The sequence below is a fragment of the Phyllopteryx taeniolatus genome, chromosome 2 (assembly GCF_024500385.1).
Source record: "Phyllopteryx taeniolatus isolate TA_2022b chromosome 2, UOR_Ptae_1.2, whole genome shotgun sequence".
NCBI classification, from domain to species: Eukaryota; Metazoa; Chordata; class Actinopteri; order Syngnathiformes; family Syngnathidae; genus Phyllopteryx; species Phyllopteryx taeniolatus.
This window is the reverse complement of record NC_084503.1, coordinates 8,550,269-8,612,152: the sequence shown is the minus strand read 5'-3', so window position 1 is coordinate 8,612,152 and position 61,884 is coordinate 8,550,269. Positions and strand designations below refer to the sequence as shown.

The 61,884-nt window shown below is 42.1% G+C and overlaps 4 protein-coding genes and 1 non-coding gene across 8 annotated transcripts; all 5 read left to right on the top strand.

Moving 5' to 3' along the window:
- The first annotated feature begins 4,770 nt into the window (after positions 1-4,770).
- On the top strand, positions 4,771-18,938 carry bdnf (brain-derived neurotrophic factor). 4 transcript variants are annotated; one of them, XM_061758752.1, is made up of 2 exons: positions 4,771-5,130; positions 17,509-18,938. In XM_061758752.1, the coding sequence occupies exons 1-2, from the start codon at positions 5,128-5,130 to the stop codon at positions 18,358-18,360; spliced, it is 855 nt and encodes a 284-aa protein (XP_061614736.1). In that variant the 5' UTR covers positions 4,771-5,127; the 3' UTR covers positions 18,361-18,938. The 4 variants fall into 4 exon arrangements, with proteins under 4 accessions (XP_061614736.1, XP_061614726.1, XP_061614750.1 ...); XM_061758742.1 differs by lacking the exon at positions 4,771-5,130 and adding an exon at positions 5,847-6,006; XM_061758766.1 differs by lacking the exon at positions 4,771-5,130 and adding an exon at positions 6,036-6,319.
- Positions 18,939-22,562: 3,624 nt separating this feature from the next.
- On the top strand, positions 22,563-43,076 carry lin7c (lin-7 homolog C (C. elegans)). Its single transcript, XM_061758778.1, has 5 exons — positions 22,563-22,770; positions 30,119-30,237; positions 30,683-30,754; positions 30,822-31,031; positions 40,604-43,076. Exons 1-5 carry the CDS (start codon positions 22,734-22,736, stop codon positions 40,769-40,771), a joined length of 606 nt encoding a protein of 201 aa, XP_061614762.1. The 5' UTR covers positions 22,563-22,733; the 3' UTR covers positions 40,772-43,076.
- A 322-nt stretch (positions 43,077-43,398) lies between these two features.
- Positions 43,399-50,850, top strand: rplp2l (ribosomal protein, large P2, like). Its single transcript, XM_061758803.1, has 5 exons — positions 43,399-43,535; positions 43,967-44,090; positions 44,175-44,223; positions 50,463-50,558; positions 50,737-50,850. The coding sequence occupies exons 2-5, from the start codon at positions 43,968-43,970 to the stop codon at positions 50,811-50,813; spliced, it is 345 nt and encodes a 114-aa protein (XP_061614787.1). The 5' UTR covers positions 43,399-43,535; position 43,967; the 3' UTR covers positions 50,814-50,850.
- Positions 50,851-52,107: 1,257 nt separating this feature from the next.
- trnaw-cca (transfer RNA tryptophan (anticodon CCA)) lies at positions 52,108-52,179 on the top strand. The gene has a single exon. It is a non-coding gene; the product is annotated as a tRNA-Trp (tRNA).
- Positions 52,180-59,030: 6,851 nt separating this feature from the next.
- Positions 59,031-61,603, top strand: fth1a (ferritin, heavy polypeptide 1a). Its single transcript, XM_061758791.1, has 5 exons — positions 59,031-59,239; positions 59,797-59,902; positions 60,422-60,568; positions 60,859-60,984; positions 61,196-61,603. The coding sequence occupies exons 2-5, from the start codon at positions 59,801-59,803 to the stop codon at positions 61,352-61,354; spliced, it is 534 nt and encodes a 177-aa protein (XP_061614775.1). The 5' UTR covers positions 59,031-59,239; positions 59,797-59,800; the 3' UTR covers positions 61,355-61,603.
- Positions 61,604-61,884: the final 281 nt, after the last annotated feature.

Below are 61,884 nucleotides of genomic sequence, written 5' to 3'. Positions count from 1 at the left end.
GATAAGACTGCAAATCCATGCAGAAACCGTCTCCTTCGGTTCTATTTCAGCCTGTGGAGCCACTGGAGCAAGCCAAACAACCATCCATCCTGACACTGTCCGTCACACTGTACTCACAACAGCCAAATTAGCACAAAGGCAGCACTTGGCACCAGTTTGAAGTATGGTGGCAGCAGGGCGATCATTTACAGGCTGCATTACTTCCATACGACCTGAGCTGTGAGTCACTGGCCAAGCCCGGTAATTAATTTCCACCCTTTTCAGGGATATTTTAGAGCAATGTGAAGCACATTGTCAACAGGTTTCCACTGTGATTTGACCCCAACTATTTTGTGTGCACGCCATTTAAAGCAATCACAACCTCGTATGTTTCATAATAGAGGCTTGAGTAGGTTAATTATCACGACATTTGTTGTGTTCTTCCTCCTCTTTGTGGGTCCCAAATGTCCTACCGCGTAGGTGTCAAACTCCAGGCCCGGGGCCCAGATCCAGCCTGCCGCATCATTCTAATTATGTCTACTGCATGTTTCTTGCTAGATTTCATTTCATTTTAGCACAAAATCTGCACAATTTTTTTTTTCACTTTTACAGGTATTACAAGCATTTTCCTTCAAAAAAAAAAAATACCTTCTTTACATTCACTGAACTACTTACTACTTACTACTTGGTTGTCACTATTTTCCATGATTTCTGATTTCAAATTCAATCTGTTGTTAAAAATGTATATTTTCATTCCATCGGGCCATAAAACGGACGAGCCCAGCCCTCACGGGCTGACAAGACAAGACAAGAAAAAAAAATATACATTTTTTCTTATGACATAGAAAACCAACTCTTCTTGAATTGATTTGGATTGTGGCATTTTGTCAGACAGGTTCTATTTCAGTGATTTCTTGATTGAACAGGTCTGGAGGTAATCGGACTTGGGTGTGGTCAGTGAAAATGAACTCAGATTTCCCAAAAATGTGATTAGCCACACTTAATTCGTGATTTAACAGGGGAGCAAAATGGATGGATGGATGGATGGATTTTACAATGCTGACACCCCTGCAAGAGAAACCATAACTACGATGTGGCCCCCAATGAAAATGACTTTGACACCCCTGTAAAGGTTGGGGGCCAGAGCTTCTGTCTATAATGGAAGACCCTTATAAGAACACATGATAAGGGGAACTTGTTATCAATATTGTAACAGTAATTATAATGCAGCCAAGACTTAATAGTTGTCATTGTGGCGAAGGATACGAAAGTGCTGATTGACCCAAGATTTTAGGCTGGCACTCAACATTTTCGTAATGATTCTGGAGACCAGACGAGGTCCAAAAGCAATTAGCAGATGTAAACACGGAGGTTTGATGACTTGCAGTGTTAATGTGGTGCTTCAACAATACCTTTCTGGCGATTAATTTCATATCATTCGCTGGAGGCGGAGCTGGGATTGCTTTTCAAGCTCATATTATTGTCGACTCCCTGCACACCTCACCAAAGATTGGATTAAATAGAATGAGATCACATCTTAAAGGAAGATTGCTGCTTTGGAAGTGGAGCAAATTCCCTAAGTAGAGGTGAAGTGTTAAAATGAGCCCGCTATTAAATAGTGATAATACTTGATCTTATGTCTTAATATCTGCACCACAATATATTTCTTTAAAGAGAGTACAAAAATGTATAATTGCACACATTAATCTCCATATCTGGCTGCCTGTTGGCTTCAAGCATAAGCAGCACATTTTATTTCACTTAGCCACTTCAAATTTGAAAGAGTGAGCATCTCGGCTGACCACAGAGCGAAAGAACACGAGCCAGGGCGTGTGAGCGTTTAATCCGTGACCTCAGGCCAAGCCATAAGATGTATGGTGGTGAAGAGCAGTGGCGAAGGCTCGGCGAGTGGGAAAAGGGACGAGCATGAGTCAGGCAGCAAGTCTGCGAGGAGCTGTGGGAGCAGAGGAAGTGTTAACAACATCACAAGTAGGAGCCATTCATGTTACCACGTCAGGAAGCAGAGAGGACTGAGTGGAGGAGGAGGAGGAGGAGGAGGAGGAGGATGGCAGTGTTGGTGGTGGGAGTGCTTGGAGTTGATGGGACACATACATCCTTATCATTAAATCATGTGCAGCCGACAAGGGTGGATTGTTCATCCGCAGCGTGCGGTCTCAGGCGAGGTGGCGTGTTTCTTCTCCCCCTCTTTACGTCACGCCCTTATTTGAATAACCCGTTGTCCGCATGTGTAGGGCCTCTACATTGAGGATGTAATAGAAAACTGTAGTAAGGAATAAGCTGTGCGTGAGCGACCTATCGGAGAGTCTGTGGTACGGCACTTGTTGCTTTTCTCACCTGCAGAACATTCAAACTTCATTAAAGCATGGCGGCCTTTCCCTACTTAGTGGCAGGAAACCAAAGTGAGCTATTACAATGTTATTTTAGTCATCATCAATTCTGTGGCTTTCTTGTTATTGTTTATTGTAATAAAGTGTCTGTAGTGTTCTTTATCATCCATTTACAGTATTCACAGTGTATGCAAATGTTAGAGTGGTATATGACCCATTTTGGTAGGTTTCTGTGGTGAAAGCATATTTCAATTGTAAATCTTGATTAAAAAAAAATATTGGGAAGACATTGGGTTACAGGCAGGTGCACAGACATATGGGGCGGGGGCTCAAGCCCCCCAAAAAACAGGCCACCCATTGCCAAAATCAGTCATAAAATGAAGGGGGGAAAAAACCTAGTACATCTTATATATTTACTTCTGTTAACAAAATCAACACAGTCAACAATTAACAAAGGAGATGAAGGGAAGCTGCAATGACTGTAACAAGTCTCAGACGGCAGGTTTTTGTGATATACAAAAATAACACTAAGATAAATATTTGAAAAATATTTTTTTTCACTACTCAATTGAAAAAAAATAGAGAGGGGAAGTCAAAATAAACAACTGTAGCGCCTCTGATTAACTCCAAATACATTAAGGTGGGAGCATATGTAAATTCCTCCCATGGACTCAAAACAAATGACCTGAAATATCAAAACACTTCAGGTGGAATTGATGTCACAAAGGGTAATCCATCCATTTTCTGAGTTGCTCATCCTCACAGGGGTCGCGGGCGCGCTGGAGCCTATCCCAGCTATCATCGGGCAGGAGGCGGGGTAGACCCTGAACTGGTTGCCAGCCAATCGCAGGGCGCATAGAAACTAACAACCATTCGCACTCACATTCGGGAAATTTAGACTCGTCAATTAACCTACCACGCATGTGTTTGGGATGTGTGGAGAAAACCCACGCAGGCACGGGGAGAACATGCGCACTCCACACAGGCGGGGCCGGGGATTGAACCCCGGACTCCAGAACTCTGAGGCAGACGCTCTAACCAGTCGTCCACCGTGCCGCCTCAAAGGGAAATTTGTATTTATTTATTATTGATGAATGAAGAAAAATGCAGCACTTTTTTGTCATCCGAGGCAAAAGAGCAGGTTCTTGAGCACCACTTGTAATCTATGTGTGCACGTGGCTGGTCACATCAATACAATGTACTATTCATTCGTTATTATTTAATGATACCTTTTTACTTATTTTCGGTGATTGGTGACACCTCCCACCATTCAAAGTACCTCTGATTAACGCCAAACATATTAAGGTTCGAGCATATGTACATTCCTCCCAAGGACTCAAATAAATGCCCCGCAAATATCGAAACACTTTGGGTGGAATGAATGTCATCGAGTGTGATTTGCAATATTTTTATTTCCTAAATATTGCCGAATGAAGAAAAAATAGGGCACTTTGTTAGGGGCAGGTGCTTGAGCACCACTGGGAGTCTATGTGTGCACATGCCCGGTCACATCAGTATAATTGACTTTTCTCTTGTTATATTTAATGATACATTTGTATGTATGTCCCCAAAGCGTACAAGTTTGCCACGATCAAGTGAGAGTTTTAATGGGCTCAGTCGTCTGTAAGTAAAATATCCTGGGCCTCATCATCATCATCATCATCATCATCATGATGACTTTAAGATGCTTTACTGGATTCGTGCGTTCGTTGGAGCTTGATTCACAGCTTTCTTGTTTGTGACACAAGTGTCCAATGAGTTGTCACATTGCTGCCATTGTCTCTTCCATACACCTACAGGTTCCAGGATAAAGCACCACCCATGCATGCAGTGTGGTTTCCTCCGACTAGGAAGGATGCCCCCCCCCACACACACACACACACACCCGGGAAAACAAACAACAACAAATAAAGTCATTTAAACCACACGAATGACATAAACACTTTTAAGAAAGTTTGGCATGCTGGCACGGACTCAGGCGAATCTCACCTATTACTCATGTTGCTCAGTACATTTGGGGCATGGCTTGCAAGCGCAGCGCCTCGTCACTGCATAACAATCAGATGGCACCGCAACTGATGGAATTTTACTCAAAAGAGATTTCGCCTTTGAACTTCCCCGTAATTGTCATCCAAAAGTAGCGTTACGGGGGTTTCAAACGCTCGGAGTAGAACTCTTCTGCAGGGGTTTTTTTTTTTTTTTTTTTTTTTTTGGGGGGGGTGGGATTTCGAGTGCATCTGTGTGAGAGGCAACGTTAAGTATGATTGAGCAACAAGTTATGCGGACAGGAATGGGCGCTATCGATTAATTGTGGAATAAAAGTTAGGTACGCCTCGACTGCGCCTGAAAAGCTGTGAGGCAGTTAAGGACCCCCCCCCCCCACACCCTCCCCCGCCCCCCCCCAACCAGTCAGGACCGAGTCCCCGTCCTAAAGTTGCCTGCTGCCCCTATAATGGCGTTGTCCGGGCGAGTGTGTGCGTGCAAGCATCTCTCTGACAAGTCGGGCTTGTTGATGATTCGTCTTTCCCGTCGAGCCACCAAGGTTTTCTTCTTCTTCATCATCATCTTCTTCTTCTTCTTCTTCTTCTTCTTTTTTGCCTAAGAGAGTTTAAGCACGGCGATATTGCGAAGGGTTATTAGATTCATAAGTCAGCGAAGTGGTGGGCGATCTACTGAGCACAGCAGAACTTCTCAGATGATGACTTCAAACAAGACACATTACCTACCAGCATCTGTTGGAGTGAGTGGATATTAAGACACTTCTATCTCCGGGACAGCGTAGGGGGGGGAGAAAAAAAAAATGGTAAGTAAGCCTCTGGAAACGCGGCGTTCTCGGCAAATAGTCGTGCTTGGCGTTTAAGCGCTGCATCGCCGGCAGGCTCGGAGGGCTTCGACTTGACAAAAGTCACTACAGTATAGCGAGACTCCGTTGTGTGTTGAAGGCTCATGTTGACCAAGCTTGTGCGGGTGGGGGGGGGGGGTCGGGGTGGTAGTGGGGGGATGTGTGTGGGGGTGGGGTGGTGGGGTGGTGTTAGGGGGGGGGTAAAGATTGTGTGGCGGTTTGGGGCTACACCGAGGCAGGTAAGGCAACCGCGGAATACATGCCAGCGGCTCTGCGCGCGCGTATGCTGAGACTTCCAGGAGGCTCGTGCACGCACACATGCATGTATGTTCTTTGAAAGCAACACGTGCCCACTTAAGTGCCACACTTGGAGCTCTGGCTCAGCGGGTATCATTTAAGGCGGATTTTAACAGGGCGACCGGAGCGGCTTTTTTTGGTTTGTTTGTGTGTTTGTGTGTTTGTTTGTTTGTTTGTTTGTTTTCATAAATAGGAGTCGTTATCTGGAAGGAAATGTCCAACCGACACGTGATCGCGTATTAACACAGTGGGTTTTGCAAGAGAGGGGAAATACACGTGACAAGAGCAGCAGCAGCAGCAGCAGTTGTTTTTTTTTTTTTTTTTTTTTTTTTTTTTTTTTTTTTTTTAAGTGGGCACTCAACAGAAGTATCCAAATATTTCCGTGGCCCCTTATACTGTAGTTCCCCAGGCTGTGTGATGCTTTCAGCACATTGGACAGAGGCACCGGAGCCGTGCATGGACCAAACGCGCACACGGTGGACGCCAACTCGCTCGCTTCCCCCCTCTTTGCCAAACCTGGGATTGTTTTTCCAACTTTTGGTAAGATTATCCTCAGGGAGCCTGTTGTCTTTTAAACGAGATTAAGAAAAGAAAAAAAAACAAAATGCGAACGAGAGAGGAGTGCAGTGGGAAGAAAAGCGCATGTGCTTTTTTTCGCTAGAGCCTTGTCAAAGTTGTAACGTTAGGGTGTCTGGTGTGTTTTTTTTCTTTTTCTTTTTTTCTTCTTTCTTTCTTTGCACCGCACATTGTCAGTACCTGTAAGCCCCCCCACACTGCGTTTAAACTTTGGGACATGCAAGCGTTGGTCGCGGAGATCTAACCACGCACGTAGTGGTTGTCAGCCCTTGTAAAGGTAAGAGCCCCATGCATTGTTTTCATCTCACTCTTTTGTTGCTGTCGTCCTTTCGGGCTTTTCTCCAACGAACTTGAGCTTTTGAAGCACGGCATGCCGCCTCGCATCCTCGCCTGCATTGTCGGCGTCGGTCACGGAAATAACCCCCGGCCGATGAAATGGCTGCTTTTTTTTTTTTTTTTTTTTTTTGTAGTAACGAACGTGAATGAATGCATGAGGCAAGAATAAAGGTTCGCACGGAAGTCTTGTCAAATGTCTCTATTGAGAATTCTAGGTTCTAATTTATTCAAACGGGCTTTTCATTTTTCTTTTCTTTGCTTTTTTTTTTTTTGTGTGTGTGTGCGTGTGTGTGTGTGTGAGACGCTTTAGAGTTTCCGGAGCTACCTTGCTGCAACAATGTGCGTAATGGTTGCGTTATGCCTAATCATGCTCCCAATATGGGAAGTAAGACGCTGCAGTGATCCTGCTCCACAACCGGAGGACTGGTCCTTGGCTGGGCGTACATCAATAATGGAGTGATAGTCGTGATAACACATGTACGGGAAAACAAAAGCTGCCATCTTCCATCCCCCCCCCCCGCCCTACGTGCATATTTATCCGTGCTTTCTTTGCTACATTCATGTTTTGTCTTGATGTCTGTGGATTCTGTTATCGGTCCAAATATAGCCCTACGCTTTACCCCCTCCTCCTCCCCTCCCCCAGCCCCCCAGCCCGCCACCCCTCCCGTCATCGCCATCAAATCACTTGTGTTTTTACTACGACCGCTCCACGGTTTCATTCATAAGGTGCTTTTCGCTTCACCTGCTCCCCTTACTATACCCCCTCGTTTTTTTTATTTTTTTTTTTGGGGGGGGGGGGGGGGCGTGCATGCCACAACCACAGGCTGCACAGGAATAACACTCTTAAAAATACATCCGTGGTAATCAGTGCGTCCTCGTGGAATTTGCCAAAAGCAAATGGTTTATTGCAAAGAATTTGTTTCGTGTGAAATTTGTATTAAAAAAAATAAGAAGAATGATAATAATAATAATAATAATAATAATAATAATAATATGGGCGTGGCCCGAGCCCGTCACCGGCAGATGTGATGAGAGACATCATGTCTTCACATGCACTTGTGCGCATCCCCCCCCCCCCCCCCCCCCCTTCAAAAATAAGGACTTCATATCAACGGGCACTCGAGGTTCCACAGATTTATACGATTGTCACTTTAAAGTGCTTCATTCTCTAACCCCCCCCCCCCAAAAAAAAAAAAAAAAATCACTCGAGAAGCTTTGGATATTGTCCATTTCCACTCCCCATCTTCCTTTCACTCCCTCTCTCCACCTTCTTGCCTTTTCTTTCCCTCCTTCTCCTCCCGTCAACGATTGAAGATGTTCTGATCCAAGACGAAGCAACTGCAAAACGAGAAGAGAAAAGCCCCAACGCCCACATTCAGTCCTGTTTTCATCTGCCACACTCATCTTCCACGCGGCATCTTTTCCAATCAACGAATTTGTCCTCACGTTTCTCGCATCGCGTTTGAATGACGGGAACGTCCTCGTACGTTTTATTCGCTGGCGAAAGTGCGCTTATCATATTCTGTTGATTACGTCCAGACAAATATTTCATTATTTATAACGTTTATAATACGTCGCTTCTAAACTACCACGTCGCAGCAGTAACATTTCGGCTTAATTTATAAGCAAACCTTTTTTTTTTGAAAGAAAACAAAAACAAGAATAATAAAAATTACACGAATCTGAAAGGTGATTTCTTTATTTTTATTTTTTTTAATTATTATTATTTAGAGTCACAAATAGTGAAATTGTAATCCGTCTTTTTGTCATTATTTGTCGTATTGTTGCATATTTTGTATCGGTCAACGATTGAATTACATTAAGAAAAAAATATCTTTCTGGACATGTTGCAATATATATATATATATATATATATATATATTTTTTTTTTTCCCCGATTGAGATGTGGGATTATAGTGTGGGCGTGGGCGTGTTGGGTGGAGGAGGAGGGATGAGCGGAGGCGGGTTAGGAGGGGTCTGTGGGGTGGCACGACACACTTTGTATGTATGAAGGTTTTTTTATAGCACTTTTTCTGCAATGTACGTCAGCGGATCAGTCCATAAATGGGGCTGCGCGCGCGTGCGCGTGTGCGGGCGTGCGTCTGCGCGCGCACTCGGACGCACGCGTTATCTTCACTGAGAATCTCTCTCTCTCTCTCTCTCTCTCTCTCTCTCTCTCTCTCTCTCTCGCTCGCTCTCTGCAGAGTTGCGGTGGGCGTCAAAATTCACGTCAAATTGTTTCGCTTGGCTTTATTCATTTCGAGAGAAAAAAAAGCCAACGTTCACGTCTCATTTTTATGATTAATAATTCCTATAGCTGACCCGCGTGTGTTTGCGTTGGCCTTTGTCTTATTTAGATCAATTCGTGCGCTTTAAACGGATTTGTTCAAATTCTTCTTCTTATTATTATTATTATTTTGTGTCTTTTAATATTTATAATGACAAAATGCCCCCCCCCCCCTCCCCCCTTCCTTTTCCGACACCACATCGAGTCCTTTCCGCTCTGTTTCTCATTCATTTATTATAACAAACTGTCGGCTCGCCAGTGTACACGATATAAATTAGAAATGGGCTATCGATTATTTGGGGGCTATAGATGGCGGAAATCTCCACACAGCAGCAGCAGCAGCAGCAGCAGGCGGACGTCATGATATATTTAGAGCAAGGAATAATCATCTTAATCATGGCAATGAAGGCTCCATCGCCCCGCCGCCACCGCTGCCGCTTTTAGTCACCACCGTCATCATCTTCATCACCATCGCCTTCATCCAATTAACAGGCTTGTTTAAACGAGTTCTGTCAGGAGGCGAGGCTTTGGATACTTTAGAACGCGGATACGGTCATTATTATTTTATTATTAAGTTCCCTCTTGAACCAATGGATCCGCATCACGCATATTTGAATGTTTTGGAGTCCATTTCAAGGCGTAATATAGGCGCTTTTCCTTCGGCAGTGAACCATGCAAAGGTTATTGATGCTGTGCTGACATCGGATTTGTATGTCGGGGAGGGGAGGGGGGGCGCTGAAGGCATATGCCAAGCAAAGAGAGACAGACACCGAGAGCCTTAATAGGTTTCAGTGTGAATTGCATTCTGTGCCATTAAAAGACACAAAGAAGTAGTTGAAATGACTGCTGCCTCTTGCTCATTATTGGAATAAAGGTATTGTCATCACAGGAAGGACTGCATTAACTCCTCATCCCAGTGTCTCGTTCGATTAAAGGACCCGAGTTTACCAATTTCAAAGGCGTCCCAAGTGCTCCGCAGCCCACCCTCGCCGTTTGACGTCATCTAACCTTATACAAAGTGTTTGCTCGAGGAGGGATGCACTCCCACTTTGATCCAAGTGCCCTCATCTACTTTCTTTATCCCCAGTGAAAATGACAATTTCGCCAAATGTCATTTCCCCCTTCCCCATGTTACGCAGTTCCTGTCTTGCACAAGCAAGCAAGCAAGCAAGCTGAATGAATGAAGCCATCAGCAGTGCAGACTGCCCGTCTCTCTCTCTCTCTCTCTCTCTCTCTCTCTCTCTCTGCATGGCAGCAGAAACCGTATAAGAAAGGTTATACACGTTTCTTCTTCAAACAGGGAAGACGTTAAGGAAGAGAGAAGTGTAAATGCAAATCACGTTTGTTACATGGCTCGATTAAAACATGAGCCATGTATACCACCCCCCGCCCCAAAGACAAAAGATGTTCATCTATACGCCTCAGACAGTTTGAAGTCATTGTTCCTGAGAAATCTTAAACCTGCAGAAATCGAACACCACGGTGCGGATGAAATAGTGGTTTAGTTTTCAGAAGGACTACAGGTTGCTTTAACACAGGCAGGCCTCACACATCCCTCCGAGCTTGGAGCACTTTGTTGCATCCATTTATCACACGTTATTTGGAATTCATTGAGAAAACTAGTCCCTAAAGCCTCTGACGCTGCACGCAAGCCAAAAGGCTCCACTTGCTACATTGGCTTCAGTTGTGCTGCATTTGCACAAATGAGCGAGCGAGACTGTGTTGTTGTTTTTGTGACTCTAATGAGATAGCAAATGATTTATTTATGAATTACTTGTTTGCAACAGACCCCTTGTGCATGTGTGCATTTTATTTTTATTTTTTTTTTGTCCTCACTGGAGTCATGTCCCTCAGTGATTGCTGGTGCAAGTCTTTGTCATCCAGAGTTTGTCCTCACCTCCTGTGGGCCTTCGGGGAGGGCTATGGCTATATCTGTCTTGGCATGTCACCGGGTGTGTTGGAGGTGGGGCTGACTCATTAGGCAGGTGTGAGCATCCACTCCGATATTGCTGCACGCCAAACGGGAGCTCCCCAGCACATAAGCCTATGCGGGGAAGAATTATGGTGGTCATAGAGCAAACAAATCACTTTTCGTCTTTGCACTGTCGTCACAAACGATGATGAGATGCTGTTTTCCAATAATATCCATCAGTTTCAAAATGTTCAACATCCACTCAAAGGCTTGAACTGCTCTTTGGGAAGGGGACATAGTCCATTGTTAATAAACATGTGCTAGCTCTGGTACTGTCATTCAAATATGTTTGTGTGCCTGAAAGCTGATTATGACTTTGCAAAATGACCGGGCACGTGCACACAGCCACTAGGTGGTGCTCAAGCACCCGCCTCCCACCCCTACTATTTTTTATTTCTTTCTTTCCCCCTCTGGATGAATAACGTACCCATTTTTTTGCAGCCCATTATTTCTTTATTCATATTTTTTTTCATTTACCCTTTCCGATCAATGTTACGCATTGATTTGAAATCTGATGGGAATTTATGAGAACTGTACATATGCTTCCACCTTGCCCCGCGCCATTTGGAATTTAAACAGGGGTGTGCTGACTTTTTATATCCACTGTAGCCTCCCTTCACCTCTTTTGTTAATAGTTGTATGATACTGCATATAGTATATCCATTTAAAGGACCCATCCATTTGCTGTAGAGATGGCTTAGATTTTTTTTATTTTCTTTTTTTAAGCAAGGCTTTTCTTTCAGTAAGTTCATCTTTTGATTAGCCCTCAGTGTCTGTTGGCATTGAACAATCATCCTATTTGGTTTCGATTCACTGTAAGATGCAGTGAGCCAAAAACATAATTTGTTTTTGGACTGCCCACGCAAATATGACTAAGGATAGTGATGCTCATGAATAAATGATTTAAATGCAGACTATAGGTTGATTCTCGTGCGTCTCCGCGTTGGGTCACGACTTGCACGCTGACGCACAACCCTCGAGAAATATGCCACCATGTTTGGTGGGCTAAACACGGAAGCAATGAGGCTTCGCGCACGCGTGTGTGAGCTCAAAATATACTATAGAAAATATATCTAGTCAGACATCATGGTGTGGGTGTGCTGTGTGAACGAAAAAAGACAAGATGCGCAGTGAGGGCGCACTAATAGTTCCGCCTCGGGGTGTTGAAACGGGAGTTGGAGGCGAGCAGTGAGCCAGCCAGCCGCTGGTCACATGTTGCAGCGTCATCGTGTAGTAAAGTTGCTCGACTTCCACGCAGGCTCCCCATTCCGAGCGCCACGGCTCTCTTGTCTTCATCCCGACACTTGCTCGCTCCTCCTCCTCCTCCTCGGCTGCCGCTGCTGCTGCAGGCGGCGACATGCGGGCGACAACTCGGCTTTCACACACCATCTCCACCGGAGCCGTCCAGCCATGGGAGTGCGTGACCTCATCCATGCAATTTCCACCATCAATAATTTAATGTATTTGCTCCAAACCTGAAGAGATATCCCGAAGCTTGTCAGGAAGAGAGGAAAAAGTCGAAATTACTCAGGGAGTTGGCCAGGACAGCCCAGATGACACTGTCCTGTTGAATGGTCTGTTTTTACGACTGGGCAGCACAAGGTATGTTTCTCTCGCAACTTCTTGTAGCTTTGTTGGATGCTGCTCTTCTAAAAAAAAAAAAAAAAAAAAAAAAAAAATTTAAATTAAAAATAAATAAATAAAAAAGTCAAATAATAATATCAAAAAAGTTGGTGGTTTGTGTGTTGGATCTAAAATAGCCTCATCATGTCTCGTTATCCTGTGGACAGACAGCAACGCGGCCCCAGAGGGGGTATGTGAAATCTTATCCTGCCGTTCATTAATTTAAAACAAAAAAAAAACAAACAACCGCTGTTATCATGTTGACTGAGTTTCCGAAGTAGAACAATAACTATACGCTATACTATACTTACAACTATATGTAATCCAACACATAAGTAGCACGCTTGTTTCACCGCTGTACAGTAAGAAGCAGTTGGGCTGGATATTATTTATCTTGAATGTCAACGGTTCAGCGTGCTTCTGTAGCAAAACAATCTCATTTGAACACCTACACTGCAACTCCAAGTTTTTAGGAGTATCAGAACCCCCCACCCCCCCTCTCTCTCACACACACTCCCCCAACAAGTCAGTCTTTATTCACCAAAGTAAAAAAAAAGACAAAAACAAACAAGTTCCGAGAAAAAAAAAAGAAAAAAAGAAACTTTGATGGACTCATCACTCATTAAGACTTTATGGGAAACCTGAGACCAAAGCTACACCGGCCACTTTGGTCCACTTCTTCGTGGTGTTGTGTTTGCATTGGCTGTCTTCAAATTACGGACTGACTGATTGACTGACCCATCTATCTTTCTATCTATCTATCTATCTTTCTATCTATCTATCTATCTATCTATCTATCTATCTATCTATCTATCTATCTATCTATCTATCTATCTATCTATCTATCTATCTATCTATCTATCTATCTATCTATCTATCTATCTATCCATCCATCCATCCATCCATCCATCCATCTATCCATCCATAAATCCATCCATCCATCCATCCATCTATCCATCCATCCATCCATCCATCTATACTTCTCTGTCTCGTCTTCTGTGGCAGACGGGAGATGAGCGTAAAACTAAAACCTGCCAATATTCCACGGTCTCTGGCGCCACCTAGTGTAGGGAAATGTAAACTGCGGCAGTGCCCTCATTTAAAAAAAAATAGTGCAGCATTCTCCAGTGATCTGGTGATTCATGGGTAAAATGAACACGTTTTAGGACATCATTTGAATAAAATCTGATATTGTTTATAAAGATGGCGGTGAATGCTCAGAATCACTACCCACTGCTGCATGCTGTGTGGGAGGGAAGCAATTCCTTTGGATCGCGCAGCTCCATGACTGCAGCTGTTTGTACGCTTGGCTTCAGTGTGCCAGGTGTAATCCCCTGGTGGTGCTCATACAGTATATTACTGAATATGCTCTCAAATTGTGTTAGATTAAAACCAGATCTCATGTCTTCCACATGTGTCAGCCATTACCATTGACAGCTTGATTTGCTTTTTTACTGCGCCGTATTATGGAACACAAGGGGTGTCCTAAATGTCCTATCATGTGCGCATGTTTATCCACTGTTATTATAGCTGAACATTTGGCATTGAGTTCTGTGCGCGTTGGACGTGACCAAACATGCTGCTTGGTGTACACTTCCACTTGGCAAGGTTGTTGAGGAATTGAACAAAGTGTGCACAAAACAAGCAAGGTGGCAGATAACAAATGTTTTCTATACAGTCCAATCCAATGTTTATCTCTCATATTGAAGTTTTCCAATGGCGGTAGATGTTGCTATAAAGTAAACTGAAGGTACATTAGTGCCTGAATAATAAAGACAAGGAATGCTAATCCTTTCATGTGTTACACAAACTTTTCATCATCCGTCATATGAGGTATTTAGTCCTGTAATCCCCACCTGGTGCAAAGAATACATGTGAGACTGAGTTCCATATGGCAGCCATATGGGCCGTGCCCTCAAAGCAGATGAACAGGTGGTCATTTGGTGTGTGTGCGGACGTCGAAGTTCTCGCATTGTTCTGTGTGCTTCATGCTTAGAGGTGTGTCACCGCGGATAAAAGCGTGTTTGAGCAGTGGTTACTGAGGCCTTTGTGTCCCTCTGCTCTCTGTCATCTGTCGAGATGGAGATGGGTGGATGGATGGATGGAAACAATGCCAGTGTTTCCCAACCTTTATTAAGCCAAGGCACATATTTTACATGAGTGAAATCTCATGGAACACAACCAAAGAAAAATGGAGGAGAAGCGGCAGTAAAACAGACCAAAATCCAAATGTCAGGGGGTGAGGCACTGCAAGAGACTATTTGCATACTAGGTGTGGTCCAAATGTGAGACTGTAGAAATGAGTCTTAAATTGAGATTGAAACTTTTACGGGAGTATTTCCACCGGTACGGCACTCCAGAGTACTAGAGCCTGAATAGAGAATGCTCTAGAAACCTGCTGCCTTTTTAAAAAAAAAATTTTTTTTAAATTTTATTTCAGCTCTCAGAGTCTTTAAAAGACCAGCAGCGTAAGGATCAGGACGTAGTGACTGGTAATTGAACAATTTCACGGGGCACACCGATGTGCACAGTAGTTGGGAATCACTGTGATGACTAAGACTTAATTATCGGACACAAATCAATACCCTTTTCATTTGAATCAAGGTACGTCAAGCAAAACGCGAAATTATGAGATACAATATCACATATGTGACCGAACAATGACTTGCGAACTCGAAGATTTGGATCCTTCCTTGCTTGTTGTGCTCCACACACAAACACATGCTTTTATTCACTGTGAAAATCCTGCAGTGCGCGTAACATCTTCCTTCGCTGCTTGTATAATTCTCAGCCAGCCCCACAGCAATTAAATGATTCATTGGCTTTATTGCATTTTAACAGGATGTTGATTGAGAACATAAGCCATATTGATCGTCCTGATGGAAACAGGAAATCACAGAGATATAAATACAATCATTTGTTGTTCCCGGTGTGAGGATACCTGGGGGAATTGCATGCAATTGCGCGCTGTTGAGTGGCATTACCCCCCAGCAACCTCCTCCTCTCCATTCTCTCCCCTGTGGAGACCTGGAAGAGACGTCATCTGTGGTTGTTATGCTGCGAAATGACGCTGCAACTCTCTCCACCCCCTGCTGCTGCAATATTACCCCTGTGGTCTGTTACGGAAGATGCAGCACTTTGTCTGCACCATTTCCAGCATGAAGTTTGACGCCTAACAGTAATCAGCCCTCTCCCGTCATTTCCTTGATGTGGAAGCGGAACCATTTGTGTGCAGTGCTGATAATAATATCAGCCTAGCCTAAATGCATCCTACACGTAAAGCTCGTGACTGGCATCCGTCCCGTAAACCAACATGATTTTCTGTGCTGGGAAGGCCCATATACATCTCCTGATTGGCATCCAAACAATAATGAGTGCTTCATCTGTGTGGGTTTGCATATAATTAATTACAATTTCATAAGTATGGATTTGCTCTTTACACTATTCTTTGTCCTCATTGTTGTTTTAATTGGCGAGAAGGAAAAATACCCCCAATCTCCTTATCTCCCTATACGTCCTCCTTCCAGCGCACACACATTGTGGAGGAGCGTGTCCCAGAGTTTGGGGGAATGAGTGGCTCATTAAGAAGAAGGATGTGATATTCTGAATAGACTGGGAGACTCCCAGCACATCTATTTTTAGAGCAGATATCTCTATGGCAGTCGCCGATGTTGCTTAATTGCAGCCCCAGACACCAATTGAGAACGAAACAAATGCTCCTTCTTTACCGTAAAGGTCCTTGTGTCCACTCTGAGAGGAGGCAGGGCTGTGTGTGTGTGTGTGTGTGTGTGTGTCTTTGTTCACTATGTTTTACTGCACTGTGCAGTCACAGCCACTGTTTTTTTTCTTCTTTTTCCCCCATATATATTTGTTTTCTAACCGACCCCAATTGAAATGCAGGTTGTCGGGTACTTCTTAAGAGTGTAAGGATTATTCTGTTCTTCGATCATTAGCGTATGCACAGTGTCGGAGTGACAGATAGCAGGGTTTAATCATCATGTCAGTGTAAAGTTTGGCACCTTCCAGGGTAGCGAAGATGACACCTTTTTTTGACTCATTCATGTCCTGCTGGGTTCAGCCTAGAGAGTTCTGGAGTCATCCACCTGCTCTTAGCAAAGTTCTCCCCACTTATGATAAGAATTTTCTTTCCAGAGCTAGTTAAATGCCACACTCCCAAGTTTTCAGGAAGTCATCCTGTGTATTGTCGCGTCATGAAACACACACAACAAACAGAACCATATTCTTACATCAACGCATGATAGCGCTATACATTATGCTAGTCCATGTCTGTCACTTTTATCCCAAATTCAACCGTCATGCGTAGGTTTCAACACCAAGCATACACTACACTTGTGTTCGTCTCGCGTAATTGTTGGCAAAAGTGGAAAAAAGCAAGTTTTGTATTTGTATTTGCCCAACCTCATTGCATGCAGTGTGTGGCAGTTTCTGCCATCAGCAGCGTGTTCCCTAACAATAACAAGGTAGTCGTAGATGTTCATAAATAGCATCTATTGTGAAGCCACACTCAAATGTCAAAAGACAGGAATTTCTAGAGCTCAGCAAGACAAATCATCTTACACAAAGGATGACATAAGATCACGGGACCATACCTTTTTTGTACCTGGTGCAGGGGGAACACTTCCAGAATGAGCCAAACAGTTTCAAGAAAGAAAAATCGTGGAGCGCCTCATTTTTGTTTGTCGGGCCCTACTTTGTGGTTCCGGAACCACATGACGAAAGACAGCTTCAGGATTTGCAACGAAATGAAGTTCTTGAGCTGCTGATGTGCCACAACTCCAAAACGTTGTGTCGTTCTTTGGTAATCCTGTTTGCAATCAAAGCAACAGGTGTTAAAAAGGATACTTTTCGCCAAAAGATACAGCAAGAACTGCTTCCGCCTGTGATTGCCTCCGAGAGTTCTCAATAGTACAGCGCAAATACGACACACGAAGAGCTTACTTGCCGTCACTCACTATCTTTGGTATAACGGCGCCCTCTGCTTTTCAGCACAGCTCTGGTGAATTGATGCCAACAAATAAGAATCAAAGACAAACCTCACCTATGAAAAGGATGATCACAGTTTACTCATGCTAAGAAAAGACTGAGAGAACACTGTTCATATCAGTTTATGTAGCTCTCTTTTGAATGTGCAAATATCACTCAATATGAGCTAACTTCATTCAAAATGCTCTCAACTAACTAGCTCCGTCTCCCCCTTTTCCCCTCTTGTCTTTCTTTGTCCCTCCAGTTCCACCAGGTTAGAAGAGTGATGACCATCCTGTTCCTTACTATGGTTATTTCATACTTCAGTTGCATGAGAGCTGCGCCCCTGAGAGACGCCCCGGGCATGCAGGGCCATCGGACGGAAGGCTACCTGGGCGCTGCCGCCGCCGCCGCCGCCGCCGCGACGGTCGCGAGAGGTCGGGGGACTCCACAGAATGGTGGCGGGCCAGGCCAGCGCGGGATGCCCTCGCTCACAGACACCTTTGAGCAGGTGATAGAGGAGCTGCTGGAGGTGGAGGGGGAGGCGGAGGCGGCACAGATGGGACAGGGGGCAGATAAGAGCCAGGGCGGTGGGGGTCTCACTTCAGTCGTCGCCACAGAAACCAAGGATGTCGACATGTACGACTCGCGGTTGATGATCAGCAACCAAGTGCCTTTGGAGCCGCCGTTGCTCTTTCTTCTGGAGGAATACAAAAACTATCTGGATGCTGCTAATATGTCCATGAGGGTGCGGCGGCACTCTGACCCCTCACGACGTGGAGAGCTCAGCGTGTGTGACAGTATTAGCCAGTGGGTGACAGCGGTGGATAAAAAGACGGCAATAGACATGTCGGGGCACACGGTTACCGTCATGGAAAAGGTTCCTGTCCCCAATGGCCAACTGAAGCAATACTTTTACGAGACCAAATGCAACCCCATGGGGTACACAAAGGACGGCTGCAGAGGAATAGACAAGCGGCATTATAATTCCCAATGCAGGACAACCCAGTCCTACGTGCGAGCTCTCACCATGGATAGCAAAAAGAAGATTGGCTGGCGGTTTATAAGGATAGACACTTCCTGTGTATGCACATTGACCATTAAAAAAGGGAGATAGTGCATAAAATGTATAGATTTTATTGAAGAGTTTAAAAAAGAGAATACAGAGAAAATATCTATTTGTATATATACATAACAGGGTAAATTATTCCGTCAAATGAAAATTTTATGGACTGCATGTAAAAAAAAGATGAAGTTTATACAGTAAAAGTGATATAAGTCTATTTATTGAACATATTCATGACCTTGTAAACGATTAAAAAAATCTGATCAGTCATTTGCTCCCACTTTAAATTACTATATCACATTCCTCAAGACATTGTGATTTGTTTATGTTGCCAAGATTTACAAAATGAAGTGGAAAAAAAACAGGCAAGGAATGAGAGAGGACAATTCCATCTTCAAAAGCTTGCATGCTGCTTCAATTGTGAATTAAGAAATTCTCCACTGACAAAAAAAAAAGATGAGGCTGACCAAAAAAAACTTTCCGTTTGCATACTCGGCGGAAAACAACTTTCCTCTCAAGTAATTTATCTGTTTACTGTTCTAAACTTCTCAAGGTATAATGTTGGGATTACATACTATGTCAAGGTGCTGTTGTCAAAGCTTTGCTGTTTATTTTTTTATTCCCACCAGAGAAAGATATATATTAGAAAAAAGTATATATATATATATATATATATACACACACACACATATATATATATATATATATATATATATATATATATGAGACATGTTTCTGGGTTACTATTATTCATTTTGTATGTTGTGAAGTTGTTTGCAATATTAAACTGAAATATTTGAAGAAATAAAAATGAATATAGGCAACTGAAAAACAAAACCAATGTCGATAAAGTTTCAACCTTCCACTTTTAGTTACATGCACAAATGCTGAAGCGCACAAAACACATCAATCAGCTGCCAAATTGACCAGTAAGTTAACTTACTGTATAACCAATGATTCAGATTAGATTTTGTTTACAGTATTTCAAATTGGGACTCACAATGGATACAAGTGTACTGATGAAACATGTCAGAATCAGAAAGGTACTTGCAGCTTTGGGGTTTATTCAGTGTTTCAGAGAAATGGTTGACATACAAAACAGCGGTGTCATACTGTTCACAAGTGCAGTCTTTATTGTCACTCGACCTACACCACCAACCCATAAGCAGGGAAATATTACTCACTTTCATGACAAAAGTGTCTGCACGTTCAAGTTTCGACTTGTGGGAGTAGGCTCTGGGTGCTCTTGACACATGCTTGAAGGCTTCACCCACCCATACACCTGTGCACATTAAAACCAACAGTTCAATATTAGTGAATCCCATCATGATGTCTTGAACAAAAGATCAGTCATCAGCCCATTCATTGAGCTGTACAATCACAAAGATCTGAAGGAAACCCGACTCGTCTGCTTTATGAGATAAACGTTTGACACATTCCCTTGAACAGTTGATTAAAAAAAGCCATTTTCTTTCACCTCTTTCTAACACTACTTGGTACATTCAAACTGATACATTCCCCACAATTTAGACAAGGGGGAAAAAAATAAAATAAAATGCACACGTTAGACCAGTTGTGCATATTGCATGCAATACTCCCACCTCAATTTCCGTCATCGCCACCTGCTTGAAGGTAAGTTTGATCCCAGAAGAGGATTGGAACCTGCTTTTTGAAATTTGGGAAGAAAGCTGCTGGAGAAAATGACGCTGACCAGACAAACGATGCTTCCTCCTCTCTTTGCTGCGACACCAAATGTGAGGAAGGATTCACACCGTTGTTCTAAAGGTTTGAGTTTATGATGATAACCCCTTTTAGATGAATGTCCTACAACACATACAGTAATACAGTAGTAAGGAGATGCTGTAAAGCATTGCTGCAAGAGCAGTTTTTAAGATACAGCAGTGAATGTTAGCACTACAATGCAAAACTTCAATGATACAAATCCCTGAGGGACAGTACGGATTTGTCAGCCAAAGCCTTAAAAGCATCAAGTCCCCCCCCCCCCCCCCCCCACAGGATGTAGTCCAATAATCCCTTGAACAAAAGCACCGAGAGGCTCAGCACAGATTTTAAATGAATCCATAAAAATTGACCATGATACTTTGCTGTTTAATTATTGTAATGTTTCCCGTTTAAGTAAACCAGACCATGACAGAAGGGTTTACCATCTAATAAAAGGCAGTTCTTCTCAATATTAAAAACAAGAAAAATTCTTATAATACAGGAGCTAAATTGAAGGCGCCTGCATACCCCGTCTGAAGGACTGAGCAAAATCAGTGCTCAATCCATGGTATTGCTATGGCACCTGGCCAATACAGGGCACTGGGGAGCCACCCCACGACTCACCAAGAACACGTGAAAAAATTGCATGAAACGAAAATAATCAAATACAAATATTTGATATATATGTTATCTATTTCTAGATGGGTAAGATAAATATTAATGCAAGAATTATGAGAACAATTGTTTCGTTCATATGTGGTGTTTGGTGACATATTTCCGGTCTGGGGTGCAAAAATTTGGGGCACAGGAGTCCTGTGCCCAGAGCTGAAAGGGATCTAAGCAGTCGACACCTCCGTATTCGGTGTTCAGTGGCATCTGAACTTCTGGTAGGCGCTTTCCGCTGGAATTATTGAAATTACCGAAGAATTGTCCAGCACCGCAGTGCAACTCTTCAGAATAGGCTTGAAAAGGTTTCAAGTTTTACATCGCATTGTACCTCTGCAATTTTTAAGGTAAGTTTGCTAACATACTACTGCTAACCTGACTTGGTGTGCTTTAATGTTGTCTGCAGAGCAAAATTGAGACATAAAGGTACCGATCGATGGCATACTTTAGTGTTGTCTGTCGGTGGATGTTTACATGCTCCAATATTTGTCACTGTGCAACTGAGCTATATAATAATAATAATAATAATAATAATTACGGTGGGCGACTGGTTAACACATCTGCCTCGTAGTTCTGGGGACTGGGGTTCAAATCCCGACCCCGCCTGTGCGGAGTTTGCATGTTCTCCCCGTGGCTGGGTGGGTTTTCTCCAGGTACTCCGGTTTCCTCCCACATCCCAAAAACATGCGTGGTAGGTTGATTGAAGACTCTAAATTGCCTATCGGTGTGAATGCGAGTGCAAATGGTTGTTTGTTTCTATGTGCCCTGTGATTGGCTGGCGACCGGTTCAGGGTGTACCCCGCCTCCCTCCCGAAGATAGCTGGGATAGGCTCCAGCGGCCCGCGACCCTAGTGAGGATAAGCGGTAAAGAAAATGGATGGATGGATGGATAATAATAATAATAATAATAATAATAATAATAATAATAATAATAATAATAGGCGGAACGGTGGACGACTGGTTAGAGCGTCTGGCTCACAGTTCTGATGACTGTGGTTCAATCCCCGGCCCCGCCTGTGTGGAGTGTGCATGTTCTCCCCGTGCCTGCGTGGGTTTTCTCCGGGCACTCCGGTTTCCTCCCACATCCCAAAAACATGCATGGTAGGTTGATTGAAGACTCTAAATTGCCCCGAGGTGTGAATATGAGTGCGAATGGTTGTTTGTTTATGTGTGCCCTGTGATTGGCTGGCAACCAGTTCAGGGTGTACCCCGCCTCCTGCCCAAAGATAGCTGGGATAGGCTCCAGCACGCCTGCGACCCTTGTGAGGATAAGCGGCTTGGAAAATGGATGGATGGATAATAATAATATCCATGGATATACAGGAGACCCGGGGACGACCCAGGACACGCTGGAGAGACTATGTCTCTTGGCTGGCCTGGTAACGCCTTGGGATTCCCTCAGAAGAGCTGGAGGAAGTGGCTGGGGAGAGGGAAGTCTGGGCTTCCCTGCTGAGGCTGCTGCCCCCGTGACCCGACCTCGGATAAGCGGAGGAAAATGGATGGATGGATATATATATATATATATAGTCATGATAGAACTGTACTATGTAGTGGGCGTATGTTATCAGTTTGTTGTGTATCTGATTTGAAAGCCGAGAATGCTGCCCAAGTTTTGCGATAAATGCCATGTTACATTGTATCGTTGCTAATTAGCAAACGTCAGCAGAAGTGCCTGTCCCGTTTATTTGAAATGACTGTAAACTGACGTGGTACTTCACATTAAGAAGAAAAGTAACAAAACAGGTTCTCAATGAATCCTAATATTACCTATACTGCAAAATAAATAAAGTTATTGCCATTTAACCAATTGTATCCTTTTTGTAACATCACTTCAATTTAGATTTTAAGAAGCCAAACTTGTTTGTTTTCCAGCGCTCCCTGAATGCACCATGACACTGGCCGCTAGCGTAGCCTGCTAATTTAGCTAATCTGATTCATCGTCTTGGTTGAGAGCACGTAACGTCAGCGAGGTTTTCCAATTTTAGTTTCCCATACTTGTCATTCAGCGTAACATCAAACAGTGTCTCGGTAGGAAAATGGCGTCGCTTGGGGAGCCAGTACGTCTGGAGAGAGGTAAAGTAATTGGCTAGCTAGTATAGCTTCGAAATGTTTGTGTCGAGGGGAATGTTTTAGCCTAAAACTAGCGTTAGCCAAATACATATGCTATTACTATATGCACCCCGAGGTAGTCATGATAGAACTGTACTTTGTAGTGGGCGTATGTTATCAGTTTGTTGTGTATCTGATTTGAAAGCCGAGAATGCTGCCCAAGTTTTGCGATAAATGCCATGTTACATTGTATCGTTGCTAATTAGCAAACGTCAGGGGAAGTGCCTGTCCCGTTTATTTGAAATGACAATAATTTTACGTTTTGCAGTAATGAAATTAAAGATGGTTAGGATGAATTCCAACAAGAAGACTGAAAGAAGAGCACCTTGTGTGTCTTGCTAGCCACGAAAAGCCGACTTCAGCCGCTGTTAGGTCGTGTTACTATGCTTAAGGGACGCACATGATTAGTAAACATGTTAGTCTCGCCCTTTGCCGTATCTAGTTTGAGTTTGTATCAGCATATTTTCATGACTATTATTTAAAGCTGGAAGATACAATAAAATGTTGGTACTTTGATAACCAGTAATTATGATCACAAGTAACACAGTCACTGGCCACAACCTTAGCGACGTGGGACAACGGGGGCGAAAGGTACCCTGACAAATATTATATTATGTTATCTTTATTGACAGACTGAAGGTCCAGGTAAAAAGACTCGCACAATATACAGACAACCATAAAAAACAAAATACACATAAATACAGATGTGTGCTCAATGTACATACAAACATACCAGTGATTCCAAAAACGGGAGAAATATATTGCCTCACTTGGGGTCAGGTCAGTCAGAGACCTTATTATATCATTGGTAGACTTAGTGTACCTGCACATAAATTTATACCGGTACATAAATTTCTTAAGCAATTAGGCTTTACACGATCAGGATTTTTGGGACTGATCAGCGAGTTAACAAAAAAAAACCGATCACCGATCCGATCACAAGATGGAGGAAAAGATGGTCTATTTAAATGACCTGTTCATTTACTGTATATACTTGTGTACTTAATTGCTCCAAAAATTATATTTACAATAAATAATGTATCTTTGTTCCTCTATTTATGCCAGTGAGGCATAGTGACAGACAGAACAAAGAAATGCTCTTCTATTAGATGGCAGGAAATAAATACAATAATTAATGTATCCACTTTTTGTGACATTTTTGTTTGTTGGTGTGCCATGAGATTTTTTAATTGTAAAATATGTTCCTTGGCTCCATAAATGTTGCAAATCACTGCTCTAGTCAGATCGTGTATTCTAATCAGCCAGGTCAAACCAAAATTACAACATGACAGAAATAATGGGTGCTAACTTACTGTAATTAAATTACTTTATTGTAATTAAATTACTTTATTGTAATTAAATTACTTCACCCACACCGAAACCTTAGAGCGTGATTCGACAGAACGGCGGCATGTTTACGTCCAACCGTTCGTGCTTCCACTCGGTTGCTAGGCTACATATCGTTTTTGTTTCCTGCTTGCGAGCCGTATTGTATTAAAAGTACATGAACATACCTCAAGCAAGCCTTAAACGAACATCTTGTCTGAGCACCGGTGACCACCAACACACGTTTTTTCCCCATTTTGTCCTCATAATATAGTCGGCGCGATCCACTCTTGTTGTCGTCGCCACAGTAACGAGTGTATCCGGTCGCATTTGAGTTGACAAGATAAAGCCCAATGATCGTAAAAAACGGGATGCGGTGGTATCGGGAATACAAGATTTTATTGCAGTAGTCTGACAATCTTGAAAGAGCAAATTTGTCTTGTAGTCTGATCCGGGCATTACGTGTTGTCAGTCTCAGATGTGTTGTCTGTTCCACACCGCCGACATGTTTTTTTTGTTTTTAAAAAAAAAAAAAAAAACTTTATTGGCCGTCAGATATTTACAGGACTACGCCAAAAGACACGCGGCAAGGCTAAAAAATAAACTAGCTTTTGGATTCAAATATACTGTGCACGATGTCGACGCGGAGTAAATGTCTTTTGCGGAGCCAATCAATGACGCCATTTTATGCTGATTGGCTTTAATGTCATAATTCGCCGATTGATCGGCTCCGGAAAATACATTTACTCCTCGTCGCCATCGTGCACAGTATATTTGAATCCAAAAGCTAGTTTATTTTTAGCCTTGTTGCATGTCTTTTGACGTAGACCTGTAAATATCTGACAGCCAATAAAGTTATTTAAAAAAAAAAAAATGTTGGCGGTGTAGAACAGACAACACGTCTGAGACAGACAACACGTAATGTCGGATCAGACTACAAGACAAATCTGCTCTTTCTTTCTTTCTGCACTATGTCAGACTACTGCAATAAAACCTTGTATTCCGATACCGGCGCATCCCGTTTTGTACGATCAGTGGGCTTTATCTTGTCAACTCAACTCCGACCGGATACACTCGTTACCGTGGGGACGACAACAAGAGTGGCTCGCGTCGACTGTATTATAAAAACAAAATGGGGAAAAACGTGTGTTGGTGGTCACTGGTGGTTGGGACAGGAGAGGACGTTCGTTTAAGGCTTGCTTGAGGTATGATCCCGTACTTTTAATATGATACGGCTTGCAAGCAGGCAACAAAACATTATGTAGCCTAGCAAGCTACTGCTAGCATGAACGGTTGGACGTAAACATGCTGCCGTTCTGTCGAATCATGCTCTAAAGTTTTGGTCTGGGTGAAGTAATTTAATTAAAAATAAAGTAATTTAATTACAGTAAGTTAGGACCCATATTTCTGTCATGTTGTAAAGTTGGTTTGACCTGACTGATTAGAATACACGATCTGACTAGAGCAGTGATTTCCAACTTCATGGAGGTAAGGAACATATTTTACAATTGAAAAATCTCACGGCACACCAACAAACAAAAATGTCACAAAAAGTGGATACATTAATTACTGTATTTACTTTCTGCCATCTAATAAAAGACCATTCATTTGTCCTGTCTGTCACTATGCCTCACTGACATTAATAGAAGAACAAAAATACATTCTTTTTTGTAAATAGAATTTTTTTGAGCAATTTGGTACACAAGTATGTACAGTAAATGAACAGGTAATTTAAATAGACACATTCCTCTATCATGTGATCGGATTGGTGATCGGTTATCGGTTTTTTAAACTCGGTGATCGGCCCCAAAAATCCTGATCGTGTAAAGCCTAGCTACAATTATCTAATTAGTTTACGGATGTTAATGTTGAATGTATTAAACATCATTGGAAAGCTGGCTAAACACAGAAACAGATGACAAATAATAATGATCTTAAATAGTTATAGAAAGCCAAGGGTCCAGGTTTAAAATATAATGGTCAAGGGCCAAACAGTTTGCAGATGACAGTCAGGTGATGTGTGGTTTAATTTGACACTCAAACATAGAAAATTAGAGTCGAAAATGAACAAACACTCCACAAGTTGTTAACATGCATACTAAGGAATAAATAGAGAACAGTTAAGAGGCATTTGTAGTAGATAATATTGATGAAATTGGCGTTGGAAACGACGGACAGGAAATTATTTATCATCATGGCGGCCAGTCAGAGTAATGGACCTGGCTAGCGGTACGCCTAAAAAATTGTAAAAGGCATAGAAAAATATTATAAAGATGCGCTTATGGATTTGAAAAATGGCCTTACTCACCTAGATTTCTTTGAGGGGGTTTGTCAACTATATATTTGTGAAATGTTATCAGAGTATTATACTTGTTCTTTCTAGAAATTTCGAAGTCATGATTAAAACCAGAACACGTGTTCTACCTCATCAGTAATTGTTTATATCGTAGTAAGGTGAATAACGCGAACGCAGTGAAACAAGGAAAACAGCGATTCCATCGCCACTCAAAATGCGCAATCGAGACAGGACTTTGAGGAGGCCACTCCAAAGTCTTCATTTTGTTTTTCTTCAGCCATTCAGAGGTGGACTCGCTGGTGTGTTTTGGATCATTGTCTTGTTGCAGAACTCAAGTTTGTTTCAGCTTGAGGTCACGAACAGATGGCCAAATATTTACCTTCAGGATTTATTTTAAATTTTTGTATTTGTATTTTATTTATTCATTTATGTATTATTTTTTTGGGTAGACAGCAGAATTCATGGTTCATTTTATCACAGCAAGTCTTCCAGGCCCTGAAATAGAAAAACAGCCCCAGAACATCACCCTACCACCACCATATTTTACTGTTGGCAGGGATCCCGTTTGACGTGCGCCCTGCGTCTGAGACGCACAAAAATTAGCAGGGACAAATGAAGCATATTCATTCTGCGTCCGAAGACGCGTGGTTTAAGACCTGCCCAATGTGTGTGTGTGTGTCGATTTATTATTTATTATATTTTTTTATTTTTTTTTGTTCTGTTTGGCTGTTAAGTCAAGCAGAATGGAAAATATGTATCCCTTTTATGCCGAAACAGTTTTACTGTGTCACAGTGGAGTTTTTAAGCTTCCGCTATGGTATTATAATTGATGTTTATTTGGAATCAGAGTTGATCAGTCGAACAGAACAAAGTTTCTAGAAGGGAGAAAGAAACAAAGACAAAGCACTAATTGTAAACAGGATGAGTGAAGTAAATCATTACATTATCTACAACAATGAAACGTTAAATATGAGTGTTGCATTGGGCTGTAGTGCTACACCGTGTGAGGGAAGGACAGGACAAGATAGAACAGGACAAGGGCAGGAGAAGACGCATGCAGGACCAGGGTCGTGAACCCGGCTGTACAACTGAAGTGTGGTGGCATTAGTTATGTAAATGATGTGTGTATTAAGTGTACAGGACGAGAGTGTAAGTGAGGGGATACACAAGCGTTTTGCATATTCATGAGTTATTTGTTGCAGTAAGGGGTGTGTGCCTGCGGAAACATGCAAGTGAATTGATATACCGTTTTACATGCACAAAGACCGACTGTAATTGCTGTGGCCGCACCACGGTGGCTGAGGACCCCACCCAATCAATCGAGGCCCAGGGGGGCGGGATCAGGCCCAGGTGTGCTGATGTTGAAAAGTACAAATCCTTTCTTGGTGCTAGCCAATCAGAGGCAGAATTGGGCGAGTTATCTTTCCATACAATGGAGACGGGAGTTTTTTCTGGACTCTACGTTTTCATTGTTGTGGTGACACCCGCCGTGCCCCTCACACAGCAAGCTGCAGGCAGAACTGCGTTTGCTTCGTAGATGCACAAAACTGGGACGCTTAAGGAAAAGTCAACAATTTATTACATTCACTAGCTGGCAAGCTAACGAGCTAGTGAGCTAAAAAGCTCACTAGACCGCGGCGTTATCGTTAAAATGTCAGCTCGGAGTTGTGTTTCCCACATAACACACACACATGGGAAAGTTAACTGTTTATAAACCATAACCACAGCAGCACACGTTACCAATATTCAGGCAGTAGTTGACTTCAGCGAACCCATTTTCAGCATCATTGATTGACAGGTGAAGGTCTCACATCACAGTCCAGCAGCTCGAGGGCGGGCCTTATTTTACATTTTATTCATCCTTTATTTAACCTGGTTAAAGCTTATTGAGAGATAAAATATTTTTCAAAAGCAATTAGGGAGCAGAAATTATACAGTACATGACGCGACATTCATTCAATATATAAAAATAAAGACTAAAAGAAATTTGTGATATTAAAATGTATGGCATCTGATTTAAAAACAGTGACAAAGCCCAAATGCTTTCGAGTTCATACATGGTGTGTTTTTTATTTATTATTTTTTTTTTATTCATTCAAATTTGGCAGGCTTTGACATTTTTTGGGCCTTTTTAGTGGATAATGACTCTATACGGATGTGTCAAATGATTGATATTAAGTGCAATTTTTGCAAACAGAGCCTGAGTCTGATTTATTTATCCATCTTATTTATCTATCTATTGTTGTACAGTTCAATGTTCTTTACAATTGAAAGTTATTTGTTCTTAAAAAGGATGTACTTGAATTATGCTCTATAACGTCGGTGGCATAAAAAGATTATTCGTTTATCGTGATAGTTTTTGGGAAAATATAGCGTTCTAAAAAATGCTCTATTGTGGCAGGCTGAAACAATACATTGAGAGAGAGAGAGAGCAAGAGTAATGGATAACACAAAAATAATGTACAAATTGTACAAATAAAAATCTGCAATATAGCGAGACCGCAAAGCAACAACTGTCATATAGCAGAGTATTACAGTATCTGTACTCCGTGATAAGTTGCAGGGACTTATTGTTCCCTTCCAAAAAGTTCAACTTTTGTCTCATCAGACCACAGAGTTTTACCAAAAGTCTTTGGGAAATCAAGATGTCTTCTGGTAAAATTAAGACGTCTTAATGTTCTTTTTGCTCAGCAGTGGTTTTCGTCTTGGAACTCTGCCATGCAGGCCATTTTTGCCCAGTCTCTTTCTTATGGTGGAGTCATGAATGCTGACCTTAACTGAGGCAAGTGAGGCCTGCAGTTCTTTGGATGTTGTTGTGGGGTGTTTTGTGACCTCTTGGATGAGTGGTCGCTGCGCTCCTGGGGTGATTTTGGTCGACCGGCCACTCTTGGGAAGGTTCACCACTGTTCTCTGTTTTCGCCATTTGTGGATAATGGGTCTCACTGTGGTTCGGTAGAGTCCCAAAGCTTTAGAAATGGCTTTAGAGCCTTGTCCACAATGATAGATCTCAATTATTTTCTTTCTCATTTGTTCTTGAATTTCTTTAGATCTCAGCATGATGTCTAGCGTTTGAGGATCTTTTGGTCTACTTAACTTTGTCAGGCAGGTCCTATTTTTAAGCAATTTCTTCATTGAGAACAGGTGTGGCAGTATCAGACCTGGGTGTGGCTAGAGAAATTGAACTCGGGTATGATAAACAACAGTTATGTTTTAACAGGGGGGGCAATCACTTTTTCACACATGGCCATGTAGGTTTGTATTTTTTTCCCTCCCCTAATAAAAAAAACATTTAATGAAGTGTTACAAACAAAAAATAAGAAATCAGGAAGGGGGAAATACTTTTTCACACCACTGGACCTAATAATTTAGTCAGTTATGATTGTCACGCTCAGAGAGGCGTTAACAATAGGTTTCTAATTGTCGATTGCAACATATGCAGCTTCTTTTGCAGTGCCGTCGCAAAAGTTACCACAGTATTATTGTAAAGATGGAATTTTTCACACAATTCATGTATACTGTAGGTTGATCATTCAGTTTTGTCAAATGATTATAAATGTTTTGTACTTTTTTTTAACATTGCAAACACTGTAAGACTTAGCTAGTTTCCTCTAAATGTTTATGGTCCTTGAGTTTGCATTTTCAAAACTGCCTTTTTTTTAATTTTTGTATATGTTCTTTGTTTGTTGACAGATATTAACCGTGCCATTGAACTGCTTGACAAGCTTCAGAGGACAGGGGAGGTTCCTCCTCAGAAGTTGCAGGCCCTGCAGAGGGTCCTACAGAGTGAATTCTGCAATGCTGTCAGAGAAGTAAGATGCTTGGAGTGTAATTGTTTTGAATAATTCAGTTGGTGTGGTTTCAGTGCACTTGCCTTGTTCCTCTGCGTGTTGATTACAGTGGGACCGCCTCAGTCTGTTTCGTGACAAGGGTTGAAGTGAAATTTGTTTTCCACGGGAACTAATGAAAAATAAATTTGTTCCAGGTTCAAACTGTTGCCATCACAAAACCTTTATTAATTCTACAGGAAATGTTTTAAGTAGCTTTGTACATTGTAAACGGTCATACAAGTAAAAATACTAATTGAAGCCACCTTTGTCTTGTATATCATGATGATGATTAGAATTTTTTTAAGCATATTTCTCCAGAAAATTTTAGTTGATCACCAGATTGTACCACTTTTGGGGCATTTGACTTTGGAGGGGCCACTATATTTAGTGTAGTATTTCTTGACCTTTGGTAAATTTGTTTCCACAGGTTTATGAGCATGTGTATGAGACAGTGGACATAAACAGCAGTCCTGAAGTCAGAGCAAATGCTACAGCAAAGGTACAATCGTACAGTCCCCATGTTACAGTATATTACAAATAATAACATAGAAACTCTAATTGTGTAGGCAACCGTAGCAGCTTTTGCAGCAAGTGAGGGACACTCACACCCACGTGTGGTGGAACTTCCTAAAACAGAAGAAGGCTTGGGATTCAACATAATGGGCGGAAAGGAGCAAAACTCTCCCATTTACATCTCACGGATCATCCCAGCAGGCATTGCCGACCGACACGGTGGCCTGAAGAGAGGTGATCAGCTTCTCTCTGTCAATGGGGTGGTAAGTTCACTTCTTTCAAGAAAGTCTCCATTTTTTTGCTCAGCTTCATTCTTTATTTTGTTACATTTGATCTAATACAACAACAGTTTAGCAGCTAGTGCAGTCAGACTGTGATACGTTCTTAAATGTAACCTACACATCTTTTGTTTCCAGTTCAAAGGTTGGTTATGTTCACCAGAAATCCCGTCGTTTTTTAGTATTTATTTTCTCTGCACACATCTACAGACACAAAGAGGTGCCGTAAAAGGGAGGGCAATTCTGCGATCTTTGCAATTTTCCAGTGCTTTCCATTATCATTTAATGTTGGCCTCTCTCTTTTTGTCCATGCAACGTTCACACTTTGGGCTCAAGTGTGAACCAAACCACAACAGAGTTCCTTTGCAAATCGCGAGTTGAGCCCATAGGGCAGTGGTCACTAACTGGCAGACCGCGGTCCAGGTCCGGCTCCAGAAGCAGTCCTATAGGGACCCACCCCATAGCCAAAAAAAAGAGAGGTTATGATTGAAGACATACAGTTGGTACGGAAAGTATTCAGACCCCATTAAATTTTTCACTCTTTGTTATATTGTAGCCATTTGCCAAAATCATTTGTTCATTTTTTTCCTCAATGTACACACAGCACCCTATATTGACAGAAAAAATGGAATTGATGAAATCTTTGCAGATTTATTAAAAAAGAAAAACTGAAATATCACAACGCCATAAGTCTTCAGACCCTTTGCTGTGACACTCATATATTTAACTGGGGCGCTGTGCATTTCTTCTGATCACCCTTAAGATGGTTCTACACCTTCATTGGAGTCCAGCTGTGTTTGGTTATACTGATGGGACTTGATTAGGAAAGCCACACACCTGTCTATATAAGACCTTACAGCTCACAGTGCATGTCAGAGCAAATGAGAATCATGAGGTCAAAGGAACTGCCTGAAGAGCGCAGAGACAGAATTGTGGCAAGGTACAGATCTGGCCAAGTCTAAGCGGTATGTGTGGAGAAAACCAGGCACTGCTGATCACCTATCCATTACAGTCCCAACAGTGAAGCATGGTGGTGGCACCATCATGCTGTGGGGGTGTTTTTCAGCTGCAGGAACAGGACGTCTGGTTGCATCCATCCATTTCCTGAGCCGCTTCTCCTCAGTAGGGTCGCGGGCGTGCTGGAGCCTATCCCAGCTATCATCGGGCAGGAGGCGGGGTACACCCTGAACTGGTTGCCAGCCAATCGCAGGGCACATACAAACAAACAACCATTTGCACTCACATTTGCACCTACAGGCAATTTAGAGTCGTCAATTAACCTACCATGCATGTTTTTGGGATGTGGGAGGAAACCAGAGTGCCCGGAGAAAACCCACGCAGGCACAGGGAGAACATGCAAACTCCACACAGGCGGGGCCGGGGTTTGAACCCTGGTCCTCAGAACTGTGAGGCAGACGCTCTAACCAGTTAGCCGCCGTGCCGCCCGTCTGGTTGCAATTGAAGGAAAGATGGATGTGGCCAAGTACAGCGATATCCTGGACAAAAACCTTCTTCAGATTGCTCAGGACCTCAGACTGGGCCGAAGGTTCACCTTCCAACAAGACAATGACCCTAAGCACACAGCTAAAATAGCGAAGGAGTGGCTTCAGAACAACTCCGTGACTGTTCTTGAATGGCTGAAAATGGCTGTCCACCAACGTTCACCATCCAACCCGACAGAACTGGAGAGGATCTGCGAGGAGGAATGGGAGAGGATCCCCAAATCCAGGTGTGAAAAACTTGTTGCATCATTCCCAAAAAGACTCAGTGCTGTATTAGCTCAAAAGGGTGCTTCTACTAAATACTGAGCAAAGGGTCTGAATACTTATGGCGGTGTGATATTTCACTTTTTCTTTTTTAATAAATCTGCAAAAATTTCAACAATTCCGTTTTTTTCTGTCAAATTGGGATGCTGTATGTACATTGAGGGGGAAAAAATGAACTTAAATGATTTTAGCAAATGGCTGCAAATAACAGAGAGTGAAAAATGTAAGGGGGTCTGAATACTTTCTGTACCTACTGTACAGGGTGCTTCTATTTTAAGCTGCACAGCATTACAGCCTTTACGGTAGTGCAAACTGTACCGACCAATCACAAGAGTTCAGCCACCCCCTTCAGCCAATCAAATCAGATCTCAGGCAGTGATCACTGACTGCCCGCAGCCCAGACAGAGGTGAGTAGAAACGTAGCAGGAAAGAGACGAAAGGCCTCTTTATACTCCCGCGCTCTCGCGGCCGACAATGCCCGAATTACATCACGTGACCGACGCATTGCCCCGCCCGGTCCCTATGCGTCACTTGACGCGCACACGGTCCATTTTAGTCACATGCAGTGATGACGTACTCAGCGTGCCCCTTGGTTCTACATACAATCTACGCCGCCGCCCTCTTGATCGATTTTGCAGCATAATTAAACGTATTATCTGGTCATCTAGCCATTTGTTCTAGCAGAGACTGTTCCACGGTCGCCATTGTTGTTGCTTTGTTCCTTGGTACAGAAAGTAAAAACGGCTACCGGAAATGGCCCAAAAAATGCAGAGGAAACTGCACCCTGTGGTGTCCGAGCCAATACCAGCCATAGCAACACCCAAGACTTGGAGGAGAAGTGGAGTACATTTTCAAAACTGCACGCGTGGGTTGCGCTCGAGTATAAAGGCAAACTGCGCGCGGGATAGCCGCAGTGACCTCAGCGCGGTCGCCGCCCGCCCGAGTACAAAGAAGCCTTAAGCGTGTGAGTGAGTTGATGGAGAAACGCCCTTATGAAACAAAACAAAGATTTTGAACAGACAAAACACCTAAAACGGCTCAGTTGTTAAGATTCCTTAAAATATGTACAATTGTTTGAGACTTGGCTGTTAGATGCCAAACCGAAAAGGCAAAACTTATTTTTTTGAAGTTAAGCACTTTCATTTTGACACGTATAACTTTCTCTTTTTATTTGTCTGTTATTTTGAAATTTCCAGCCCTACTTTTTATTTTGTTTATAATTTTAAGATGTGTACAATTCTTTAAAGAAAACTTGGACCAAGTGAGAAAATGTTTTTATTTATTTTTATTTTTTTTATAGGATTCAAGTTACACTGTCAAGCATTTCAGAAAAGCACAATCATTAAACAAAACATATAACCATAAAAAAATAATTACGGTCCTTGTTTAGTCATCAGTCATAGTTATATTAAAAAATAATAATAATAACTGCAAGGGTATGTTAACTTATGAGCACAACTGTACATATCCGCAGTTATATGTATTTGTTTAGTTCTGTGTTGACAATAAATGCCAAAAGGTTTTTGGATTTGACTGATTACAAGCGGATGTAGACAATTAGGCAGGCTACTTAAATATATATCACAATCAATAAACACTAGATGATGTTCAGGACCTTTGCTTCAAGAAATTTTCTCGATCTGGACCTTTTAAAATGTTTGTTGAATACCCCTGCCATAGGACCTGCTTGTTGATGCGCTCCAGGGTTTAGATGGTGGCATCCACACTTTCAATTTGCTGCACTATCGTACCAATCACACTGAAGTTTAACAGAACCACTACATTGTTTTTCACACTGATTTAAGAATGAGAATCCCCGTGAAAAAGTGCGGGTTGGGGTTAGGGTTAGGGTGTTGTAATGTTGAGCTGACCTAAACTTATGTCAGTGGCCAATCCCTGAATGCCCCCTAGAGGTCTTTGATGTTTTAACTTTTGTCTAAAATGCTAGAGAATAATTTTGAGCTGGGATGGGCTCCAGCACGCCCGTGACCCTATGAGGATAAGCGGTACAGAAAATGGATGGATGGATGGATGATGGTATATACAATAAATGAACAAGTCATAAAGTACACAAGTATATACAACAAATGAACAAGTCATGTAAATGGACACATTGCTCCATCTTGTGATTGGATCGGTGATCGTTTTTTTTTTTTTAAACTTGCTGATCGGCCTCAAAAATTTCTGATCGCGCAAAGCCTAATTTTATGTATTGTATTGTATTTGTCAGTGGAAGAGGCAAACATTTTTTTAATTTTATTTATTATTAAGCTCCAGAAAATAAATCATTCACAAGCTATATTCACACTGCAAGTCAATTCAGATTTTTTTTGTTTTTATTATTATTTTTTTTTGTCGGCACGGTAGCCGACTGGTTAGAGCGTCAGCCTCACAGTTCTGAGGACTGGGGTTCAATCCCCGGCCCCGCCTGTGTGGAGTTTGCACGTTCTCCCCGTGCCTGCGTGGGTTTTCTCCGGGCACTCCGGTTTCCTCCCACATCCCAAAAACATGTATGGTAGGTTAATTGACAACTCTAAATTGCCCGTAGGTGTGAATGTGAGTGCGAATGGTTGTTTGTTTGTATGTGCCCTGCGATTGGCTGGCAACCAGTTCAGGGTGTACCCCGTCTCCTGCCCGATGATGGCTGGGATAGCCTCCAGCACGCCCGCGACCCTCGTGAGGAGAACCGGCTCGGAAAATGGATGGATGGATTCTTTTTTGTTTTTTATCCAATCACATCTGATTTTCTTCATCAGTGTGAACAGTACAATTCTTTCATATCCAACCCAGGCCTCTCTCCTATGTGGATATACACTACAGTTGTGCTCATAAGTTTACATACCCTGGCAGAATTTATGATTTGTTGGCCATTTTTCAGAAAATATGAATGATAACACAAAAACCTTTCTTTCACTCATGGTTAGTGCTTGGGTGAAGCCATTTATTATCAAACAACTGTGTTTACTCTTTTTAAATTATAAGGGCAACAGAAAGTACACAAATTACCCCGATCAAAAGTTTACATATCCTTGAGATTTTGGGGATGTGTGAGCTACAAAGGCATGGGAAACTTAGTCAAAATTGATGGCAAGATGAATGCAGCATGTTATCAAAAAATACTAGAAAAAGTCGACCTGTCATTGGCTGCAGAAGAATAAAGTGACAGTTCTGGAGTGGCCATCTCAGTCTCCTGACCTCAATATCATTGAGCCACTCTGGAGAGATCTCAAGCGTGCAGTTCATACAAGACAGCCTAAGAATTTACAGAAACTGGAGGCCTTTTGCCAAGAAGAATGGGCAGCTTTACCATCAGAGAAAATAAAGAGCCTCATCCACAAGTACACAAAAGACTCCAAGCTGTCATAGAATTGAAAGGGGGCAATACACGGTATTAAAAACTGGGGTATGTAAACTCTTGATCAGGGTCATTTGTGAAGTTTCTGATTTCATTATGATTTAAAGAGTCAACACAGTTGTTTGATAATAAATGGCTTCACTCAAGCACTAACCATGAGTGAAAGAGAAGTTTTTGTGTGATTCATATTCTCTGAAAAATGGCCAAGAAATCATAAATTCTGCCAGGGTATGTAAACGTATGAGCACAACTGTATATTACCAAAAGTATTCGCTCACCTGCCTTGACTCAGATATGAATTTAAGTGACATCCCATTCTTAATCCATAGGGTTTAATATGACATCCGTCCACCCTCTGCAATTATAACATCTCAAACTCTTCTGGGAAGGTTTTCCACAAATTTTAGGAGTGTGTTTATGGGAATTTAAGACCATTCTTCCAGAAGCGCATTTATGAGGTTACACACTGATGTTGGATGAGAAGGCATGGCTCGAAGTCTGCACTCTAATTAATGGTGTTCTATCGGGTTGAGATCAGGACTCTGTGCAGGCCAGTCGAGTTCATCCACACCAAACTCTCTCATCCGTGTCTTTATAGACTTTGCTTTGTGCGCTGGTGCACATAAATGTTGGAACAGGAAAGGGGCATCTCCAAACTATTCCCACAATGTAAGAAATCTCCCAAATTTTAGCCTCTGAGCTCCAGTGAAAGGAACTCTGAATGCTTCATCATACCAAGAGATTTAGGACGGTCAAACACTTTGGGGATTACCCTTTCCTGTTCCAACGTCTGTGCACCGGTGCACAGCGCAAGGTCCATAAAGACATGGATGAGAGAATTGGGTATGGATGAACTTGACTGGCCTGCACAGAGTCCTGATCTCAACCCGATGGAACACCCTTTGGGTTGATTTTGAGTGGACAGTGAGCCAGGCTTTCTAGTCCAACATAAGTGTGTGACCTCACGAATATGCTCCTGAAAGAATGGGCAAAAAATCCCATAAACTAGCTCCTAAACCTTGTTGAAATCCTTCCCACAAACGTTAAAGCTGGCAAAGGGTAGACCAACATCATATTAAACTATATGGATTTAGAATGGGATATCACTTATTATCATACGTGAGTCAAGGCAGGTGAGCGAATACTTTTGGCAATATACTGTAAATCAGATATGTATCTGACACTAGTGCAATATGGACGGTCACAATTGACAGGACAGACTCAACAAAAGCAAACTGCAGTCAAAGGAGCAGAAAACAGTCAGAAAGAAGGTGCTTTATAACTGATAAATATAAGGAAATGTTTGCTCCGGTTGCAAAAAAATCATTGAAGTTTCCACCAATGCGTCATGACGAGACCTTCACGAGGGGCCACATATACTTCCGTAAATACAGCGCCTCGCGGTTGTGCGCATGCGTTTGGTGTCACCGACGCATTCCTTTCAGAAGTTGCATTGTTTTTGTAATCTGAATGACTACACAACAAGATAGGATGGAACAAAAAAATCTGAATTGGGCATCAAGCCCTGCAGTGTGAGCATAGCCTGACTGAACATTTAAAAAAAAAAATAATAATAATAATAACTTTTTTAAAAATAAGCTGAGTCAGACCTGCCAATATGTTGGAATCAACATAAAATCTAATTAAATTGAATGTCAAACCGGGACATAAAATAGCTGCTTTTGATATCTTCAATACACAATAACGCGAGTCAATTTATGAAAAATGCTCAAATGTATAAATAAAATAAAATGTAAACATCAAGTACAATGCCTAACAAGGACATAAAATAGTGCCATTGGTATTTATCTTAAATGTTCAAGTGTATTCAGAGGCATGCTCAAATGTAAAAATATCACTGACACAATCAGTGGACATTTAGCTTTACTCAAAAGTGACCAGAAGTCCTCACCTCTAGCTCTTGTATTCAAATCTACATCACTTTGAAGTTCAATAATCTTCATGTCCATGCAAATGTAAAAAAACCTTTTCCCTAATAGCTCTTCTGTCAATTTTGTGAAATTTGGGTTTGATACAAAAGCAACTAATTGATTGATGCTTTGCGCCTCCACAAATCTACGGACAAAATCTGTTACTAATTTGTTCAGACAGGGACACAATTGTTTGGGATGGAAATATACTGAACAAAAATATAAATGCAACACTTTTGTTTTTGCTCCCATTTTTCGTGAGCTGGACTCAAAGATCTAAAACTTTTTCTCCATACACAAAAGGCGGATTTCCACACTGACAATCGATCTTTTCATTTCATCTGCTACTCGGTGAACCCCTACCCCAATTAGCTCCGTCAATGATATCTACTATTAAGTAGACTTTACACCGATTTTATCAGCCTTATAGGTATCGGCCGATAATTAGCATTTTATGCTGATCGGCTTTAATGTCAGAATTCACCTGATCGGCTCCGCAAAATACATTTACGCCGTGTCGCCATTGTGCACAGTATATTTGAATCCAAAAGCTAGTTTATTTTTAGCTTTGTCGCGTGTCTTTTGGCGTAGTCCTGTAAATATCCGACGGCCAATAAAGTTATTTATAAAAAAAACAAAAAAAAACATGTCGGCGGTGTGGAACAGACAACACGTCTGAGACAGACAACACGTAATGCCCGGATCAGACGACAAGACAAATTTGCTCTTTCAAGATTTCACAATATCAGACTACTGCAATAAAATCTTGTATTCCGATACCGCCGCATCCCGTTTTTTACAATCATTGGGCTTTATCTTGTCAACTCAACTCCGACCGGATACACTCGTTACCGTGGCGACGACAACAAGAGTGGATCGCGCCGACTATAATATGAGGACAAAATGGGGGAAACGTGTGTTGGTGGTCACCGGTGCTCAGGACAGGAGAGGACGTTTGTTTAAGGCTTGCTCGAGGTATGTTCATGCTCTAAAGTTTTGGTGTGGGTGAAGTAATTTAATGAAAAATAATTTAATTACAGTAAGTTAGCACCCATATTTCTGTCATGTAATGTTGGTTTTACCTGACTGATTAGATTGCACGTTCTGACTAGAACACTGATTTCCAACCTTTATGGAGCCAAGGAACATATTTTACAAATGAAAAATCTCACGGCACACCAACAAACAAAAATGTCACAAAAGTGGATACATTAATTACTGTATTTACTTCCTGCCATCTAATAGAAGACCATTCATTTGTTCTGTCTGTCACTATGCTTCACTGGCATAAATTGAGGAACAAAGATATATAATTTTTTGAGCAATTAAGTACACTAGTATATACAGTAAATGAACAGGGCATTTAAATAGACACATTCCTCCATCTTGTGATCAGATCGGTGATCGGTTATCTTTTTTTTTTTTTTTTTTTTTTTTTTTTTTTTAAACTCGCTGATCGGCCCCAAAAATCTTGATCGTGTAAAGCCTACTATTAAGCGCATACCTGCCAAAATTCCAGTGTTCTCTAAACTGACCTCCTAAAATTTACTGTGACGTTTTTGTGTCACTACTTACCCTAAAAAACTCGACCTAAATCGCGCCTAAATTGAACATTTTTAGTCAAATGAGCAGTGTGGGCAGTAGAATATATCATGTCGGATCACTGCTTAATTCACTTCATAACAACATACAAGCAGAAACTTAAATGTGCGAAGCCTATGCTAAAAACAGTGAGGAGGTGGACCAATAAAGCAAAGATACAACTTCAAAGCTGTTTAGCTGTTGGCATTGCCACATTACTGGTAACCTTTTATTGCTCAGTGAGTCTCTGCACTGTTTATGTCTCAAAAGTATTTTCTTTCAAATGGCTGTCTGTCGTCGTACTTGGCAAATAAAGATGATTCTGTTTCTGTAGTTTCTGTAAATATAGTCATTGTTTTTTTGTGAATTGGTTAGGTATGGCGGCATGGTAGTCGACTAGTTAGCACATTTGTCTCACAGTTCTGAGGACCGGAGTTCAAATCCCGGCCCCGCATGTGTGGAGTTTGCATGTTCTCCCCGTGCCAGCGTGGGTTTTCTCCGGGCTGTCCGGTTTCCTCCCACATCCCAAAAACATGTGTGGTAGGTTGATTGAAGACTCTAAATTGCCCGTAGGTGTGAATGTGAGTGCGATTGGCTGGCGACCAGTTCAGGGTGTAATTTTTTGAAAATTCCACCAAGATGGTGGCCACTTGTCACATTACTAAACCAAATGGTTCAGTACCAACATGTAGACACACAGTATAACAGTAGTCACAGTCATATACTCTTTGTCATTTGCATAAAACAACATCACTGGTGCCATACTGATGAGCTCAGAGTAGTTAACACGTTATTATAAATCCCACTTGCGTTCTATGCAGGACACGTCTCGCTGCAATGCGATTGGCTGCTGCAAAGAGGCAAGGACTGCCTAGAACTCCAGTTTAGTGTGCATCCTAACTAGTTTAACGGTTCTTTTTCCAGAGCGTGGAAGGTGAGCACCACGAGAAAGCTGTGGAACTACTCAAAGCTGCTCAGGGCACAGTGAAGCTGGTAGTGAGGTACACTCCCAAAGTCCTCGAAGAGATGGAGTCACGTTTTGAGAAAATGAGGTCGGCGAAACGTCGGCAACAGAACAACTATCCCCAGTAGTGTTGTTTCATGTCGACGCCAGTTCTTACGGCTCTCCCCTTCCAGCCTTCAGGCCATCTGTTCTGGTCTCTTTCTTATATTTAAACTCAAAAACATTCTAACCTACATACACACAGTTTTAGTTGATTGACACAAAAGTATATATGGTGTACTTTCTGCAGCATTTTAAATATTCACCCATGGTTACTGTCCTGGACACACAGCCAAGGCCACCTCCGTAACTGGGCAACAGATTCAGGCTTGTATTTTGTACTACATTGGTCGTGTAATAGAAAACCTCTATGGATGCACTTCCATTCAAAACGTCTGACTTTGTCCTCAATAAAGTTTCAGAAACACTTTATTTCCACCACCTGAGTTGTCCAGTATTCCAGCTGTCGTGTGTTTACCTGCTAGTGGTGCAGAAGTGGTGGAAAAACTTATTGGGCTCATAATTGGAACGTCTCCTGTGTTCATTTTGGAATGTTTCTGCTCCAGCTCACGATTGTCAGCTTAACTCACTAACACCTTGTGCATTACTTTTGCAATTGGCAGTTTAAATGGTACTTTCACAACAACTTTAACAAGAAAGCTTTTCAACGCTGAAGCTGCTATCAAGCGAATAAGAGTTGACTGTGTTTTTTTTCCTCTCCTTTGTTTCTACTGATTGTTCATTACAGCGCTTTCTGCAGTTTAGAGGCAATAACTGTAAACCTATTTAAAGAGAAATGTAAATGTGAAAAATGAAAGAAGCAGATATTTATTAGTGAAGACTAAGAAAAGGTTTTGTAGCATGCATTGGTTTTAAGGTTTGGTGTGCCATGCTACAACAAACTCATCAAAAGTTGTAATGAATGTCTCCTTATTCATCTGAATTTATAAGCTAAAATGATACTGTATGACCTTAACCAAGCAACAAATATGCTCATGATCACACACTGTATGCAGCCACTGCAGTGTCTGCAGAATATTAGCATATTTATTTACACTTATTTTATAACACAGCATTCTTGAAAAGGAATAACTATAGGAAGCTTTGCAAAAGAAAAATGTATCTAAACAATCGGCCAACGCTTTGCATCACAACACAGTCATGATTTTGGCGTTTAGTATTTTAGCCATCCAGTGAATAATCAACGTCTGTAATACACTATCATGAGTACAAATGCAAAATCTGTAGTTTCATATCATTCTCAGATAATTCTTTCATGACCTGTCATGTTATTAGCTATTGATTTAGCGCTACCACGATGACCTAGTGTACCGTTTCAACGAAACAGTTGTTTTCTAAATTACTAGTGGAATGTAAAACAGTAATTATTTCAAAACACTGTCTTCTTTTTCCAATAAAATAAAATGATTTTAACAAGTTGAAAGATTTTATGTTGGATTTTCCTATGTAGTACAAATAATTCTGACGCTAATTTGGAAAAATCGTATGAAAGGCTAGCTCACAAAAACAAAATCGTAATGTGCACTCCGATCTATGCAAAGTATTTACAAAATGGGGGCTAATTATCCTCAATTGCTGCAAAATAGTGTTTTAATGTAGAATGTAAATCTAGAATGTCTCCAAGAACTGTGCAATGTTGAATATGAAGCATACATTCAACTAGCACAAATACATTTGAGTCACAAAATTTTGGGAGAATGTCAGGGGCTTCAAACCTCTACCATTCAGTTGTTAGCTACAGTTCCTTGTGTTTCGGTGACACACCATTTCGTGTACATAGTTGGTGGAATGTTATAGTATATGTTTAGTTTTTATTGGTTTATCCCACAGCAGCATGTTAGATTTCCTGCTCACACGCAGTTTTAACACACACTGAATGTCACTGTCCATCACCTGATGTTGTTAATCAACTTAACTCTAGCCATTTGACGCAATCTTCCTATTGGGACGGTCAAAAGAGTATTTTTTATAATGGCTTTCTTTTGATATTTTTCTGAATTTTTGTAAGTGTTTTTGCTAATTAAAAAAATCTAAGGACATGGTGAGTCTGTCTGTGCTGAGTGTGTAGCAGGGCTGTTGTCGGGCAGCAATTGGATGTCAGGACTCTGTAGATAAACTGGCCTACTTCTACGCACCCTTCTGAGATCTCGACTGGTCTTTGTGCTCTCTCAATTCCAAGACGACATTTCCAGCATATGTGAAGCATTTGATAATGTTTTGAAATACTTTAGTCGTGCTTATTAAGGTTGTTTACCTGTATATTGTGTTGTTTGTGTTCTTTCTTTTTCTTATTGACTGTGTGTGATGTTCATGTGGAATGTAAAATGTAGTAATAAAAGTGAAAGTTAAATAAATAAAAGAAATTTAATCTTGCGTGTCACATGTTTGTACTAGGATTCCCACACACAATGACATAGCTGTTTCCAATAGATTTGCCCACAATCCCCGGTAGTTGACGGGTCATGTAAAGCTAAAATCAGGAGTAACACAGTTTTGTACAGTAGAATGATGAAAAGAAACATTACCACCTGCAGCATTCCATGTGTCTACATATATAGAATATGAGCAGTATATTTAGTGGGAAAAAACTGCCTGTGCAACCTTTTCAAGAATGTTTTTGTGATGCGTAGGCTTTACAGTTTTAATCCAATAAAAAATACTCACAGCTGTACACATGGTTGGATAGTACACCAGGTGGCGCATAACGTGTAACTCAACATTTATTGAAAACGAAGAAGAAAATGAGTGCGCGTCCGTTCTGGTTGTGTGGCGTCATTTCCTTTCCGTCTGCGCTAAGCTCCCAGTGAACACGCGTTCGCCTTTCTTGCTCAAGTGAGTGGCCTTCTAAAGGCATTTTAATTGCTTTATTTAAGTGGCCAAATGAACCTAGCGGCTCCATAAATACCCGGCGAAGAAGAGTCTGGTTAAGTGGAACGTGTTTTGGTTAAATGAAGATTTGAAACTTGTACCGAAGGGAACCGCCACATGGTAGCCTACTGCTAGAAATGTGCATCGTCACAGTGTGTAGTAGTAGTTGCCATTGTTGATGAGGTGAAATAAATGGTGCTGTGGCTTTACTACGTTGAGGAAGATTAGAAAAAGCATTTCAAATACTCACCCGAAACTGCTTGACAGCCAACAAATATTCTAAAATTCGTTTTTTGGTGTGATTATAACTACTCACTCAAATGTGTACTTACTGGCAGAGTCGCTTTACATGTTACAGTGGCCCTAATATTTGTTTCCATAACAACTTGTTACAGAATGCGTTACGTTGCTGCTTACCTGCTATCTGCCCTTGGTGGCAATGATAATCCAGATGCTAAACACATCAAGAAGATCCTGGAAAGTGTTGGTATTGAGGCTGACGACACTCGCCTAGAGAAGGTACTTGTATCGTACAACTTCCTTAGTCTATTTAAACTGCACTTATACTTGAGTGGCAGTCACAAATGTCATTTCATTCAACAGGTCCTGTCTGAGCTCAAGGGCAAGAAAGTGAATGACGTGATTGCTGCTGGTGGGTGTCACTGTTCCATGTCGTAACTTCTACATGCAGCAATAGCTGTGAAAACATTGCAATGGGATAGAGTTCTCTAGTTGAAGGCAGCCTTTGTGCGATAAGGGGTTCCCCTTATCGCAGGGAATAAATTCCAGACCCACACACAATAAGTGAAAATCTGTGCTACGGTGAGACCAAATAAACCCGTTAAAAAAAAAGTTTTACCCCTCCCACACACTTAAGCACATTTAATCATATTAAAACACACTTAAAACTAGGCTTAACACGATCAGGATTTTGGGGTCGATCACCGAGTTAAAACAAAACGATATCCGATCACAAGATGGAGCAGTGTGTCTAGATAAATGACTTACTCATTTACTGTATATACTTGTGTACTTAATTGCTAAAAAAAAAAATATATTTACAATAAATAATTATCTTGATCTTCTTATGCCAGTGAGGCATAGTGTAGGACAGAACAAATGAATGGTCTTCTATTAGATGGCGGGAAGTATATATTTTGTGACATTTTTGTTTGTTGGTGTGCCGTGAAATTTTTCAATTATAAAATATGTCCCTTGGCTTCATAAAGGTTGGAAATCACTGCCCTAGTCATATCGTGTATTCTAATCAGTCAGGTCAAACCAACATGACAGAAAGAATGGGTGCTAACTTACTGTAATTAACGTTTTGTTGCCTGCTTGCAAGCCATCTCTTGTTACATGAACATACCTCAAGCAAGTGAGCACCGATGACCAACAGCACACGTTTTCCCCCATTTTTTTTCTTACAAACACACGGCGCGATCCATTGTTGTTGTCGTCGCTATGGTAACAAGTGTATCCAGTGATCGTAAAAGACTGGACGCAGTGGCATCGGAATGTTCTTTTTTTCCTTTCGGCTTGTCCCTTTAGGGGTCGCCACAGCGCGTCATCCTTTTCCTTTTCCATCTCCTGCATCCTCCTCTCGAACACCAACTGCCCTCATGTCTTCCCTCACGACATCCATCTACCTTCTCTTTGGTCTTCCTCTAGCTCTCTTGCCTGGCAGCTCCATCCTCCTCATCCTTCTACCAGTATACTGACTATTTCTCCTCTGGGCGTGTCCAAACCATCAAAGTCTGCTCTCTCTAACTTTGTCTCCAAAACATCGAGCCTTGGCTGTCCCTCTGATGAGCTCATTTCTAATTTTATCCAACCTGGTCACGCCGAGAGCGAAACTCAACATCTTCATTTCCGCCACCTCCAGCTCTGCTTCCTGTTGACTCTTCAGTGCCACTGTCTCGAATCCGTACATCATGGCTGGCCTCACCACTGTTTTATAAACTTTGCCCTTCATCCTAGCAGAGACTCTTCTGTCACATAACACACCTGACACCTTCCTCCACCCATTCCAGCCTGTTTGGACACATTTCTTCACTTCCTGACCACACTCACCATTGCGCTGGACGGTTGACCCCAAGTACAACCCCAATTCCAATGAAGTTGGGACGTTGTGTTAAACATAAATAAAAACAGAATACAATGATTTGCAAATCATGTTCAATCTATATTTAATTGAATACAGATATTTAATATTCAAACTGATGAACTTTATTGTTTTTTAGCAAATAATCATTAACTTAGAATTTTATGGCTGCAACACGTTCCAAAAAAGCTGGGACAGGTGGCAAAAAAGACTGAGAAAGTTGAGGGATGCTCATCAAACACCTGTTTGGAACATCCCACATGATTGGGTATAAAAGGAGCTTCCCTGAATTCATTCACAAGCAAAGCTGGGGCAAGGTTCACCACTTTGTGAACAAGTGGGTGAGAAAATAGTTTAACGACAATGTTCCTCAACGTACAATACAATGTACGGTCCATTATGGACGCATTATGTGGCGCATTATGAAACATAAAATACGACAACGGAGACCCTGGACTGTTGAACAGCTGAAGCTGAACATCAAGCAAGAATGGGAAAGAATTCCACCTACAAAGCTTCAACAATTAGTGTCCTCAGTTCCCAAATGTTTATTGAATGTTGTTTAAAGAAAAAGTGAATGTAACAGTGGTAAACATGACCCTGTCCCAGCTTTTTTGGAGCGTGTTGCAGCCATGGAATTCTTAAGTTAATGATTATTTGCTAAAAACAAAGTTTATCAGTTTGAACATTAAATATATTGTCTTTGTAGTGTATTCTATTAAATATAGGTTGAACATTATTTGCAAATCATTGTATTCTGTTTTTATTTGTTTAACATCATGTCCCAACTTCATTGGAATTGGGGTTGTGTTTAAAGTCCTCCACCCTTGCTATCTCTTCTCCCTGTAGCCTCAATCTTCCCCCACTATCCCCCTCGTTCAGCACATATATTCTGTTTTACTCCGGCTAATCTTCATTCCTCTGCTTTCCAGTGCATGCCTCCATCTTTCCTCTACCTGCTCCCTGCTTTCACTGCAGTTCACAATGTCATCTGGAAACATCATGGTCCACGGGGTCCAGTCTTACCTCATCTGTCAGCCTATTTTCACCACTGCAAACAAGAAGGGGCTCAGGGCTAATCCCTGATGCAGTCCCACCTCCACCTTAAATTCGACTGTCACACCTCACTACTGGTCTGCTGCCCTCGTACATGTCCTGTATTATTCTAACATACTTCTCTGCCACTCCAGACTTCCGCATGGAGTACCACAGTTCCTCTCTGGGTACTCTGTCATAGGCTTTCTCTAGATCTACAAAGACACAATGTAGCTCCTTTCTGACCTTCTCTTTACTTTTCCATCGACATCCTCAAAGCAAATAATTCATCTGTGGTACTCTTTCTAGGCATGAAACCATACTGTTGCTCGCAAATACTTCTGTCCTGAGTCTAGCCTCCACTACTCTTTCCCATAACTTCATTGTGTGGCTCATCAACTTTATTCCTCTATAGTTCCCACAGCTCTGCACATCACCCTTGTTCTTAAAAATGGGCACCATAACACTTTTCCGCCATTCCTCAGGCATATTCTCACACGCTAGAATTCTATTGAACAAGCTTGTCAAAAACTCTCCAACCACCTCTCCGAGATGCTTCCATTCCTCCACAGGAATGTCATCAACTGCCTTCCCATTTTTCATCCTCTTTAATGCCTTTCTAACTTCCCCCTAACTAATCATTGCCACTTCCTGGTCCACCACTCTTGCCTCTTCTACTCTCCCTTCTCTCTCATTTTCCTCATTCATCAACTCCTCGAAGTATTCTTTCCATCTATCTAGCACACTACTGGCACCAGTCAACATATTTCCATCTCTATCCTTAATCACCCTAACGTGCTGCACATCCTTCCCATCTCTATCCATTTGTCTGGCCAACCTGTATAGATCTTTTTCTCCTTCTTTAGTGTCCAACCTGCCATACATGTCATCATATGCCTCTTGTTTGGCCTTTGTCACCTCTACCTTTGCCCTATGTCGCATTTCAATGTATTCCTTTTGCCTCTCCTCTGTCCTCTCAGTATCCCACTTCTTAGCTAACCTTTTTCCTTGTATGATTTCCTGTACTGTGAGGTTCCACCACCAAGTCTCATTCTCTCCTTTCCTGCCAGAAGATACACCAAGTACTCTCCTGCCTGTCTCTCTGATCACCTTGGCTGTAGTGGTCCAGTCTTCTGGAAGCTCCTCCCGTCCACCGAGAGTCTGTCTCACCTCTTCCCGAAAAGCTGCACAACACTCGTCCTGTCTCAGCTTCCACCACATGGCTCTCTGCTCTGCCTTTCTCTTCCTAATCTTCCTCCCCACCACCAGAGTCATCTTACATACCACCATCCTATGCTGTCTAGCCAGACTCTCCCCTACCATTATCTTACAGTCGGTAACCTCCTTCAGATTACATCGTCTGTACAAGATGTAATCCACCTGCGTGTTTCTACCTCCGCTCTTGTAGGTCACCCTATGTTCCTGCCTCTTCTAGAAAAAAGTGTTCACTACAGCCATTTGCATCCTTTTTGCGAAGTCTACCACCATCTGTCCCTTCAAATTCCTTTCCTGGATGCCGTAATTACCCATCACTTCTTCATCACCCCTATTTCCTTCACCAACATGTCCATTACAATCTGCACCAATCAAGACTCTCTCTGTGTCTTGGATGCTCAGAACTACTTCGTCTGGCTCCTTCCAGAATTTCTCTTTCACCTCTAGGTCACATCCTACCTGTGGGGCATAGCCACTAATCACATTATACACAACAGCCTTAATTTCAAGTTTCAGCCTCATCACTCGATCTGATACTCTTTTCACCTCCAAGACATTCTTAGCCAACTCTTCTTTTAAAAGAACCCCGACTCCATTTCTCTTCCCGACAATATACCAACCTTTCTCCTAATCATCATGTCAACCAACTCCCAAGATTTTCCTGTCATCGTCCCAGCATTCAAAGTCCCCACATTCAGTTCTAGACTGTGTGCTTTCCTCTTCTCTTTCTGCCGAAGAACCCGCTTTCCAACTCTTCTTCGACTTCGACCCACAGTAGCTGAATTTCCACCGGCGGCCTGCAGGTTGACGGCGCCGGTGGCAGACGTTGTTAACCCGAGCCACGACAGGTCCGGTATGGAATTCTTTGGATGAACGCTCATATTTGTTTGGCAATGTTTTAAGCCGGATGCCCTACCTGACGCAACCCTCTGCATATATCCGGGCTTGGGACCGACCTACAGTTTGCACTGGCTTGTGCCTCCCATAGGGCTACGTTATGCGTTATGGTATCGGAATACAAGATTTTATTGCAGTAGTCTGACATAGTGCAATCGTGAAAGACCAAATTTGTCTTGTAGTCTGATCCGGTTACGTTTTTGTCTGTACCACACCACCGACATTTTTTTTTTTTTAAATAACTTTATTGGTGGGCAGATATTTACAGTACTATGTCAAAAGGCTAAAAATAAATTAGCTTTTGGATTTTAATATACTGTACACGACAGCGACGTGGAGTAAATTTCTTGCGGTGGTTTGATCGGATCGGAGAATTATGACATTAAAGCCGATCAGCATGAAATGCCTAATTATCAGCCGATACCGATCAAATCGGTGTAAAGTCTACTTAAAACAGATGAAAACACTTTTTTTGTAAGTCTTCCTTAGCACCTGTTCTCACAGTTTTCCAAATGGCAAAACCATGCTTGCTTCATTTTGTTGTCTGTTTGTCACCCTCAGTTTACAGTTAAACTGACAAATTAAACAAAATACGTTTAAACATTGTATATGGTCACCTCCCTGAAGTAATGCCATTTGACATTATTTGAAAATTTATTTTTTATGTCATGATGCTGCCAACCACTGTTTAAATCGCCTATTTCCTCAGTTTAACAGATCATGCTATTTTTAGCCTGAAATGAAATGATATAAAATATATACATAATATAGTCAACATTTGGTTCAGTTGTTTTTCGATTTTTTTATTTTTTTTTTACTTGGGCCATTATTTCAGGAAAGTGACTGATTTTAAATACCAACCATGTTGAACCGAACCATGATTTTGTCAAACGAATGTGTGATAGAATTTAGTGCAAAAAGGGATTCATTATAAACCTTTAAACTGCTACATTAACACACACAGGAACAGAACATACAAACATAGCGTAAAACAATATTCACGGGCATGTATTCTCTCTTTGGAAATTATTATTACGAGAGTTGACGGAAGTTGAAGACCGCTGCGTCGGCTTGCTGTCAATTACTCTGCATCTCTTCCAATAAAAAGCAGTGCTGCCTGCCACGATGCAAGATGGTTATTACACTGAAGGCACGCAACTTTAAATTCTGACTTGTATGTGTACAATAAAAACCTATAAACGATCACTTTTTTAAAAAATCGTGCTGTAGAGGTGGATTGCTAATTCGTTTTATAGGGTTTAATTTAAAATGTGTATTCGTTTCCTAATTGCAAACAATGCAGTTCCTCTCCTGAACTGTAGATGGCTGTAACGTACAACTGGAAGAAATGGTTTAACTGACGTTCAAATGAAGTGAAAGGCAAGCCTTCTGTGGAGAAGGGGGAGTTTCCATAATAATGTATTACAAAAACACAATTCCGTCCGGGTCTCCACCTACATAACTGGTTTTGTAAATATCTGTAGTTGATGCAAACAAGCAGACACAGGACCACAAATGAGGTAATTATTGGGCTTTGTTATCACGACTAAGATGTCTGTATCACAATGTGTTAATGATATCCTCTTTGTGACCTCAACTGTAACAGCCTGTGCTTGACGTCCACCATCATGTCTCCTCAGGTATGGGCAAACTGGCCAGCATGCCGGCTGGCGGTGCTGTAGCAGTTGCCAGTTCTGCAGCTGTTAGCTCAGGAAAAGCAGCTGCCCCTGCTGCAGGTGAGCGTCAAAAGATTTACTACCTTGTTTGGCACTCAGTTTCTGCTTTCTCCTTGGTTATTATTAGCAAGTTTGCTATCTGCCCGATCTATTCACTAGTTCCGAGGCGGCGCGCATAATCACAATGTTAATTTGAAATTCTATTAGACTCACCAATTTCCTTGTTTTGCTTTTCCAGCTGAAGAAAAGAAGGAAGAGAAGAAGGAAGAGTCTGAAGAATCTGATGATGACATGGGATTCGGTCTTTTTGACTAAGCTCTTTGTATGGAATAAAACATTTGTTTAAAAAATGTTCTTATAGTCGTGTCGAAGTGCATCTCAAAAAGATCTTTGCATAAAATGTGTTGCTTAAAATTGTACTGCACTAAGTGTGCAAACTCCACTGCTGCAATATAGTTAACAATCGTTAAGGATAATTTATTAGCTTGGGAGGGCTGTTCAATGGTTCTCTCGTTTAAACCATCTGCTGTCAAAATTGTGGGATAAATTAGTTTACTACCCAAAAAAACAGTAAAGAAGCAGCGTGTTGGTGTACAATCGAAACGTCCTGGATTTGAACCTTTGCTCAGGCCTTTCTTGTGGGGGTTCAAGTTTTTCTGGTGTTTTCTGTGGGCACTCCATCTTCCTCCCACAATCCAAAAATATGCCCCGGTACACAAAAGGCAATCGGGCAGATTTTGCCCCTTCCCGACCAAGCACATCAAATGCCAGACAATCTTAAGTCATAAGATTGTCTTTAGGTCTGAGGTGTCTTAAGAGGGGATTCATCCCGAGTTTAGGGTCCAAAACAGGTTGAGGCCAACAATCTTAAATAATTAACGTGTTCAATATTTACAACCAAAAGTCTTCGTTTGTGAGGGAGAGCTGACTTCTCCTGAGTCACAATGCTGTGAATTGGGACATGAAACAAAATATAGCCAATCAAGAAGCGCCTTGACTCAACAAAAGGAAAAGATCGTAAATAACAACAAGCATGTCTTAGTTGTTTTTTGGATAAAAATGGGTTCTCCAGACTGCAAGAAGTATTTTCCAAAGCAAGTCGTTTTTGAGGATAACGCCATTTTACAAACCTCTGGCAGCACATCTGTAACGGTTTCTTCTTTGGTTTTGTGAGCTCACGTGTGATCACATATTTTATAATTTGAGAATATTAGGGTATCTGCCATTGCGTAAAACATGCTTGGAGATTCAATGACCTCAGTACCAACCCCTGAGCTGTGAGGCAGATGTGCTCATGGACCACATATTCCTCTGTCCAGAAGGTGGTGGTAAAACATGTTTGAACTTTTGTAATTATTTTTTTTAAATGTCCTTTTAAAAGCTAAATGTAGTTTAAATTGGTTTGGAAAACGTTATTTCAGCGGCCTTAACTTGAGCACCAGCGTCACTGTATTTCGAAGTGCTGCGCTTTATTTCCTGAAGACTGCATTAAACGCACCTCTACGACACTGCGCAACACTTCGCGAATGTCACAGCCGTTATTTTTTTTTTGAAAAAAATATTTTCGAAAAATGAACACTAATGTACGCTGGACCACAGATTTCTATATGACTCTGTGGCGCAACGGTAGCGCGTCTGACTCCAGATCAGAAGGTTGCGTGTTCAAATCACGTCAGGGTCAACTATATTTTGTCGACCACAGTAGTTCAAACTTGAGAAGTGACGAGTTGAAGAACGGAAATGATCAATTCAGCAAATCGTTGAAACACGCGTACTATAATTTCTGGCGTTTTTGATGCATGAATGTGTGGGAGACAGTTGACCAGAGTGCAGACACCTGAATTCCTTATCTTATTTCATTTTGGTTACTGCCGAGAGTGACCAATGAATATAAATGGATATATGAATATAATATTGAAGAGCTTGTTGAGGGACCGCCTCCTTTCAACTATTAAGGTCACATCCTCTCCATTGTGTCAACGGTGAGGGGGTGCAGATCGAAAATAGCAAAATGGCCAAAACCTACCCATTTTGTCAAGGGGGAAATTCAGAGAGCAGGCCAAGCCCAGTGGCCTTCTGATAGAAATTACTGGCTGCACGCTTACGCAACACTCCATACACGTTTTGTTTCACACATCCCATTAAAGATACATACCCAGCTCTTAAACATGTAGCTGCATTACACTTAGCTGCAAATCCAACACCCGTTGGGAACGTTGGGAAGTTCACTGCAGGCGCGCTCTCTGAACGTTCGGATATTTGGGGCATTGTTGGAGTGTGCCCTTCGGTACAGGCAGAACTGACACATTCAATACGGCAGCCGTACTGACGTATCCCTGCCAATGACACCGAGGAGAAGCTCGGATTGGTCCAAGACTGGATAGCGTCACGACAGGAAGCAGTCTTTCGACTATAAGAGACTATGACAAAGAACTTCCGTGGTCTTTTTCCGCCCGAAGCTGATTGAGCCGCATGTGGAAGACCTCAGCGTTGAACATTCACCAACCTTATTGTTTGACTCTGTATTTTTTAAGAAATTGTTCAACGTTTCATCTGGCCTGATAATTGAAGAATCACCTCAACCAGAATAAAAGAACCGGGTAGTAGAGGTTCGAACGGTCGCCAGGCTAAACCCTGTCCGCGGTCTTTCTTTGTTCTCTTTTTACCTCTAACACTTGACACCCTTGCCTTTCACATCTGCCTTTCCTGGCGGGAAACAGCAACTATGAGACTCGGCAGTTTTCCCCAACAGACGAATAACCGACATGTAAGTTGCGTGAAGGCGCTAGCTCAGGGCTGTCAAACTCATTTTTGTCGCGGGCCGCGTGGTTACGATTTCCCTCAGAGGGCCGTTATGACTGTCAAACCATATAAATGGTTAATCATCTCATATTATTGCATATACACAACAAATACTGTCGATGAATAACTAATTCTGAAATCAGAAGTAGGATACTAGGTTGTTCAGTTACTGGAAAAACAAAACAAGGGGGATTGGTAAAAAAAAAAAATGTTTGCAATAGTTTAACATTATTTATTACATATGACAATTAAACATTTCGGTACAGATTTGATCAAGGATCACAGGAGTTTATGCACATGATTTGTGGGACATGCCCAGGACACGTTTTTCGGAAACCCATGGGCGTTCCTGGCAGGACACGCCCTGCTCAAATATTACTGGCTCGAGGACACGTGCTGCAACACTCTGATTGGCTATTGTATCCCAGTAGAACACGCCCTACTGCTTCCAGACTGGAAAAGAAGTATGTGACTTCAGTGTAGCGGTGTTAATGTTTCCCACTAACCTTAACCCATCCTAAACCACCAACCCTAGCCCTAAACCTAACCATAACAAACTTCTTTGTTTTTATTTTGTACAAATGTGATACATATTTGGGATGGTAATGTCGCTACATCTGCATAGCCTGCCCTGCCCGCGATGCAGGAGCCAATCATGACACAGCCGGGCATGTCTTGATGTCTTGATGAACGTGCGTGAGATTCCTAATAGCGCGCATGGGACACCTCACCACAGAGGTGGCATCCTAACGTTATGCCTGAGCAACCTTACCTGGCTCCTTTTGCTGAGGTGTAGCAGCGGCTGTACCCTGAGACCCTCCCGGATGACCAATCGGATGATGATGATCTCATCCTTTCTCTAAGGGTGAGCACGGACACCCTGCAGAGGATAGTCATTTCAGCCGCTTGTATCCATGATCTTTCAGTCACGATCCGTAGCTCATGACCATAGGTGACGGTGGTGCACAAGACAGACTGATGCAGACACAGCACCAATCTGATTGTCAATCTCCCACTCCATTCTTACGTCACTCGAAAACAAGACCTCAAGATACTTGAACTCTTCCCTGATGCTTTACATTCAATTACGGAATGCTCCACAGAGTTGAAAATCAACGCTTGATGAAGCTGCCCCAACGAAGCAAGAGGAAGGAAGGGTTCCGGTGGTACTGTGCTGGAGGGGGGGCTGGGGAGGGTGGGGAGGGTGAAAACATATGACAGAGGACAATGGCAGTGGCAGAAAGGACTCCACCGGTAATGGACAGATGAGTCCAAACGATGACAGGGTTGTGTTTCTGGAGCCATAGGATTCCAAGGACTAATGGAGTCTGTGGAGAGGTAATGACAAACAGCTGGATGGTTTCACGGAAGTTTCCGGAAATGAGCAGGGTGAACGGTGCAGTTTGGTGGGTGACAGGGGAGATGAGATGCCCCTCCAAGACAGTGACCTTCTTAGGGAACGGGATGAGCTTGAGGGAAAGCTGAAGCTGACACGCCAAGCCCTCATGAATAAAACTGTCATCAGCGCCGTAGTCAATGAGGGTAGTAATAGGGCTGTTGTTGACGGGACCAAGAAGACACGAGGGAACGGTCATACCAGAGGGAGAGCTGAGAGAGGTGTGGGTTTGGCTCACCACAAGGTCGTGGTGGGCCCGGTCTTTTTGGTTTGAGGGGGCAGGTGGCAATGAAGTGACCTGGCTGTCCACAATAAATGCATAACCGCTGAGTAACGTGGCGCTGATGTTCCAGGGGGTCTGAATGGATCTTGCCTAGTTGCATGTGAGTAACGTGGCGCTGATGTTCCAGGGGGTCTGAATGGATCTTGCCTAGTTGCATGGGCTCCATTAGACCAGAGAATCTTATTTCTCACCATCTTGGAGTCCTTCAGGTGTTTTTTTTTTTTTTTTTAGCAAACTCCATGCAGTGTGTCTTGCACTGAGGAGAGGCTTCCGTCGGGCCACTCTGCCATAAAGCCCCGACTGGCGGAGGGCTGCAGTGATGGTTCTCCCATCTCCCGACTGCATCTCTGGAGCTCAGCCACAGTGATCTTTGGGTTCTTCTTTACCTCTCTCACCAAGGCTCTTCTCCCCCAATTGCTCAGTTTGGCTGGAAGGCCAGCTCTAGGAAGGGTTCTGATCATCCCAAACGTCTTCCATTTAAGGATTATGGAGGCCACTGTGCTCTTAGGAACCTTAAGTGCAGCAGAACATTTTTTTGTAACCTTGGCCAGATCTGTGCCTGGCCACAATTCTGTCTGAGCACTTCAGGCACTTCCTTTGACCTCATGATTCTAATTTGCTCTGACATGAACTGTGAGCTGTAAGGTCTTATATAGACAGGTGTGTGGCTTTCCTAATTAAGTGCAATCAGTACAAGCTAGCACAGCTGGACTCCAATGAAGGTGTAGAACCATCTCAAGGATGATCATAAGAAATGGGCAGCATCCAACTTAAATATAGGAGTGTCACAGCAAAGGGCCTGGATACTTATGTCATGTACGTGGTTAGGGCGAAGGCGAGGAACGCAAGGCAAGAACATGGTGGACCCAATTGCAGGGAAGCAGTGAGGCAAGGCAGGAGTGCGGGAATCTCAAAATAATATTTATTCTTCAAAAAGGGAAAACAAGGATATTGGATAAAGCAAAACTAAACGAAGTCCCACAACAGATAACAACCAAACCAAAGTAACAAAGAAACACTTGAATATCTAAAACTGGAAACAAACTATGACCTGTGAGTAAGACGTGGAATAGATAGGGAAAATGACACCTGACAATGACATACCAATATGATAAAGATAACTGGCGACTATGACATGGCAGACATGTGACAACGACAATGAACCGACAAGAACTGAATGAAACCAGGGAACTAAATACGAACTAATTGACGAGACAACGAGGAACACCTGGACAAGACACGAGTAGCTGGAGAGAGCTGATTGGTCGACACAAAGTAAACGAGAACAGGTGGACACGACAACCTAATGAGCACACGACAAACATGGAACACAGGAAAACATGGAACAAAACTAAACACAACCCAAACCAAAACACAGACCATGACAACTTATGGCTGTGTGATATTTCAGTTTTTCTTTTTTAATAAATCAGCAAAAATTACAACAATTATGTTTTTTTCTGTCAATATGGGGTGCCATGTGTACATTAATGGGGGAAAATGAACTTAAATGATTTTATCAAGCGGCTGCAATGTAACAAAGAGTGAAAAATGTAAGGGGGTCTGAAAACTTTCCGTACCCACTGTATTTTCCAAGAGGTATGAATGACAAGCAGTCATGTCCTGGTGGTGAGTCATAAATACAGTTTCTTCATGCTGCACTGTGATGTCACTGGGAAAACACACAGCGCTGAGTCAGTAGACTTTACAGGAGTTGTGAAACGCTCTTCAACAAAACCTTTATTTGTCAATTATGCTGTATACTTTATCCTCTGTGACCTTACACCGTGACAGCTAATTTGGACTCCCTTCAGTATGAGGATTTGGTGTTCATAGAAGAGGAATACAGTATGGTTGAGTTGGGGTGTACCCTTCATTTTTTTCCACTTGATTGTGCAATGTTTGGCACGGTGGACGACTGGTTAGAGCGTCTGCCTCACAGTTCGGAGGACTGGGGTTCAATCCCCGGCCCCGCCTGTGTGGAGTTTGCATGTTCTCCCCGTGCCTGCGTGGGTTTTCTCCGGGCACTCCGGTTTCCTCCCACATCCCAAAAACATGCAGGGTAGGTTAATTGAAGACTCTAAATTGGCCGTAGGTGTGACTGTGACTGCGAATGGTTGTTTGTTTATGTGTGCCGTGCGATTGGCTGGCAACCAGTTCAGGGTGTACCCCGCCTCCTGCCCGAAGATAGCTGGGATAGGCTCCAGCACTCCCGCGACCCTAGTGAGGATAAGCGGCTCAGAAAATGGATGGATGTGCAATGTTTTTCCTCGTCAATAATGACTGCAGGGTATATGTCCCTGAATCCCTTCTGGGAGTCTGGTTCAGAGGACCCTGGACATATTGAGAAGGGGGGGAAAAAAACTAAAATTGAACTGTGTGGCGGCACAGTTAGCACATCTGCCTCGTAGTTCTGAGGACCCGTGTTCAAATCAGGCCTCCTCTGTGTGGAGTTTGGATGTTCTCCCCGTGCCTGCGTGGATTTACTACGGGTACTCCGGTTTCCTCCCATATCTCAAAAACATGCATGGTAGGGTAATTGACGACTCTAAGTTGCCCGTAAGTGTGAATGTGAGTGTGAATGGTTGTTTATTTGTGTCCTGCTATTGGCTGGCGACCAGTTCAGGGTGTACCCCGTCTCTTGCCCAAAGATAGCTGGGATAGGTTCCAGCATGCCCGCGATCCTAGTGAGGATCAGCGGTACGGAAAATGGATTGATGGATGAACTGTGTGGCTATAATGAGTATTGTTTGAAGGACAAAGCGGAAGCTTGCAAGCCTGTACGTTTTAGTAATGTTAGTCTCTTTTTTAATGTTTTTTACTCTTCTGTACTTTGTTTTTTAAATGTCTTTTGCTTTTTTTAAAAAATGCTTTTAATCACATAAACAAAATTGAGTTACTGTTATTAAATGCACTTTATAAATAAATTTGCCTTGCCTTGTCTTGCCTGAGAACACCATCCCAACTGTGAAATACATGGGTGGCAGCATCATGTTGTAGGGTGGTTTGTTAAAGCAGGGACTGGTGCGCTTGACAAAATTAATGGCATCATGAGGAAAGAACATTATGTAGAAATACTGCAGCAACATCTCAAGGCATCAGCCAGGAATTAAAGCTTGGATGGAAATGGGGGAAATGGGTCTTCCAAATGAGCAATGACCTGAAAAAATTGTGTATTTTTATGAAGTGTACAGTATGTAAACTTCTGGTATAAAATGTAGATTCTGTGTCTGTACTTAAGTGTTTATTTTTCTGACAACTTCTTACTTACCCAGGACATAAACTGAAATGGTGAAAAACAGTTTCACACTGTCCACAACCTGTTACAGTCTAGCGGACTTGCTGTCTATGTTGCGCTAACAAGCATAATTACAGATTGGTGACATGATGGCTTGAAACCGAATTTGCTATTAAAATTTTTTTTAAAAAAAAAGTCTTAATGGTTGGTGTTTTGGGACAAAGGTTACATACATGTATATTCTTTATATATACAAATATTATATTAACTATGCAAACATGAACAAAGCCTAAACATCGTATATTGTCTCTGTGGTAACATCTGGTTAAAAAAAAAATTTGTTGTAGACATTTAAAGTTCCTACGGGTGTTATGTGCCGGTCTCCTGCTATAGTGTTCTGCCATTTACCTGTGCCGGAACAAAATGTTACAAACGTAGGCTTCGGGAAGGAACATACGGCACCAAGTCAGCGAAAGTAAGCAGTAAGTAACAAAACCTTCAAATCGCATCTCAAGAGGACCGGGAGCCAATAATGACGCAAGTTGGCCAGTACTGGAACATGATCAAGTCTGGTTCCTGGTTAGTCCTCGTCAAAAGACTCTACAGCGTTTTGTACTAGCTGCAAGTGCCGACGAGTGTGACTACTTCAACCACCGCTGCAAATATTGTGTCTTAAAAGCCAGCAGCAAGCACAAACGTCAACACACTCGCAGGTCGCGAAAGTAGAAGAGCGGCATGACGCCAGCTTTTGGAACAGCGTCACACCCTTAATGACGTCATGCTGCGCGCCCCCTCTTGGCTCGCGAGAGCACAAAAGCCAGTTCTTCAGTCACGTCTCGGCAGCGGACAGTGAAGGTTACCTGCTTCAACAGTGCTTGAACGGCAACCTTTTAACTGTCTAAAATTCATCACTCAGACCTAAAGGACAACAAATCGCTTTCTGTCGCAAGCTAACTTGCTCGTTTTGCCAGCTACCTCTTAGTTTCGACCTTTTCGCAAACAAAGTCCGCTTCTGAATTAAGGTAAGAACACTTTTACTTCATTTCGTAATTCGCATGTGTTTGTTTCCGACAGGCCAACGTCTTGGATAAGTGGGTTGTTTTCGTCGTCGGTGTGGCCTTGGCGCAGTAAGCTACTACGCAGTCTGTGCCGTGCTGCTAGCTTGGTTGTGCCAACAGCTTCCGCCTCTTGTCGACGGTTTAAAAAAAAAAAAAAAACCAAAATTAAACTCGCACAATGTTAAACAAAAAAACAAATGGCATAGGAACCTATATTTTTTCACAGGGAACAATGGTGTTCGTTTACATCAATTTGGACGTTTTACACGTCTGCCTGTAATTAAATCTAGCTTTGGGGTTATGTAATGCACACTTTTTTGTGTGTAGTTTACTGTTGAAAACACGACACAAAATACACATGGCCACATCTTTCGATACACTTCCACAATATGATTTTACAAACGATAATAATCCTTAGTTTTGGTTGTGCCAGTATAATCTATTCCTTGACACGGTGTAGATCGATTCCTGGTTCACATTTATGGCTTGTGTTCATTAAAATAATTTCTGGGGTATTTCAGAACAATGACTTCCCAGGTGAGACAAAACTTCCATCAGGACTGCGAGGCTGCAATCAACAGGCAGATCAACCTGGAGCTGTATGCCTCCTACGTCTACCTGTCCATGGTGAGTCTTGTCTGTCTGTGTGTGTGTCTGTCCCTCTAGCTTCAAATGACCTCTTTTCAGATCAGCCAATGATGCTCGATTTGCTGAAGGAGTTTGGATGGAGCATTTGGAGCAATAACAGACTTGAACATTAACACACTCTTTGTATCAGCCGACACCTGCATATTGAGGCATTTCTTTTGTGGTCACGCAAGTTAACAAAGGTTGAAGTACGTAGAAGATAAGGTTACAGGTGAAGGTTGGTGTTTGTTGCCTGCCCTTAGAACACAAAGCCCTGTAGGCCATCCATTTGCAAGAGTAATAAATGTGGTGTTTCATATACGCAACATCACTTTAAGTCACTGTATCAAGATCTAAAAATAATTGGCAACAAAACTGACTTCTGAGACTCTTAAGTCTTTCACTTCTCATTTTGTTTCCTGGGTTTAATACTAACAGCAAAGTACATGTTTGTTTCAGCAAACTATTTCACCTCTGGTTAATAAATGACTCGGACCAAAATTATTTTTCTGTTCACAGAGTTACTACTTTGACCGAGATGACCAGGCTTTACACAATTTTGCCAAGTTCTTTCGTAACCAATCCCACGAGGAGCACGAGCATGCAGAGAAGCTCATGAAAGTTCAGAACCAGCGTGGAGGGAGGATCTTCCTTCAGGATGTCAGGGTATTGACTCATTTAAAAAAAAAAAAAAAAAAATTTGCTGTTTCACTTAATTCAACACTTATCACACCCAAGTTGGGAGGGCAGCACGGTGCAAATGAAGATACTGAGGGTGTGTGTGTTTTGTGCCGCTTATCTTTTGTATACTCTCAAACAAGCCCCAAGGCTAAAGTTAACTCAAAAACTGCAAACTTACTGTTAACCTACTTGACTAAACCATGTACTTGCTGCCTGGTCAGTGGCCTCCCCTTAAGAAGTGCATCATTGTTTCCTTCTCCTGCTTTCTGTTGCAGAAGCCTGAACGGGATGAGTGGGGCAGTGGTGTCGAGGCTCTTGAATGTGCACTGCAGCTTGAAAAAAGCGTCAACCAGTCTCTTCTGGACTTGCACGCACTGTGCTCTGATCACAACGACCCACATGTGAGTAATATTAAACATGACAAACAAGGCAGGCGCTTTAAAAATGCTTTGGCCCTACATGTTGGGACAAGTCTTGTTTCTTTCCTTAGGTTAACACAATGCAAAATTCTGTTCCTAAAGATGTGAACATTTCATAGTTGAATGTCGGCTGTTTGATGGATAGCAGAAACGCGTACTGTTTCTTAGTAGTTTTAACCATGCTTTGTTTCAGATGTGTGACTTCATCGAGACCCATTACCTGGACGAACAGGTGAAGTCCATCAAGGAGCTGGCAGACTGGGTGACCAACCTGCGCCGCATGGGTGCCCCACAGAATGGCATGGCAGAGTACTTGTTTGACAAACATACACTTGGCAAGGAAAGCAGCTAAATATCTCCCGATTCATCTATATCTTGCTTTGTGTTTGAAAATGTGAAGCCATCTTTATGCCTACAGGCCAGTATGTTAGTAATTTGGTTACTCATCCTCCCACATTACACTAAAGTGAACTTGTGCTCTCAGTGATGAGCTGTGACAAAGCTTGCTGTTTCCTGCACCCCACCTCCCCTTTTGGGTATTACCATGTTTGCTTAACACCATGCGCTGTCGGTCAGACCAAATAAATCAAACCACCTGAAAGATTTGTCTTGTTTGTTGTCTTTAAAGGGAGAAAGTTAGCCAGAAAACCATAGTGCTAGATGTACAGTAGTATTTCCCTTTTCAAAGAAAGCTAATTTACATCTAACATTGTCTTAGAATAGTAAGTTTATTTACTATTGAAATTCTGTTGTAAGGGGTAACATTTTGCAAATGCACAAAATAAGCTTGTTGAGGTCAGCAATCTGTAAAAAAAAATTTCTGATTTGCCATTTTAAGTAACCTAGGGAATTTACAGCAATGATTGTTTAATGGTGTCATCA

Coding starts and splice junctions, on each gene's coding strand:
- bdnf (XM_061758742.1), top strand. CDS start 5,884: ATGCTTTCAGCACATTGGACAGAGGCACCGGAGCCGTGCATGGACCAA. Junction 6,007..17,508: donor GATTGTTTTTCCAACTTTTG/GTAAGATTATCC, acceptor TTGTCCCTCCAG/TTCCACCAGGTTAGAAGAGT.
- lin7c (XM_061758778.1), top strand. CDS start 22,734: ATGGCGTCGCTTGGGGAGCCAGTACGTCTGGAGAGAG. Junction 30,755..30,821: donor GAGCAAATGCTACAGCAAAG/GTACAATCGTAC, acceptor CTAATTGTGTAG/GCAACCGTAGCAGCTTTTGC. Junction 31,032..40,603: donor TTCTCTCTGTCAATGGGGTG/GTAAGTTCACTT, acceptor TTCTTTTTCCAG/AGCGTGGAAGGTGAGCACCA.
- rplp2l (XM_061758803.1), top strand. CDS start 43,968: ATGCGTTACGTTGCTGCTTACCTGCTATCTGCCCTTGGTGGCAATGAT. Junction 44,091..44,174: donor ACGACACTCGCCTAGAGAAG/GTACTTGTATCG, acceptor TTCATTCAACAG/GTCCTGTCTGAGCTCAAGGG. Junction 44,224..50,462: donor GAATGACGTGATTGCTGCTG/GTGGGTGTCACT, acceptor ATGTCTCCTCAG/GTATGGGCAAACTGGCCAGC.
- fth1a (XM_061758791.1), top strand. CDS start 59,801: ATGACTTCCCAGGTGAGACAAAACTTCCATCAGGACTGCGAGGCTGCA. Junction 59,903..60,421: donor CCTACGTCTACCTGTCCATG/GTGAGTCTTGTC, acceptor TTCTGTTCACAG/AGTTACTACTTTGACCGAGA. Junction 60,569..60,858: donor TCTTCCTTCAGGATGTCAGG/GTATTGACTCAT, acceptor TTTCTGTTGCAG/AAGCCTGAACGGGATGAGTG.